The following is a 72,089-nucleotide window of genomic DNA, read 5'->3' as shown; positions in this document are numbered from 1 at the left end:
GTTGGCAAGACAAACATTCCATGGCATATTTGAGCACGTCTCCCTTAAGCCTTTCCCAATGGTAGCTCTTCCTAACCGTGTTGAGGTTCTTGACATATCTGGGATGACCTGAAAAGGGGGAGTCATGTGCTTCCCAAAGTATTCGTTGTTTGAGTTTCTTGCTTGAGGGTATGCATAATCTTGACTTGAAATAGGAAAGTCCCTCATTGACTAAAAATTCTTGATACTTGACCTTAATTTTAGGGACTTGGTCCTTTTCCAAAATCTCTTTCATCATCTTTAGATATTCTGGGTCATGGCTAGCTTCCTTCTTTGCTAATTCAAGGATAGGGTCGCTAGGCATTGACACCATGGTTGCCAATGATCCCGCCATCGAGGGTTTCTCCATAATAAGAGAGTTGAGAAATACTTTGCGACTTGAGGCATCAATGACTACATTCTCTTTGCCAGGCCAATACTTGATCTCAAAGTCATATTCTTGTAGAACCTCAATCCAATGACATTGCCTCATATTGAGTTCAATATGGGTGAAGATCCATTTGAGGCCCTTATGTCTGTGACCAAAGAGAGCTTGTTACCAAAGCAGATAGTGTTGCCAAATCTTGAGAGCATGAATAACTACTAGTAGCTCTAGGTTATGGGTAGCATAATTCCTTTCATGGGTTTTTAGCTTTCTCGAAGAATATGCTATACGATAACCTTCTTGCATTAGTACATGGCCTAGTGCAAGTGAATTAGCATTTGTGACAACTTCAAATTCCTTGCTCAAATCAGGGAGTTTTAGAATCGGTGATGTCACTAAGCTATGCTTGAGTTAATCAAAACTTGATTGTTCAGTGGGCGTCCACACTATGGAAACCTACTTTTTCAGCAAATTTGTGAGGGGTGTTGCAATTAAGGCATAGTCCTTAATGAAGATCATGTACTAACCTATTAATCCAAGAAAGCTACACACTTCTTTAACAGAGCTAGTGGAGGCCACTCTTGGACATCCTTGACCTTTGTAGGATCTACAAAGATTCCTTCATTTGACACAATAAATACAAGGTATTCAATCTACCTCATGAGGAAGGCACACTTTTTGTTCTTAGCATAGAGCTTATGAGCCCTCATGGTCTCAAGGATGATGCCAACTTGGGATTTGTGATCCCCATCTTTCTTGGAATAAACCAAGGTATCATCAAAGAAGACAAGCAAAAAATCATCAAGATATGGTCTAAAAATATCCTGCATTAGCCCATTAAAGGTGGCAGGGGCATTAGTCAATCCAAAAGACATTATTGTGAATTCAAAGTGACCATATCTAGTGTTGAATGCCATCTTAGAAAAATCCTCTTCTTTGATGCGGATTTGGTAGTATCTTGACCTCAAATCAATCTTGGAAAATATTTTTGCTCCCTGCAAACGATCAAGTAACTCGTCTATCCTTGGAATAGGATATTTATTTTTGATGGTTACTTGGTTAAGGCCTCTATATTCGATGCAAAGGCAAAGTGTACCATCCTTCTTCTTTTGGAATGACATTAGAGCCCCCCAAGGAGAACTTCTCGGACGTATGTACCCTTGGTCAAATAGTTGTTTTAGTTGTTCCTTTAACTCAATAGCTTCAAGAATGGACATCTTATAGGGCCTTTTTGCGGCTAGTGCAGCTCCTGGTGCTAGCTTAATCTCATGATCCACTTCCCTATGTGGTGGTAATTCTGTCAACTCTTCTGGGAACACATCTGCATACTCTTTTAGCCATGATGGTTCTTCATTGGTGTCCTCTACCTGTTCTGGTATTAGGTGGATAGTAATCCTTTCTTTATTCCTTGAACTATTTGTGTTGCCTTAGCTAGCTAGATCTTTGGTTTACCTGCTTCTCCTTGTGTTGTTACCTGCTCACCTTTAGGATTATGAAAGGAGACTTGTCCTTTCCCACAATGAATGTGAGCATAATTGGGGATTAGCCAATCCATCCCGAGTAGGCACTCATGGACTCCTAGATTCATTACCCTGAACTTAGCAGATGTGAGCTCGTTTTCGAGTAGAAATTCCAACTTAGCAATTTGTCTAGTGCAAGTGATTTCTCACCCATTTGCTATTTCGACAAGTAGAGTGGGTGCAGCTATAGTGGCTATTCCTAACCTTCTTGCACAAGCTAGTGAAATGAAAGAATGAGTGCTTCCATAATCAATCAGAGTTTTGAATTTCTTACCTTGGTAATATGATGGTGTTTGGATCACCGAGAATTGGCAGTTTGGGCCCTTTTTATGGAGAGTGACATGAATAAATGCCCTCTCAATCTCGGCTTCCATGGATGGGTCTTCTTCTTTGTTCATTCCCTTAGTGGAGATATTGGAATTTTTTTCCCTTCCCATTGATGCACATCCACAGCCATGGGTAGCTTTGGCTTGGCCACTGAATTTTCCTTGGTGGTGATCTCTGCCAAGTTTGGGACATTCCCTTTTGAAGTGTCCAGGTTCATTACAGTGAAAACATCATAGGCTTTGATTACTTCTTTTAGTGGGAAAAAATTCATTGATTGCATTTGCCCTCGTCTCTTTACATTGGCCTTGACTCTATCCTTGTGCCCTTTTGAATTGAGCTTTCAACATTCCTAGATTCTGGTCTTTGTGAGACCAAGGTCTATTATTCTTGGGCTTCGGCTTCTTGGGCGATAGGTCGCGCTCTTATCAATGCATCTTGTGAATTCAAAGGACGCATTGATTCCAACTGAGTGTTCATTGGTGGGTTTAGTCCATCACAAAACTTTGAGACTTGTTGGGAAATACTCATTGTCGGAGCACATTTCAACAAGGAGACAAATCTTTAGTATGCCTCCAAAGATATGCCCAATTGTTTCAATTTGAAGAACTCATTCATCTTTTGAGTTCTGTATGAAGATGGCATGTACCTTCCTTGCACTGCTTCCTTTAGTTTTTCTCAAGTTACTGTGCTTTCAGTTGACTGCTTAGTCTTTACACCATTGCTTCCACCAGAGCCTAGCTTTGCTGGTAAGCTTGAGCTTAGCAATCATAGCCTAGTTTATAGGTGTTGTTCCTGCTACACCGAAGCAATCTTCCATGGATTCAATCCATACTTTGGCATTAGCTTCAACAGTTTTCCCTTTTCCATCAAAATCCAGTGGTTTAATTTGTTTGAGAAAAAACTTCTTCTCTTGTGCCTCCACTGGGCTTAGTGCAGAAACAAGAATCTGGTTGTTCTGCGCTTGGGGTTGTATCTAGTTTCGAGTTAAAGCCTTTGCATTAAGATTGCATTTACACAACTCTTTACTACTTATTTCAATGCGTAGATTATTTTTCCATCAATACTATGTGGCAAATAAAATAAACATAAAATTCTTATTTACTCATAAAATAAGCATAAGCCTCAAGTACAATTATTCAAGAATAGAGAGAGATTGGTTGGGATGATTTTCTTTTCAATAGGTACAACAATGCCAAGTCAATAATTTCCTATTGGATTCAGCTACTGGGACAGAATAGTAATATGGATTGGAAGAATGGATTCTCAAGAAGCAGTAAATCATGAAAAGTTTGGGAACTCCCCGTTTTTTATAGCTATGACATTCATTTCTCCCCATTACTTTAATTCTGTCTACTAGCAAGACTTTGACCACCTTGTCATAGATGTAGTGATTTTGTTCTACTTGCTCGCATCTGATGTGTAGGATCAAATTTACACGAGCCTCATGGAAGATGAATAACTTGATAATCTTCAATTCTTCCAACCATTTTAGCCTCTTCAAATGGTTTTGAAGGTAGGCAAATTGGTTAGCATCAATGTAATAGTATCCCACACTCCAAGTCCAACACCTTTCCACATATAGTGGTGAAGGGTTATATAGCTGATCCAGAATTACCATCAAGTTGGATTGTCTACAATAACTTGAAAAGTTCATTGCCATCCTAAAAATGATATGAAATATGAGGAACCTAGTCCATGCCTCGTAAGTCTAGAAGCAGCAACAATCCACAAATGAGTAATAGAAAAAATATTTTTCTAGTGAAAAACATCACTTCTCTCTTCTCGATTTATTCCTATCTTGATTGTTTTATTCGTTGTTGGCTCTGATACCAACTGTAACGTGCTTGCCTAATGGCTATCTGGGCACATATTTAGCGGTCCATCAAGAAATGAATCTAAGCGTTGCTCCCCAATACTCCCATGGAATGTTCTAGGGTTTGTCACTTGGGGTTTCTCGAGACCGCCTCGCAACGGAAGGTTTGCGGGCTGAACCCATTCGGATCCACCCAAAATTTGGGTTCCTTGTGCCCAAGGTCTCCTAACAGTATTCTAGCATCAGATCTTGGACATCCTACTTTACGCAGAGATACCCAAGACAAGAAGCAGACCCATGCTGCACTTGGTTCAAAGAGAATGGGAAACGAGAGAGATGCACCGCTCAAACTCTCTGCCCATAGGGCAAAGTCCCATTCCAATCCCCTAAAATGGCATGAATTGCATTCTAACCTAACAATACCTAAAGGTCGTATGACTATATAACCTTGTGAGAAGCCTCCCAGTTCTCTGGGACCACCTTTTCATAGGATGGACCTATCAGGGTTTCGCCCACCTGCTTCCCTTAATAGGTGTTCTTTAGTTATCTAATTAGGTCCTATCACATTTACGTGTGACATTTAAAATCAACTTCCTTAATTATCCTTTTAGGGAATAGGGTTCATTCACATAACTTATGGCACTGACATGAAAAAATCTCAAACAGATTCCTTGGAAGCAAACTTTATATCAGCATTTTAAATGAGATACATTTCTTGTCCAAAAAGGACATTTCCCGCAATCCATGAGGATGCGTCTTATTTCTTTCAAGTTTTTGCCCTAGTAAGAAGGCCTCAAGAATCCATCTCGAGTCACGTAGATCATTTGATAGGACCCGAAGGTAGGTAATTTATAACCAGAGCCCCCCTGACATCCAAGCATCCTCCTACGTTTAAACTAACCCATGGAGAGACCTCTCGTGACAGGTTCAGTCCACGTTCCTGTCATAGTTATTTAGAACCCCCTTGGTTAGGGTTGGCGGCTAGCTGGGGGTGTCTTGGTGCATCCTCCATGAATTCAACCTGATTCATTATTCAAATTTCTTTTGTGAGCTTGGGTCATACATTCCTTTCATAGACATTGAATCTAGTGTTACAATCATAAATAACAATGAGGCGAGTGCTTGGACATCTGCTAAGCTAGAGTTCCCATCTTTGAACGCTTGGCATTTCCCTTTTTGGGCCTTTCTTACCTAGGCATCAATTCCCATTATCCTCTAAGGGGTAGATAATACCCTCTTCCTATCCTCACTTCTATGTAATAGGAGTAAGGAATTATGATATTGAGTTTATATTCGATAGTTTTTGGATGGTAGCCTCTCTAAGTCGCTAACCTTTGATTTTTATCTTAAGGTCCTGTTCTTGGGAGATTCCTACTAGGTTTTCAATTTTTCAGTTGGTAACCATTTTCCCACCTTAGAATTTTATCAACATTCTAAGTTTACCCTAGGGTTTCCTTCCCTCAAGATAGTAGGAACTTTTGTTCATTCCTCTCGCAAGTCAAATGTAAACTAAGCCCATTTAAATTTCTTGAAGAGTGGCGAGCATCAAGTGTAACATGGTGAATAGTCATTCTTCTTGTGGATATGACATTCAAGTTTTCTTGTGTTAGCTTTGAGATGTATCATATTTTGAAAATGATGTACTCAAGACTGTTTTGGACTCATCACAGCTGGTTATTGGGATAGAGACCGAAGAGCATGTTGACTCTAAGTCAAAATATGGTTGTAATAACGATTTGAACTATTTACGATTAAATCCTAGCTGAGTCGATTTAAATTCTAGCCTCACTTATCATGTAGGATTTCATTTACCAAACTAGCCCTTGCAATTAAGCTTAACAATTCACATGTGCATCTTAAATCTACCTTTTACAATGCATCCTGATTATGTGGTGTAACTAAAGCTGTCCATGATGCCATGCAAATCTAGATGTAAGTCTATCCTGAGTTGACAATGCAATGCGGGGTTCCCATTCATTAAAATTCCTTCTAGTGCATTTATGAAAATCATACAGCATGGCCTAAGTATTTAAGTGTGAGTGTACATGAATTCATCATACCTAACATGAATGCAAGTTAATTCATTCCAATGGTCTATGGGATGATGCAATTAACTTACATGGTTTATTTATATACTTTGGCAACATAAGATGCACTTGCAAAAGAATTCAAACCTAATACTCAGCTTAGTACTACAACAATCCATAGAAGCTTAATCTATTCATGGTAAATCATGGTTATTAATCCTTTACAACTACCTTCAGTTATGAAAGTTATGCAATGCAAAGTATGGCTTTTTCCTAATGATGTACATGCTTTAGTAATCTGTTCAAAGTACTAGACATGGTAGCAGTACTTGGTTTTGGGGTGTGGTGTCAAATTAGCGTTTACACCCGATAACCCATTTGTATTAGTGGTGGCCTCTTTGCACAATCCTCCTTCTGTAGTTGTGGCCTTCTAGGTTACTTGAGAGAGTTTGCGCTTTGGGGCCATTTCGAAGCTTGGAATACGGCCTTCACTCCTCTCAAAGCACTCCTTTATGCTAGAGTTTCCTACGCCTTGCCTTGACTTCCGCGATCTTTTGTCAGCTAAAGGGTAGTTGATGGAGGGTCTCAGGAAGTGGCAATGGGGAGAGGGGGTGCTCGAGGCTTCGTCCAAGTAAGGATTTATCCTTGGGCCCTCTCTCTCTCTCTCTCTCTCTCTCTCTCTCTCTCTCTCTCTCTCTCTCTCTCTCTCTCTCTCTCTGTCTCTCTCTCTCTCTCTCTCTCTCTCTCTCAAAGTTTCCCTTCCCTCTCCCTCTCTCTCTCTCTTTCTCTCCTTCACTACCTCTCCCTCTCCTTCTCTCCTTCACAAATTGGCAACAAGGGGGGAAAATAATAACGTGTCTACTAGAAGGAAGGGGAGGAAATGTTCATAAGGGAAAGATGGTGATAATTAAGGGGGGGAAAAGACATAGGATTGGCATCCTTTCTTAAGGGCGGGATTTTTATTGGGGAGGGGAAAGGTATTATTGGGGGGGTTGTTGGAGGCGGCACACCCCCCATTGAATTCGACGTTATCCACTTTCCCTCTCTCAGTGTTGACTCCCACTACAGCTCTAGGATCTTTGTCATCCTCTTCTCCTACCTCAACTACATGTTTAGCTCCCTCCGCTCCCTTCTTTACCTCTGTCGTCCCCTCCTTCACTCACGTCAACTCGAAGTCCTACTCCTCCTCCCTCCACCAACCAATGGCACTCACAGGGGGTGACGTTAAAGAAAATTTCATTTTTAATATTAATTCTTTTAAGGGCGGGCCTTGCAAGGAGACGGGATATTACAAGCACTTTATGTTTATGCTCGATTAGCATTGACATTGGTTGCTCAATTGGTCTCAAATGCGCCCCGAATGCTAGGGGAATGTCTGCCTATGATATAAGATACTTTTGGAGCTGAATTTTCTCATCCATTGACTATTTTACACAGTCCACAAGTAGCTGAAAATAGGGCAGCCCCTTGTTATTACATTTTATGCTTATGCTACATGGTCATTTGATGCCCGATTATTCCCAGTTGGTGCCTATACATATGGGGAAGTATGCCTATGGTTTTGAGGTTGGATTGAACCACTTTTTTCTTAGTTTTGGACATTTATTTGTTGTTGGAATATTCAAGACTGGAGCTCTTTTTTTAATGTTTGGATATGCCTATTGCTTCAGGCTATGTCTTGTATGTATACATTGATGTAGTGACTCTCGGGGATCGACATAGAGCTTGGATTTGCTCTAGAACTATTGGTTGAGCTTGAGCTCGCTTTGCATAGCATTTGGATCTTCATCTCTACTATACTTATGGCATGTACTTTGCTCATGTCTGATCGGTCTTGACATGCTTGGACTATGCCACTACTACATGCCCATTACATTGCTTGGATTTGGATGCTATTGAGCCTTGCTTGACATTTGATTGCCCATAGCTTACTTTGGCTATTTTTCAACTTGCCAAAGTTATAGTTTGGATGTACTTGATGTTTATGGATGCTATGTATGGATACTACACGGCCTATATGTTCATGAGATCTTATTAATACTTGATCTTGGATCCTCTGGCATTGGTGCTATCATATGCGCTTGTTGAGCTTCTTTGCTTGATATTTATGGATTTTGTGCCACTAGGAGCATCTTGATATGCTTGACAGAAATTGAGCAAGCGGTTTATGCTACTTGAACATTCGAATACTTGAGACTGGGATCTTCACTTGGATGTTGCATGATTGATATGCCATGGTTCTCATAGATGTACTTGGACTAATTTGGGCTTTGTACTCCCTATGCATACACCTATTTGTGACAGGTCTTGCTAGTGATGTGTACACTTTGCCCTATTACACAGGGGGTGTGCTGGCTTACTAATGGATTCATTTGACATGCTTGAGTGTTTTCTCGATGTTCGTATGACTGTCACATGATGATTTATACTCGCTTGATGCTGGTTATGCTTTGATAGTCATCAGTGGTTGACTTGCTACATTCATTTTGCTTATAGTTTGCTCTCATTGTACTTGGATGTAATTTATTAGAGCAAGCGGTTATGCATGGACTGATGTGGAATTTCATGCTAAATCATCCTGATTTTATGTACTTTTGATGGTACTTAGTGGGCAACATCATTAGCTACCCATTCGTGGTCATTTTTCCTTGGTTTTGGTGGTATTTTGGCTATTTACAACAGAAAACAACAAGTAGTTTTGAATTGTCTGCACCATTTTGGATTGTAGTATAGCATCTTTTTCTAATGATAGTGCTATCTTCAACATCCCTAAGCTTGATAGTATGAATTATGGCTACTAAAAGAGCCAAGTTTGGCAGGTGTATTGGTGCAGAAATCATAGATAAAGCCACTAAGGATGCATGGCGAGTAGCTTGAAACTATGACTGATGACAAATGGGATGAGCTTGATGAGTTATGCAAGTCCATCCTCTCTGTGAATAGGTGCATTACAATGTGGTTGAGGAATCACAGAGTGCTTGGCAGCTTTGGGATAAAATTAAGAACCTCTATGACAAGAAAAGTTTGGCAAGTAAGATGATTTGGCTGAAGTAGCTTATGGACCTACGCATGAAGGAGAATATGACAACATCTTCTCATTTGAGCCAATTCCAAGCAATTCTCAAGAACTTGACTTTGCAGGGTATTACCTTTAATGATGATGTTAATCCATTGTTTTTGCTTGGGACTCTAAGTGAGTCATGGGATGTATTCTGCACTACCCTATGTGCTTGTGCTACTGTTTTGAACTTTCCTGATGTCAAGAGTGCTCTTCAACAGAAGGAAGAGATCAACCAAAAGAACTTGGATGCCTCTCATGTGTCGCATGCTTTGACTATTAGATGCAAAGATGGTAATGGAAAGAATGGCTGTGGGAATTGTCGTGGCCGAGACTTGTAGAAGTCTAGGTCTAAGTTGCGTGATAAGTCACATAGCAAGTCTCGTGGGAGAAATGCTAATGTGACATGTCATCATTGTGGCAAGAAGGGTCACATATGCCCATAGTGCCATGATGTGCACAATGAGAAGCACAAAAAGAGAAGGGGAAAGACAAAGTACAGGAAAAGTCCTTTGAATGCAACATTATGCCTACAAAATCTAGTGTGAAAATCGAGGAGATAAATGTCACGTAGATTGATGACTCTGATGGGAAGTACATACTTGTAGCTAGTTCTTGTGATGCTACACCGTCGACCAAGGTTCACTCTATGTATGTGTAGTGTTGGATTTTGGATTCTGGTGCTTCATTTCATGTTACACCATGCCATGAATGGTTTCACTTGGGTGATGACAAGTCACTTGCTATTGTTTGCCTTGGGGATGTACGGCTGCAGTTCTCTACTAGTAGTACTTTTCTGTTATAGGATGTATGTTATCTACCTATGCTCACACGTAGTCTTATGCCTGTAGGGCAGCTTGATGTGTTGGATTTCATGTTTCATTTGGGGACTCTACCTAGAAGATCACCAGTGGGCAGACTTGTGCTTGCTAGAGGTGTCAAGGATAGCAGCCTCTATCCTCTTGTAGTTGATGGGTCCTCTGTTGACCATGTTTTGTCAATCAATTCCATCCCACATGTATCTCTTTGGCATGCCCATTTGGGCCATACATCCTTGAAGGGAATGAAAATGCTTTTTGGTTCGCAGTACTTACCGCCCCTTGACTATGCATGTTTTGATTCATGTGAGCATTGTCTTTATGGTAGAGAGACTAGGAATACACATACGAAGTCTGGTAGGACACGCATGAGTAAGCCCCTTGCATTGATACATTTGGATATCTGTGGGCCCATGCCCTATCAGTCTATGGGTGGTGCAAAGTATTTTGTGACATTCATTGATGATTTTCCATGTAAAGTCTAGACTTACCCCATTAAATTTAAGTCAAATATCTTGGCTATGTTTTAGAGATGGCTTGTATTGGTTGGGAACCAGACTGGGCATAGGCTGAAATGCCTTAGGACTAAAAATGCGGGAGAATATGTGTCACGTGCCTTTGAGCAACTATGTAACAAGAGGGGTATTACACATCAGTTGACTGCCCCTTATACCCCATCCCAGAATGGTTTGGTTGAGCAAATGAATAGAACCATCTAGGAGTGTGCACGCAATATGCTTATCCATGCAGGCCTACCATAGAGCTTTTGGGCTGAGGGGGTCAGTACAACTATGCATGTCATCAATAGATCACCTTCCAGTGGTTTGGATTTCTAGCTTGCAGAGGAGGTATGGACTGGGAAACCTCTATCTTATGCACATCTATGTGTCTTTGGATGTGAGGCATTCTGCCATGTGCCCAAGGACAAATAGACTAAGTTGGATCCTAAGAGCGTCAAATGCATTTTCCTTGGCTATGGATATGCAGGCGAGATGGGTTACCACCTCTGGGATCCGCACGCGCGGAAAGTCATCCGTAGTCATGATGTAGTCTTCCATCAAGGCAAGATGCATAGGAAGCTTGAGAAGGTGGTACAGATACGCAAGGTTATATTCCAGGAGGAGCCACGTGCTCCTGCACAGCCAGTTGGACAGCTTATAACAGCAGTTGGTACACATGGCTAGGGTGTTGGATAGGATGCTAGACATACAACAAAGCGTGGTCTACTAGAGCAAGATGTCCACCTGATTAATTTGAGCCCTTGATGCATTATGTCTTGGTTACAGATGTAGGAGAGCCTCTCACCTATGATGAGGCTATGCGCAAGGGTGACAGTCACTCCTAGGAGAGAGCTATGTAGTCTAAGATAGAATCCTTACATAAGAATATGACGTGGGCTTTGGTTTCCTTGCTTGCTAGTAAGAAAACTCTGCCATGCAAATGGGTGTACTACAAGCTGAAAAGCACCCCTAGACACCCCAAGCCGGCTTATAAGGCAAGACTTGTTGCTAAGGGTTTTAAATAGGAGCATGGAGTTGACTTTGATAAAGTCTTTTCTCCTATGGTCAAGATGACCACCCTACGCTTGGTTTTGGCCTTAGTCACTTGGACTTAGTTGCCCATCTTGACTTGGACATGTATTAGATGGATGTCAAGAGTGCATTCTCGCATGGGGATTTGCATGATGAGATTAACATGGAGCAGCAAGGGCTTTGTAGAACCTGGCAGGGAGCACCTAGTGTGCAAGTTGAAGAAAAGTCTTTATGGCTTGAAGCAGGCACCTAGGGAGTAGTATCATAAGTTTGATACCTTTATACAGTCACAGGGCTATAGTAGGAGTGCTATGGATCCGTGTCTTTACATGAAGAAAGCCCGTAATGGCTCATTGCTTATTTTGGTAGTTTATGTGGATGATATGTTGATAGCAGGGAAAGCTCATGATGAGCTGGATGCTCTTAAATATTATTTGAAGAAGAGCTTTGAGATAAAGGATTTGGGACATGCCTCTCACATTCTTGATATGTGCATTAAGCATGACATGCATCAGGGACTACTCTACCTCTCATAGAGGGAGTATATTCCTAAATTCCTTGAGTGTTTCTGCGTGTAGGACGTGAATCCTATTGGCTGTCCATTACCTTCTTATGTGAAGGTCTCACTAGTCAACTATCCATACATAGATGAGAAAAGGGCCGAGATGACCAAGATCCCTTATACATCAACCGTGGGAAGTTTGATGTATGCCATGATAGTTACTCGTCCAGATATTGCCTTTCCAGTTGGTGTTGTGACACACTATATTGCTACACCTAGCAAGAAGCATTGGGATGTCGTGAAGGGTATCATGAGATACCTGAAGGGCACAACAAATATGTGTATTTGCTATGGCTTCCAGGATACAGGAGTTGTGGGGTACACAGACTTCAATTATGCAGGACATACAGATAGTAGGAAGTCTACTTTTGGCTATGTATTCACTTATGCTGGAGGTGCTATCTCTTGGATGTCCATGGTTTAGAAGTGTATGGCTCTCTCTACCAGTGAGACCGAGTATGCACTAAGTCTTGCAAGGAGGCCATATGGTTGGGCTATTTGGTTCATGACCTTGGGATTATTACTATACCTATGCTGCATTTGGGTTCTATGAGTACTATTCAGCTAGCTAAGAATCTGGTCTTCCATGCGAAGACAAAAACATTGAGGTGAGGTATCACTTTATATGTGGGGTGTGGAGGACAAGTCTGTTGACCTTGTAAAGATCTCCACTGACAAAAATCCTACAGATCTGTTCACAAAAAGCTTCACTACTGAGCGCTTTGCCTTCTTCAAGAGATTGATGGGCGTTGGATGAGATGATGTTTTTCCTCATCCTGTTGTACATGTGTACATTGTATTGTCTTTTCTTTTTCTTTTCACTCCTCACTAGGGCAGATTAACCTTTAAGTGGGAGGTTGTTGGGGGTAAAGGTGCCTCTGCCTAGCCGCCCATGTATTACTACACTGATAGTACCTGCCACTACACACTGTTGGTGGCGGGCGCTCGTCACCATCACTTTATTCTTTATTCTTTTAGTGGCAATTTGAATAAAGGAAGGCCCCGTCACACATTGTGATTGTTGGAGTTCCCATTTGGTCTCTCTCTCTTTCTTGCTCTGGCTCTCCCATCATAGCTCTTCTAAGAAAGCTTCGATCCTTCTTACCTTTTAGACAATTCAAATGATGAGTATGAAGATTGCTATTCTACGAATGAGGAAAGTGAGGAAGAGGCCGATACAATAGAGTGCAATATGGATGACTGACTAATCAAAAGGATAAGATCAGCCACCATCACTGAGATAGAGGATGAGGGTGAGGAAATAGTGGCACTTGCCTACCTCCTCTGCATATCAGTGATTGACTGCCCAAAAGACACACATCTTTGATGCGCACCATTGAAGAGGGAGCTGACTATAATATCCTTATGCATGATAATTGGACCCTAATTGGTCAGCCCCAACTACAACCTACCAATGCTAAACTTAACCCATTTGGGGAGCAGTCCTATCCACTGCTATGAAAGTGCAAAGTAGTGGTCTCTATCAAGATTGAAAGCCTTTCTATATTCTTCTATGTGTTACCTGCCAATACCGCCATTGGTAGGGAATCGTTGCTGGGTCACGCATTCAAGAAACAAGCCCATTGCAATGTCGACTATGACTCAGAGTGCATTTACCTTGTTGTTGGCAGTGTTTGCATAATGATGAATTTCAACAAGGGCAGTGTGGCTCCATATAATGGACGAGCTGAAGTGGTAGTGGGCCCAAGTGCACAACTTGAACCTGATGTACAATTGGGTAGTGATCATAGACAAGAAGAGGGTTGAGGCTAGAAGCCTGGGAGATGATGAGTAGTTAGAAAATGAAAATTCAGACATTGAGTATGAAGACTGCTATTCTAAGAATGAGGAAAGCGAGGAAGAGGCCAATACAATAGAGTGCAATATGAACGGTCGACTAATAAAATGGATAAGATTAGCCACCATCACTGAGATAGAGGATGAGAGTGAGGAAGCAGTGGCACCTGCCTACCTCCGCATATTAGTGACTACCCAGAAAACACACGTCTTTGACACACACATTGAATAGGGAGCTGGCTATAAATCTTTATGCATGATCATTGGATCCTCATTGGTCAGCCCCAATTGCAGCCTACCAATGCTAAACTCAACCCACTTGGGGGCAGTTCTATCCATGTTGTAAAAGTGCAAAGTAGCGGTCTCTATCGAGATTGAAAGCCTCCTTATGATCTTCTATGTGTTACCTAACACTAAGGGCACTGGTAGGGAATTGATGTTGGGTTGCACATTCAAGAAGCAAGCCCATTACAATGTTGACTACGACTCGCATTACATTTACCTTGTTGTTGATAGTGTTCACATAGCGACAGCTTTCAGTAAGGGCAACATGGCCCCATCTAAGCTTGCAAAGCCACCGGTAGGGGAACATAGTGTAAATTCTAAGGAGGGGGGCCATGACTTGTCCCACCCCAGTAGGACAAACCGATCACAACCCAAAGAAGATATGGCCCAAACCACTGATCCAGAGCTCAAATGGGTATCTAAATGACAATCATGGATACCTAAAAGCCAACTTGGATGTACCCATGATTCTTGAACATCATGCCGTATAAGCCTAGGAGACAAAGTCGGTGGTATAAAATTCAAACAAATGGACAAGCTGTCATGGGTGCCTAAAGCCCTGTTGCATGTTGAAGGCTATTATAAAGAAAAAAACTAGATTTGGTTGCCTAAGATCATAAGTGGCATGTGCACCCCTCAGTTGTGCCAAATCTCCAAAACCTTCTAAGCCACCTAGAATTGAGAAGCTGCCTAAACTAAAAGGCACCAAACCCATAGAGCCTCAATGGATCTATCAACCAAAACTAGAGCCTGTTTCCCCTAAACTAACGCAACCCGATACTTCTAGTGTCCCCACTATTCTACAAGCAGGAAGCAGTGAAACCTCAAAGCCCCAAGACAAGCCCATCACACAAGTTAGTGATGAGTGCTCTACTAACCAATCCATGCACCATGCATCAATTGCTGAGTTATCTAGCCTAGCAACCTCTCACAGACCTTAGACCCTCTTATGAGTGTCAATCTATTCTCACTTTGGCCTTAGATTTAGCTAAGAAAATGGGGGATGACTTGGTCACTTGCATTAGATGTTTTGATGCAACCTTCATTATGCTTGCTAAAAGCTACGAGCTGTTGGACTTTGATCTCCTAGAAGATTCTTTAGCAACAGATGTATGCACACTACCATGCACCTGAGACAAATCTAAATTCATGTTCATTAAAGTCTCCATGGTAGAGTTGTTGAACTGATCACCTGAGATTTCTTGAGAGCAAGCTCATAAACGGAGGCTAAGCACTTTCTATAGCAATTGCAAAGTCTTTGCCACAAGCCGAACTTAAAAAGTTGGCCAACATTGACTCTTCCTTTCTACATAAATGGTTTTCTCTCCAAGTCCAATGGGAATAAGAGGGCTGCCCAATTATGACCAATGACAAGCAAAGATGCACCATCAAAGCCTCTGAGTATCACCCCAGTTATCCTAACTCCTTTATAATATTGGCCATCACTTGCAATCGACCCTTAGTAGATCATGTCATGGCCCATCCCTATTAATATCAAATCCTTATCAAGGAAGAGCTACACATTGCCAGCATGATCAACTTGAAAAAGAAGACATGTCTTAAATTATCAATTGAATTTTAAAAGCTAAAAAGACAAATGAAGTTCAACTTATGATCAAGAAAAAATTCAGGAATTTTTGTTGGAATGTGTGGACTACTTGAATCAAAAGTTTTCATTCTAGAATTAAGCATTTCACTTTTCCATAGCTTGCATTCATTATCTACTTATCTTGTCACAAAGAGTTATCTCAAGAAAATTAATGGTGAGCTATGATGTCATGATAGAAATCCGACATGGTAGGTCAAGACAAAGGCAACAAGCTTTCATTTACATAAGAAGAGTAGGAAATATGGCCTAACAGTAGAAATAAGAGCCTTCAACTAGTTTAAGTTTAGGAACAACCTAAACTTGGAAGACATGGCCATGGAAGAATAGGCTGTGAAGCAAATTATCGACCACCAATAGAGAAGGTCACACAAGTTGTGGATTACAGCAAGTGCATGGAATTCCTACAAACTTTTGATGCTAACAGGAACCGCGACATTGTAATAGCGAGATAAGGAGAACTTGTAGGGTCAAAGTTGAATTGAGCCTTGAAATGGTGGAAAGAGAAATGGTCTTGGTCAACAAAGTTGAGAGGCGGCCTAAAAGAGATGTCTACATCATGCTATGAATGGACATGGCCCTAGTCCACACATCAACGAGACAGAGTCAATCTAGCCAACATTCCAAACCCTGAGGTCAACTGCAAGCAAAGACAATCCATGCTCTATTCTCCAGTTAGAGGTACAATGCTTTAATGAGCAGGATTGGACTATGATTGTTAGAGAGTCTCACGATCAAGTCCTTAGATGAAGTAAATTGGAATGGCTATGTCCAAAAATCCATTGAAGCCTTAGCAACAAAGGCACTAGCCACACATGCAAGACTAGTAGGTGGGGAGTCCTTGGCTTCCACAGCAAGGAAAGCATAGAAGAAACCATAGGCTAAGGCCTCAAGCATAGGGTTTGGAGATGTGCTCACTGCAATTATCCAAGAGGCCATTGGAGTCTTAGAAAACCTAAAGTAGTGTAAGAGACTCCAAGGCATTCCCCTACCATGAATCACTAGCTCAATCACCACTACATATGCATACTCCATTCTCCTTCTCCATAGGAAACCTAGGAGATGAAGAAGTAGCAAGGGTGCAAAGAGAAGAAATTGCGCAAGCTGCAAGAAAGAGAGAAGCATTGCTCTAGGCCCAACAACAACAAGAGGTCTCAAGTGAAAGGACTACCAACAACGGGCATGGAGAGGAGGGTTTAGCTCTATCAAGCCAAGGAAAAGGACAAATGAAGGTGAAAATTCTAGGGAAGAAGAATGAGACAACATGAACTAAAGACAAAGACTTAGAAGCTGCAAAGGAGGAGTCAAAGAAGCTAGAGGATGAGAAAAGAAAGAAGGAGGAAGAGAATGAGCAGCTAAAGAAGATTGAAGAAGTATCTTGAAAAGTAGAGGAGAAAAGAAAGAGAAAGTAGCTAGAGGAGGAGAAGAGGTTGAAAAGAGAAGATGATGAGTAGTTGGCTCTAGCCATAAGGTTGTCAATTGAGGAGGCATCCTACCCTCAAGAGCTGATAGAGAGAAGCTCAATGGAAGAACTAGGATCAAGCACCACTACAGAAGAGAGGGCTCAAGAACCCATCACGATGGGCAAGGGAAAGGCCCTGCTGCACCCACCATCTCCATCCTTGATTGTCACACTTACCGCCACTTAAGAGACCTTAGAAGTCCAAGTGGACCAAAGCAATGTGGTGGTGTGGGTACAATACTTGCTGAGCTCAAAGCAACTAGGCCCAGTGCCCAGTGGCAGAGCTCCTGTGATAGGGACAAAGAGGCCGGCCATAGGGGACACTGAATCTAGAAAGGATCCAAAGAAGCCCAAAGTAGAAACATCAACAACATCCATACCACTAGCCTTGCCACCAGTGGGTAATTATGATGAATATATATAGGAGCTCCAAGGACAATTGGAAAATATGAAAAAGGAAAGAAAGGCCGCTACTATGGTAAAGTTGGAGATTGAAAAAGAGGCATTTGCTACATATCAACTCAAGAAGATGAAGTAGATGACTATTTATGAAAAGGAACTGCAAGAGGTTAAGGCCCAAAAGTACAAGGAGTCAATCAAAAAGCTTCTAGAGGTGGAGAAGAGACTCGTCAAGACTCTCCAAGAGCAAGAAAGACTACAAGAAGAGCTGAATTGCCAAGTCAAGGAAAAAATGTTGTCAATATGGAAAGAACAAGAAGAGGAGATGGTGACAACATTGTCACAAGAGCTATAGTTGAGTCAAGGCAAGATGGAGGAGAAGGCTAAGGTTTGGGATGAGAGGAACCTCTCAAGAGTCAAGAACTTGGTCGAAGACCTTGCCCTAATAGAAAGCATGAGAATCATGGCATAGGCAAGGGCCAAGAAGCAGTGGAGGTGGGGCTAGAGGTCCAACAATAGGCCTTTCTAAATAATGTGCTTCATGTAACTCAGGCATGAGATGAGGATGATGTAGAAGGCCTAAAGAAGAAACTGGAAATCTCAAGGAAAGCCATAAAATATGGGCTCCAAGAGCACACCCCAAGGACTAACACTAGCCCAAACTTGGCACAATGAAGGCACAGAGGCATAGAATTGAAGAACATGAGCATTAAGAGGAGCTAGCCAAAGCAGCTCAGGCAGAACCACCAAGGGACAAAGGGCCCAATTTTGAGCAATATGTCGACATAGAGGCACAACCTAGTGAACAAAGCTCTCCCTCACCTCCATCAACATAAGCAAAAGGCCAAGAAGAAGAACATGTGGCAACTACAGAAGGAATCATTGAGGCCAGAAGAAAATGCAGAGAGTTTGTTGACTTCATGAGGAGAAAATTTAATCCCAGACCACAAGAAATGCCCGAGATCTAGATGCCGCAAATTGAGGAACAACTACCTATTAATTGGGCACTAGAATTAAACCATTGGGAGTAGTGGGAGAATGGGTGCACACCATTTGAATTTGAATTCTTTTACCCTTCTACCCTAAATTGAGTGCTAGCCCCTTCAGTAGTTGAAGGAGACATCCAAGTTTCGAAGAGGCTAGGAAAGTGATGGCTAGATGAGAGGGCAAGAAAACCCACATTATGGAGAAGAGAGCCTATGAGTGCTAGGAGGATAAGGACACAGAAGAGCCTAGAAAGGTCAAAGGCTATGAAGCCCAATGTAAATGGCACCAAAGAATCTATACTAATTTTGAGGCATGGATGGCTTTTTGCAATACACTACCATATGACAGGGATGACCCACCTACATGGCTTACCCGAGGCGCCACATTGTGGATTTTGAATAGAGAAAGCATGACAAACACGACTTTCCTTTAATCTAGAATGCCAATGTTGCCACTCTTGATGAATGCTTGACCTTCGGAGCACAAGATCTCCAACCTTCCATTACCCACTTTTTGGACAAGTTCATGATATGCCCCAACCTTGGGTCCGTTGGCTGCACGAAACCATTTTAAAAAACCACGCAACATGTAAATAAGCGGTATGCTCAATTATTACAAAGAAAATCTCATTGTTTTGATGTTTGATGGCCTTAATGATGTGTGCATGGAAAGAAAATTTGTATGAATTATGTTTACAATATGTTTGAGGGCTGTACATAATAAAATGAAGAACCCGTAGTCATAGATAGTCATAATTAATAATTTAAAACCCGAAATTCGTCTTAAATGAGGGGAAATGAGAGTTTTTTCCGTTTCGCATTGGGATGAAGTTCATGTGGGACAAAAAATTGATAAAAACTAGTGTCCAATCAATATGATCAATCAAGACACATAAATAAAAAATACCGCGTTTTTATGAACAAATAAATTAGAAAAATTTAAAAAAATAGGAGAAATTTTAGTTTTTACGCCTAAGAAAGTAGGAAAAAATATATTTTATGTTCATGAATGTATAACAAGACTAGAGCATGAGGGTTAAAACCTTGTTTCTATGTTAAAGTATGTTTTTATCAATTTTTATATGAAAAACTACATAAAAATGAACATTACACCTACCCAACGAATGCAAAAACTAAATGGTAGGAGGAAAGAGGGATTGTGAAAGTGAGTGGTCATTGAAAATGTCTTAAATTCTAATTTATTTGATTATGCATAGTATACAGGTTGATCATTGTTTAAATTTAAGAGAGACTAGTAGCAAGAAGAAACTCGATGCTAGTCTCTAGCAACGTTGTAATTACGAGTAGCTTGGAAATCATAAAGGATTGGTTTTGCACCTCTTGTTGCTATTTTTTTAATCATAAAATGCTTGAGCATGAGGTGTGTCATCCACAATTGAATTATGCATATCACAAGATAACTCTTGGATGCATAGCAATTGATTGCCAAACACATGGCCTAAGTGGAGTTATGAGGAAACCCAAGCTGTAGGTTGCTAGATGCTCAAATCTTTGGGGAATTTTCAAGTGAGGAAATTTTATATCCTGGAACATTTGAAATAAATAAGAGTAGAGTGTGTTTGTATGTGCTTTATATTAGAGCAACACATCTTTGAGCCAATCCCCTTGGTGTAGGAGAGCTGTAGTGGGGCCATGGCATTCAGCTAGAGGGGTGCCTCCTTTATGCTTGTATTACATTGGTGTACTACACCAAGATGTGTGGAACCTCCCTCTGAGGAGTAAGGAAGGGCAATCATTGGACTACATTCCACTACAAATGCAATATCTACATTAGCAATCAGGGCAGTGTTTCCCTTGGACACTCCTGGCTGCGAGGCCGTGTGGGGTTGTCTTGTGAGTGTTATCGAGGCTCGGCTAGTGCCTACAGCCAGTGTCGGCCCGTTTTAGGTCCCAACACGGCTTTCATCTTTTGCGCTCACCCTAAAATTTTAAGATTTTTCTTGTGCTTTTGGCCTTTCTTCCTCCTATTTCTTCAGTCTCCGTGGGCCTCCTTTTTTTCTTTGCCCTACATCTTTTTAATTTTCTTTTTTCTTTCTTTGCACAAGGTTAACATTACCCCCTCCTAGCCAAGTTCCAGTCCCATGGCACTTACTGTACTTGTTGATGAGGGCTTGGGTGGTAGAAGGATTACTATGTGGAACAGTGATGGGGCTTTGTGGAGATTGGATGGGGAGAAGAAGCATCACAAAATTGGATGAGAGATTGCAGAGGTCAAGGAGGGTAGATTGCGTGGGTAATGGGCTCCTCTGATGTTGGTGGTTGATAGTAGTCAACGTTGAGTGTACCTGAAAAAGAAAAAGAAAGTGCACTACTTGGGGGTGTGTCTACATGACTATGCACTACATGGTTAGACAAGCATCCTTCATCTCCCTTCCTTCTTGATTTTCTGCATGTGATCAACCCCTTAGAGGAGAGAGAAATGTTGAATTTTGTTCTCTTCAACCGGTTAGCCATTGTGCGAGCAAAGACTAGCAATAGGAGGTAAAAAAATCAGAGACATCCATTGTTGAGATCATTCAAGGGGGTTGCTCATAGGCCTCAAATCGTTGTGGATTTGGGGGAGAGGTAGCCTAGCATCACACCGTTTGAAAAAAATGCCCCCCCCCCCCCCCCAACATGCACACAAATCGATTTGTTTTAGGGGGTCCAAGGCCCCCCCACAATGCCATGCCCAATTTTTTTTAACTTTGACCCTTTTGCTTTTGGCACTGCCTGACTCCCGAATCTTGACCGCCCGGCCTCCGTTTTGAGTGTCAAAAATTTCTGCCAGTTCGTCTTGAGGTTCGTAACTGTTGATCACTTGCTTTAGCTCAATCCAACATCTGGAAAAATTATGAAAAATCTACAACTTCCCTTTGAAAGTGCTTTCAAATCATGTCTTTCACGGCTTATACAAATTGCCAAATCTATCTCTAGGTTCAATTCCCGCCTTGAATTTTCTCTTGTCTACTTCTTTCCTGCATTTTAACGGGATTTAAATTCCACTCTCATTGTCAACTAGGAGATAGGGTGACTTAGCCCCCTCAAATCCCACGAATAGATCTGCACAAACATAACCATACAAAGCATCAAACTGAAACGACAAAGACACAACAAAACACATTGCATCTCTCACCCTACGCCTTGACAAAATCAAGGCATGAAAATCCTCAAGGGATAGGCCCATCATAATCTGATAGAAATCTAGAGCGAGTCTCTAACCAACTGCTCTAACACGAATGAGCTAAAAACCTTATCAAAGAGGTCATCCTAGTGGTGGTCTGAACTACCTACCTACCTTAGGACAACTAGACCAAGACCTCCTACTAGGCGAGGACTCCTATATCCTGGTCATCCTATTTTTCTTGTAACACATTTCCCTTCAAGGTTTCACACTCGGGATTGTAAAAAGGAGGGAGGTGAGTGTAGAGTAACCCAAGGAGAACAAGACATTGGTCTCAAGTCCTAACTCAGTACCTAAGAACATACAAAGCATTTGCGAGGCGATACTTAATCCTTTTCTTTCACTCACTTTTATTTGCACTACAACCATCCTTTCTTAGCTGCTACCCCTAGGAAGACAAGGCATTGTGGGTTTGACTTGGCACCAGAAACCTACCAAGCCTTTGCAAGGTGATAATCAACTACTTATAGTAACTTTCTTGTTGTTTCTTTTCCTTTTCTTATTGAGGGGTTAGAACCCCTTTTTACACACCTATATAATTTTTATTTTTAGATAGATTCAAAACTTGCTTTTTAAAAATATTTTGGTAGGCTTCTCTAACTACCTCACACTAATAGGGACTTCTAGAAACAACTGCCTAGCAAGCAGGAAGGACAAGGTCACAAGGACTAACCTCTATCACACGTCTTTAATGCCTAACAATGTCCTAATAGGAGGTAGAAAACTACTCAAATATCCCCCAGATATGCCTAACAATCGATCCCCAACAATCGAAAAGAACTTAACCCCCACATACAAATATTACACTATTAACTCAAGGGAAAAACTTGAAAAGGCGATGATACTACTTGGAATGGCCACAAGAAACTCCTCAGAACCAAAGGCTTACTCCAGCAACTTCGTCAACCTATGTGATGGAATCACTAAAACAAAAACCATTAAACATACCTGCACCAAACATACATATGGCCCTCTTGGCCTAAAGAGATATAACAAGAAACCCAAGAAGAAGATGGCACAAAAGAAAAAGAAGCAGGATGAAGGCCGCAAGAAGGAGAAAGAGGATTTGGAGATGGCAAAAAGACAATCCCTCAAGGAGGTCGAGGAGAGGGAAAAGAAGAAGAAACAGGAAGAAGAAAAGGCAAAGGAAGAAGTCAACAAGGTTAAAAAGGTGTCAAAACAGTAGGCCGAGGAGAGGAAAATGAAAGAAAAGGAAGAAAAAGAGAAATTGGAGTGAAATATAACATTTCAACTCATAGAAAACCCTCCTTGGAGGGACGTTGATATACAACCAAACGCTCCATTCCAAGGAAAAACTAGGTCTCCAAGCCCTAATTTAAATGCATTAAATTGTGATCCATACCTCCTATATATATAGCAAGAGGTGTACACATAACGTGTCATCAGACTAGCCTATGGGTCCAAGATAATAAAAGCAAATGGGTCTGGCATTTTTTTTGCATTACCCATACTAACCATCGTCTGTCATATAGGGCATGTTCTGATTAAATCCCCCACAATCGACTAGGTCCCATCTCATCATTAATAGAGATATCCAAACTGGGACCACAATTGAAGAAAAGGTCTTCTTCATAAGCAGAGTTTGCTAACGAGTCCGCAAACTGATTCCAAAAATGTGGAACCAGCTAAAGAGATACTCTCTAAAACCCATCGAGCAAGGTCATAGCAGTGTGATAATACATAGAAAGAATGGGATTATGTACTGTGTATGTTCCATTTGGTTGGTTCAATACCAACTGGTAATCCCCTTTTATTAATAACTGACAAATACCACTTCTCTTAGTGATATTTAGTCCCATGATCAAAGCTTTATACTCCACCATGTTATTGGTAAATCCTGCCTCGAGATAAATAGTTAATTTCTTCATGATGCAATGTTAGGAATCTCTAATAACTACCCATATACTCCCTTTCTTGGTGGGACCCCTCGACGCTCCGTCAAAGTACAATGTGTACATCCAAAATGGGTTCACACAGCCAGCCATCGACGACTCCTCTACTCGTAATGATGATAATCAAAATTCAACATGTTTAGAGCATGAACTATAGGCTCCATCCCACTATAGGGATGCTCATTAGAATCTGTAAGCAGTGATGGTAGAAAACTTTGATCTCCAAAACGAATGATCCGTCCTCATGCTCAATCAATTTATATACTTTGCTCCACCAGATAAGCTTCCCCTGATCGTATCTCTGCTCTGAAGTATGGGTGTTCTAGATAAGGAATTAGCCACCCCATCAACCACTTTCATCTCTTGTAGGTTTCTAATCAACCCAACATTGACCTGCAAGGCATTTATGTTGTTAGTACATTTAGAGATAATAAGATTTAATCTTATTAAGATTAACCTTATTTTTAAACTCCACTCCCTCAAGATCTGCCAGTAATGCTATGGACTTATTTTTCCCTATCTTGATGATCTTGTAGGGACTGTCCCATTTGGGCTCAAGTTTTCTTGGAAACAGTTTCCTGGGTGCATCATAATATAGAACTAACTGCCCTTTCTTGAAGGTATATTTCTTCACTTTTAAATCATGTAGCTACTTCATCAGACGCTTAGCCACTTCCTAATGTAAGAGACTGTGCAATTTGAGCTCATCCAGGTGAGCCAAAGTCATAAAGCACTCAAAGAGTGCCTGGTTAATTGCGAATCTTATGGTTGGCAACTCAATCTCGAGGGGTAAAATGCACTCCTCCCCATAAACTAACTTGAATGGGGTATGGCTTGTAGCATGCTTAAAGGTTGTAGTGTACGCCCAAACAACCACATATAGCTTCTAATCCTAGCCTCGTTTCTTCTCTGATATTATCTTTGACGGGATATCCACAAGCTATTTATTGTTGTTTTCAACCTGCCCATTTTCCTACGGGTTATAAGGAGCCGTCTTATTGTGCTTAATCCGCTAGCTCTTAATCGCCTTGTTTAGAAAATGTGTTTCTTGGTCTGATAATAATTCCTTTGGTAGACCAAATCAATAGATAATTTGCTCAAGTAAGAAGCTAGTAGTCTCCTTTACATTATCCTTCTTGGTCACTTGTGCTTCTAACCACTTTATAAAATAGTCAATTGCCACTATGATATATCTCTTCTGTGCAGAAGACGAAGGGATGATAGGACCCACAAAATCGGTGCCCCACTTCTCAAATGGTAATATAGCCATATGGAGTTAGTGGCCGCTTCCTATTCTCCCTACTGTCATGTCTTTGACATATATTACATCTCTTAACATACTCAAATGAATCTTGGAAAATGGATGGCCACCAATATCCAGCTCTTAAAGCCTTTTGTGCAGTCAACCGCCCAGCAAAGTGCCCTCCACAAACAGAGTCATGGCACTCTTCCAAGATAAACAGAACCTCGTTAGGCATAACACATCAACAATATACATCATCAACCCCCCTGCTGATATAATGTTCTTGCAATCAAGGAAAATTTCAAATCCCACTGTCTAATTTTCCTCTTCTCAGACTTTGATAAAGTGGCTCCAGCCTCTCTTGTAGATAAATAGTATGTTATGGCAGCATACCAGGATGGAATGGAGGCTGTATCAATTTTAAACAATGTCTTCATATCACTTCCTTCAGTCAAAGACTCCTTTGGTTCCCCAAAATCCACAAAACATTCAATGATGCCCTGCAACTTTGGTGGCTTATAATCTCATAATCAAACTCCTGCAAAGCGATTAACCATTTTGCTAAACGATCAGGGAGTTATAGCTTGTTCATCAATAATCTAAGCCCTTTTTCCTTTGTATAAAATACTACCTTTTCATAGTGGACGTAATGCTTGAATTTTTAGTCTCAAATACTATTGCAAGGCATAGCTTCTCCATATAGGTACAATTGATTTCTAATATTCCCAACTTCCGACTACCAAAGGCAATTGGATGATACCATATTTCCTCCTAGATTTGGGATAAACAATATAGTTGATACTATGCATTGTGGCTGCTGAAAGTATATAAAAGGTCTCGCCCCTTTTTGGAATTTTTAAAACTACTGCTTTTACTAGCTCCTATTCTAGATCATCAAAAGCTACTTTACAAGGGGTGCTCCATACAAATAGACAACTAAAGGATAACAAATTTGTTATTGGCAACATTCTTTTTGCCATGGTATTTATGAACCTCCAATAATATCCTATCGATGACAGAAAGCTATGTACTTCTTTCGGAGTGCACGGTGGACTCATGGTGACTATGACCTTGATCTTTTCAAGGTCAGTCTCATGATCCCTACTGAACCAACCACATGGCCTAGCAATAGCCCATAAGGCACCCCAAAGATGCACTTCTGTGTGTTAAGAGCTATGCAAAATTGTTTGTAGCACTCAAAACACTTTCTTAGAATAATCAACTGCCTTTCTCTTATGGTGGTTGCCCCTAAGTCATCAATAAATACTCTCAACTCATCTGGGGAGATATCACCAAAGGTCTTATCATCTGTTCGTTGTTGCCATGAACCAAGTACCTTGCATAAACCAAAGGCCATCACATGGTACGAAAAGGTAACGAAGACAGTAATGAAAGTTGTTTTCATCTTATCTTCTTTTGCAATTTACATCTGGTTGTATCCTACGAAGCAATCCATAAATGAAAATATTTCCCTACCCACTAACTGGTCCAAAATCTGATCAATAAAGAGCAATGTTGACATTCGGATCGCAAGATCCATGGCCTTCCTAACAATACTTGACAGCTTGGTCGCCCTGTGAACCTAATGACTCTAAAGTCCACAGTGCATTCCACACTAGCAATGGTCACATGGACTTTGGTAATATAACCTCCCACATATGTCGCATTTGACATTTGGACAATTTCCTAGGAAAATATTGACCACCATACCATTTACATCTGAATCTTGATGGGCCGCTCTCTTTAGGGCGTCAACTCATGATCAAATTTTGCTATTTTCTAAGGAAATTAACATCAATGGATATTTTTCCATATTATTTGCTAATCATACTAGTATAGTGCTTCATCATATCCTTAACTTTGCCAAGGATATTCGAGGTACTTGACTCATAGCTGTGGTTGTCTACCTATCATTCTATTGGCCTAACCACTTGATTAGGGATTGGCTATTGATTCCCTAGAATGGCGGTAGGGTTTATTGTTGCAGTCAGTGGAGCTATTTGACTCATCATCGGCATGGTCACACTAGTAGGAGCTGGCAGCACGGGCACATTGGAATTATGCTTCCTCTCCCATTAGGAGGACTCATAGGAATCCCTTGACCTACGTTTGTCAATGCTAAAGTATTTCCAAACCCTAAGCTCAAATTCTAGTTTGACTTAGAGGCATAAGCAGCTTGTAATCATGATTCTACCTCTTCTACTTGTTTTATGTCCGTATCAATGTCGGCAAGAGCAACACTACTCAATTGCACTTGAATGTTAAAGACTAACCCATTTAGAAAGTATTGCAAATGAGCAGTAGAGCTAGAATAGGGATATAGGTTTGTAATTTCAAAAAATCCTCATTCTGTTTCTTGGCATATCCACATACATTCTCGTGAGGTTCATGACGTGTAAAAATTAAGGACCCCTTTCAAGGGCAAACTCCCTTAGAAAGGCTGCAAACAATAAATCGATTGTAGTGATGGTTCCAGCCTCTAGGCTGTGATACCACATTGCGACACATCCTTTCAATGTCATATTGAGGAACATTATCCTTCATCTTGAATCTGACACTTGAACATCAACTTTTGGAATTTGTTAATGTGCAGTTCCACATCTTCTTTTGCTAACCCATCAAAGATGGGTAGAGGAAATCCCAAAGCTAGCAAATCTACCATTCCAGCAGGTATAGCAATAGGTTGTGCCACCATGGTAACAACTGGATTCGCTACACGAGTTCGAACAACCAGAACTATAACTCCACTTGAAGTGGAGGGACCGATTGGAGAGGGGGAAGGACTAGAGCTTCCTCCCCCTAACGGATTGTGCACTGAGATACGGTTATTAAGACCTTGTCCTTGCAAAGATATTGGGCCACTCCTTTGTGAAGAATATATTCTATTTATATCGGTCCGCCATCTAGCTCGTTCAACCCTTTCTTGATTTTGGAGCTCCCCTTGATAGTTTTATGAGTCTAACAAGCTCACTAATTTTTGGCATATACTCAAGAATAGGTCCCAATCGACCAAGGTATAAAAACCGCCACTTATTAGTGGCTCTCGACGAATGCACCACTTGTTGGGACCTAAAAGTGGCTTGAAACTAGCTATAGGCACTAGTCGGGCCTCTATAACACTCACAAGACAACCCCACAGGGCCTCACGGCCAGAAGCTTCCAAGGGACACACTCTCCTAATTGCTAATGTAGATATTGCATTTATAGTGGAATGTAGTACAATGATTGTCCTTCCTTACTCCTTAGAGGGAGATGCCACACATCTTGGTGTAGTTCACCAATGTAATACAAACATAAAGGAGACACCTCTCCGGCTAAATACCATGGCCCCACTGCAACTCTCTTACACCTCGAGGATTGGCCCCAAGATGCGCTGTTCTAACATAAAGCACATACGAACACACTCCACTCTTATTTATTTCAAATGTTCTAGGATATACAATTTCCTCACTTGACAATTTTCCAAAAATTTGAGTGTCTAGCCTTCAACTTCGATTTCCTCACAATTCCATGTAGGTCATGTGTTTGGCAATCAATTGTTATGCATCCAGGAGTTACCATGTGATATGCATAATGCAATTGTGGATGACACACCTCATGCTCAAGCATTTTATGATTTAAAAAATAGCAATGTGAGGTACAAAAGCAATCCTTTAATGATTTCCAAGCTACTTGTAATTACGGTGTTACTAGAGACTAGACCCGAGTTTCCTCGCGCTACTAGTCTCTCTTAAATTTAACAATGATCGGCCTGTATGCTATGCATAATCAAATAAATAAATATTTAAAATATTTTCAGTGACCACTCACTTTCACAATCCCTCTTTTCTCCTACTATTTAGGTTTTGCATTCGTTGGGTAGGTGTAACATTCAATTTTTATGTAGTTTTTCATGTAAAAATCGATAAAAACATACTCTGACATAGATGCAAGGCTTGACTAAGGCTTAACCCTTATGCTCCAGCCTTGTTATATGTTCATGAACATAACATGTATTTTTTCCTAAATTTTTAGGTACAAAAATTTAAAATTTCTATATTTTTCCTCATTTATTTGTTCATAAAATGTGGTATTTTTTATTTATGTGACTTGACTAATGATATTGATTGAACACTAGTTTTTATCAATTTTTTATCCCATATGAACTTGATTTTTCAACGTGAAACGAAAGAAACTCTCATTTTTTCTCATTTAAGATGCATTTTGGGCTTTAAATTATTAATTACGACTATGTATGACTATGGGTTCTACATTTTATCATGTACAACCCTCAAACATACTTCAAACATGATTCATAAAAATTTTATTTCCATGTGCACATCATTAAAGCCATCAAACAACAAAACAATGAGATTTTCTTTGTAAAAATTGAGCATACTACTTATTTGTTTGTTGCGTGGGTTTTTAAAATGGTTTTGGGTAGCTAATGGACCCATCATCAGTTATCCAATAGTGTTGGACATTGCCTCTCATCATCCTTCTGATCTTGGAGCAACCGGTCCATGCCGAACAAGCATCCTTAACTTTCCTTCCTTCTTGATTTTCTGCATGTGATCAATCCCTTAGAGGAGGGAGGAGAAGGAGAGAGAAAAACTAAATTCTATTCTCTTCAACTGGGCAACCATTGTCCAAGTGAAGACTAGCGATCGAAGGTGAAAATTTGGAGAAATCCATTGCTGAGATCATTTGGGGGGGTTGCTCACAGGCCTAACATGGCCTCTCTCAAGAAATCATCATGGATGGGGGAGGGGGGGGGGGGGGGGGCAGCCTGGCATCATGCCGTTTGAAAAAATTCCCCCTCACCCCCCACAAATCAATTTTTTTCCAGGGGCCCAAGGGCCCCCTCCACAATTCCCATGCCCAAAGTTTTTTAACTTTGGCCCTTTTTCTTTTGGCACAACCCCCGACTCGCAAATCTTGCCTATACCAGCCTCCATTTTGAGTGCCAAAAATTTCTACCATATTTTCTTGAGGTCCAGAACTGTTAATCACTTGCTCTAGCACCATTCAACATTTGGAAAAATTATGAAAAATCCATAACTGCTCTTCGAAACCACTTTCAAATGTTGTCTTCCACGGCTTATAAAAATTGCCAAATCCATCTCTACTACTTCCGACGAGGTTCAATTCCTACCTTGAATTTTCTCTTCTCCGCTTCTTTCCTGGATTTTAATGGGCTTTGAGTTCCACTCTCAAGCCACATTTTAAATATAAAAGCACACTCTAAAACTTTGTAAGAGAGCGATGAGTTACCTCTTATGGAATTTATAAATGTAGATGGACATTGGTGAAGGCACAATTCAAATAGGAAGGAAAGAGAAAAAGAGGACCTAGGCTAAAATGGCTGGTCATGTAAAAAAGGGAGTTGTGCCCAAAAGGGATTAGGGTTAGGGATTTGGATAAAAGACAAAAAGTGAATGAAGAAGCTCATTCTTTTGTGTGGCCAAAAGTAGCTCTCCTCCTCCTCTTCTTCTTCTTCTTGCTCTTGCTTGTGCTTGTGCTTGGGAGAGGGAGTGTGAGAGAGTGAGCATGTGAGGGTGAGGGACCATGGTGGAGAAGCTCTTCATCTTCTTCTCTTCTCTTGTGAAGGTGAGGGTGAGGGACTAAGAGAGTGAGTGTGTGAGGGTGAGGGACCATGGTGGCGAAGCTCTCCATCTTCTTCTCTTCTCTTGTCTTGCACACATGGAAATGGAGCATGGAGCTTGAGGATCAAGCTCGCTTGAAGCTTGCACTTGAATCATGGAGCTAGTGGAGTGCTTGAGGGAGGAGGCAACTCGATCGGGCATGGAGATAAGCTCACTACACCCATAGGCTTGAGAGTGCACACACCTAGGTGAGAGGTAGCCATTGCACTTGGCTTGAAACACTTGAAACAATAAGTGGCCCATAGGTCTTGGTGATCAAGCGTGAGCTCCCAAATCACTTATTCTTGTCACTCTCTTAGATGTCCATGCATGATCTTCATCTCTCTTCCGTTTCTCTTCCAAAGTACATCCGTTTTGTGTTCTTGTGTATTCTTCCTTTCTTTTTTTGTTTTTCTTTGTAATGAGATGCATTGAAAGAGAGAGAGAAAGAGAGGAAAGGAGAGAGGGAGAAGAAGGAAGGAAGAGGAAGAGAGAACGAGAGAGAGAAAAAGAGAAAAGGTAACAAAGAAAGAGAGAAAGAGAGAGAGAGAAAGGAGAGGAGGGTAACAAAGAGAGAGGAAGAGAGAAATGAGACATGAAGGGAGGGAGAGAGGAGAATGAGTGAGAAAACAACGAGGGAGGGGAGAGAAACATAGAGAGAGGCAACAAAGAAAGAGAAAGAGAGAAAAAAAGAGAGGGGGGAGAGAAAAAGAAACAAAGAGTAAAGGAAGAGGTGGACAAAAGGGTGAGGTAGAGAGAGGAAGGAGAGTGAAAAAAAAAGAGAGCTAGAAAGAGAGGGGGAGAGAAAGGGGCAGAAAGTGGGAGAACAAGAGAGATACAGAGAATAACAAATAGAGAGCGAGAGAGAAGGAGAGAGAAAAATGGAAACAATGAGAGAATTAGAGAGAATAGAATGATAGAAAAATAAAGGGAGAGGGGGAAGAGAGACACAAAGAGGGGTGGGGAGAGAGGATCTTTCAATGTCCTTCTTTTATGAGTTTTTTATTTTCTATCTTTGATTTTGATTATAACGAGATGCATCAAGTGCGAGTGGAGAGGAAAAGAGAGAAAGGCATCGAGAGAAGAAGGGAGGAAAAGGAAAAGAGAGAAGAAGTGAGAGTGGGGAGGGAAGATGGGGAAGAGAAAAAAACATTGAGAGAGAGGGGGGAGAGAGAAAAAAAGAAGGATAAAAGGAAGCAAATAAAAAAAGAGAAAGAGAGAGAAAGAGGGGTGGGAAGAGAAACAAAGAAGGATGAATAGAGACAAATTAAAAAAGGGAAAAGAGAGATTGAAAGAGGGGCAGGGAGAGAAATAAAGAGGGGGGTAGATAAAGATAGAGAGACATGGAGAGAAAAGGAACATACAAAGAGAGATGGAGGGATGCAAACAAATAAAGGAAAAGGGAGAGAAAGAGGAGTAGAGATTAAAATGAAGGAAGATCATCAATGAGGGGATCAAAAACCTATTGTTCATCGAACATAGACCAAATGGATAATGATGATGATCATGATGTCCAAGATTGTGAGGCGTAACTTAATCAATGTGTCCCACATCCTTGCACTCAATGCAAGCTGGAAATCATATGAAAGCATTGCTTGTCTATAGAATATGTATGATGCTTTGGTAAGTTTCAATCTGAGATCATTGATTAGGCGATCTCAAAGTTTGAGCGAACGATAAGAAAAGTGTGTATCCATCATGCTTTATATTTGCAAAGTAATTGAATATCATATACAAAAATATTAGATATATCCATGAAATTTGTATAGAGAGGTGATGGCTTTGTTGGGGTAAAAGGCCTCTGGGCCTACCCGTGTACACTGTGACTGCCCATTCTTTATTTATATATAATATGATAGTGCAATAAGGCTGTCAATTCAATTGAACATCACCTACATTGTGTGTGCTCTTCTCTCTCGCATCTTCCTCTTCTCCTTCTCCATTGCCATTGCATCCCCTTCAACTGGTATTAGAGCTTTGGATTAGAGCTTGATCGTAGAGCTTGGTCCAGCATTACTTCAGCCCGGATTGAACACCTAGAGCTTGGAGCTCCAATGCCATCCATGGCTTCTTCCCCCCAAGGTAAAATTTCATCTCCTACCTCTCCCCGGCCCTCATAGGCTCTTTGCAAGTGTTCCTTGGCTTCATTGGGCACCTTGTATGCCCCCATTTTCCCCCTTATCCTTAGCATAAACAGCATACCCCACAGTAGCAGCTCACATTTTTTTGCGTCAGTTTCAAAATCTAGCTCAAAAATCTCATTTTTTCTCATATCTCAAGCATCTGGAACCCGATTTAGGCAAGGTAAGAGTTTAACTTGGGGTTTTGGTACGCTCCGAACGCAATGCTGATGTCAGATCTGCCAAATTTTAATCACAATTTTTTTAATAGATTTGAGTTGATTTATAGCAAGAAAATGTCATGCTCTTAGCTTATGTGATGCTCTCGAGGTTTGGTATTTGATGCCCAAATGCTTTGGGGATGTTTGCCCAATGTTTTGAGATGCTTTGGGACTTGGTTTGAGCTTCCATAGCTCGATTTATGCATGGATTTACTATTGTACATTGCTTAGGCGGCAAGGTTTTATCAGACGGCTTATGCATAATGCTCTTGTTGACATTCAAGTGTCCTGTTGGATGTACTAATGCTTCGTCATCATGGTTTATGCTCAAATATGCTATTTGAGAGTTATTAAGCCTTGATTTGGATGCGGACACTTTGTTCTTGGCTGGGATTTATGCAACCTTGGTTGATAGGTTATTTTACCTCCATTTTGGTTATGCCTATGGTCTATGGGTGCTCCTGACTACTCGGGATGATATGTTGATGCATTTGGATGATGCCACTTTGATGTTTATGCTCCCGGATGCTTCTTGAGAAAAGAGTAGAGCTCAATTCTTAGTTCACTATCATTTTCTTTACAGCTAGCATTTCACTTGACAAGGTTTATGCCTCGTGCTACCCATTATGGGACTGATGTCTGATGTGGATGCTTTTGGGTTCGGCTGTAGTATGGCAGATCACACATTGGATGTGTGATCATGTAGGTCTTCTCATCATCTCTTACAGCCTGCTGGCTAGCTCCATTTTCAACTCTGCTAGCTTCAAGCTTGGGTCAATGCCCTTCCCTTTACCTTGGTTGCTTGGGCTTGATTATTCATTGGATGGCGTTGTCCTTTCTGGGATTCTAGACTCAGCATCGTCTCAATTCGAGGTCCTCGAGTTTCTTTCCTTAAGTTGGTCGTCCACTCATATGGCCTCTTCAAAGACCCTTGCTAGTGTATCTCTCTGAAAGCTTGAGTTGCCTACCAAGGCCTTGTAGAGTTCCTCACTACATATTCACTTGATAAACACTATGGACACCACTCTCTCGATGGGTCACTCATTAGTGGGGATTCTCTTATAGAGACTCCACACGTGAGTAACATAGTTGCCGATGTCCTCTTTGTCCCCATGCTTGACATTCATCAGCAACACGATAAGATTATCCGAGTGCCTAGCTTTGGAGACTCTCTTAATGAAGAGACTCTTGAGGTCATTGAAATTGTTGCACTCGGTAGTGTTTAGGCTTGTGTACCACGTCCTACCCTTATCGCCTAAGCATAGGCCAAAATATTGTGAGTGTTGGGCAAGATCTGTGAGGCTGTTAGCCTCGTAGACCTTCTCAAACTACTCTGCAAAACTATACGGGTCGTTCGGCTGGTACTTGTCTAGTTATTTCACAACTATGGGGATCCTCACGATTGGCTCTTGGAGCCCTAGGTAACTCCTAATCTTGCAAACAATGATGTTGCTAGTGCTATCAAGGTTTGCTCTACTGATGTGTTGTCTATTAGTTGCTTCGTGAGATGCTCTCTCAGTGTCAAGTCTGCATTTAGCACTCTTTCCCTCTTTGTATTCGGTCTTGTTTGGTTTTTATTCACTAAGACTAGAATGACCTCTCACTTATCAATGTCCTACCACAATCTCCTATTCTGCTGCTATTGGTTGTATGCCACTATGCTTCGCAAGGGTTTTCGTGCCATCTTTCTTTCCTCCTAGAGGTCCACTATGATGTCTTTTGATGGTATGCCATGGTGATTCAGCCTAGTTTGCATATCATATTCATTCACCATTCGCTAGATTTTGGTCGAAAAATCTCCCAGGTTGAGCTCTTTGTTTTTGCAGTTTACACTAGGCTCTGCCATATCTACTATCTCCTACTCCACTAAATTGTTGATAAGGTCGATCAAGTTGGGCAGCATTGCACTCCCAATGGTGTTGCTCCCTCGATGCGTCAGGCTTTCCGTGTTGTGTCTATCACTTGGTCCTACCAATTGGGGTTGCTTGATCCCCCGTTTAGGTTTGAGGGTCGACTCCTATTGGTGGGTTCATTCTATTAATTAAGTCTGAGTGTGATAATCCTCAATTTACGTCCACTCAATGTGTGCATGGTGCTCTTTTTCGTGCATTGTGGGAAATTAGGCTTTCAATTTTTCCAAGTGCACTTCAAGTGTTGAAAACAATGTGGGTGCGAACACAAGATAACGAATGTAGCTTCAGCACTCTGTTCTATGTTCTTGGTCGAATAGGGATTTATACTTAGTCACCGGGCTGCTCTCTTTGGTCTCTAGGATCTGTGCTGCTCTATTCAGCTGAACGATCAAGGTCCAATGGGGGCCTGGGGGTCAATTTATAGCTCTAAAAGGGACTAAAAGCTGACATGACTGTCAGTGGTCATGTTTAGCCGTCTGGCTTGTAAGGATTTCGAAGTATTCCATGGTTGAGAAAGGTATTCTGCTTCACCCGAGATGCATTGGATTTGTGAGTCTCTCTTGTTAGAATTTTGGTTTGATTTGAAAGTGTCTGATTCTTCATCATTCAATCCACAGAATCGGACGCCTAATTTTTTGAGTGTTCAATTTTCGTGCATCTGATTCAAACTAGTTTGATTCTGGCATCCGATTTTTCTAGTCTGAGTGGCCGATAGTCCGATTCTCATTTGTTTGATTCAAGTCTGTCAAAATCCCCAGTGGTATGATTTCTAAGTGTCTAATTTGCATGAGTCCAATTTTTTGAGTGTCCAATTGTCCAAATTAGACAAGCCATATGTCCGATCACATAGGTTGACTGGTGCCTGAGTGATCCAATTTCCAAAATTGGATCGTCCGATTATCCAAAATTGGACACTCCAAGTCCAATTTTGAAGAATCAAACTCTATTAGTCATGTCCAATTCCACCGACCATGTTTCCAATCAAGGCTAAAATCTAATTGATGGCAACAATTTTGGGCATGCCAAGCCACACAACCTTCCAGAATGCAAGAATAGACAAGGGGCAAGGTTTGTATTTACCTAGGATGGCAAAAAAACTCCAGCACAAATCGATCGATCCGTTTGTTTGGCTGTGGACTCTCTCTTCTCTCTCTCTCTCTCTCTCTCTCTCTCTCTCTCTCTCTCTCTCTCTCTCTCTCTCTCTCTCTCTCTCTCTCTCTCTCTCTCTCTCTCTCTCTCTCTCTCTCTCTCTCTCTCTCTCTCTCTCTCTCTCTCTCTCTCTCTCTCTCTCTCTCTCTCTCTCTCTCTCTCTCTCTCTCTCTCTCTCTCCCCTGTAGAAGCTAAAAATGAGCCTTCCACCCCCTTCCTTGGGTCTTAAACCTTTGTTCTAATGCTTGACTATTGCCCTTTTAGTGCTTATGCCTTGTCAATGGATTGCAAGCTCATTTTTCCCCTTTCTTTGCCCTGTTTTGGGTCTGTTTATAATAGAAACCCTAAAACGATTCGCTTCAACTTCTTGATCCTATCCTGCTTTAAATGCAACAAAAATAAAAACCCAAATACTAAAATGATTTTTCCTACTTGTCAACTCATAAAAAACCCAAAGTACTTTTTTGTTTTGAAGATTAAAAACCCCAAATCTCCTACATATCTCAAGCACCAGGGATGCAACCCTACTTCGACACTCGATTTGAGGTGCACAAGTGCTTAAGCTTGAATCTGTTGGTCCTAGCAATGGAACGAAAATGTAGTGGGAGCTCACACTTAACCGCCAAGACTCACGGACCACTTATTGCTTCAAGTGTTTGAAGTGAGCACAAATGGCTATCTCTCACCTAGCCAATGCACCTTCAATCCTACGGGGGTGTAGTGAGCTTACCTTGATACTTGAATGAGTAGCCTTCTCCCTCAAGCAAGCCAGTAGCTCCACAATTCAAGATGCAAGCTCAAGAAACCTCAAGCCTCCTCCTTCGAGCCCCATCATCCATAGTTGCGTGTGAGACAAGAGAAGAGAAGAGAAGAAGAAGATGATGAAGATGAAGGTGAAGAAGAGAAGAGATGATGGAGAGCTTCTTTTCCAAGATCCCTCACCCTCATATACTCACTTCCTCACACTCCCTCTCTGAAGCACACACAAGCAAGCAAGAAGGAGAGAATAAGAGAAGAAGAAGAAGAAGAGATCACTTTTTCCACACAATAAAGAATGAGCTTCTCATTCACTTTTCAGGTTTATATACAAGCCCTAAATTGCTTGTGCACCTACCTGCTTTTTGGCATGACCGAGCATCTTGCCAAGGTCCTCTTTCCCTATTCCCTTCTAATTGCCTTATGCCTTCACCTATGTCCATTTAGACTTTACAACTTGGATTGCAAGGAGCCTGGTGCTCTTATAAAATGAATTACTTTGCTCCCCACACTTTCCTTGTGAGAGGCCTCAAAGGTTCTCCTTGATCCTTGAGAGAGCATCCTTCATCCTTGAGAGAGCCTCCTTGATCCTTGAGAGGATCTCCTTCATCCTTGAGAGGACCTCCTTGATCCTTGAGAGATCCTTGCTAGAATATTTGGTGCTCTCCCATGTTTTTTCTAAGCTCGCCTTCTCCTCCACTTTTCATGTCTGGGCAGAATGAGCTTCTTCATTCACTTTTTGACTTGGGCTTCCTTGGTATTTCTCTACTTATTTTTGGCTACATGGTCCGTGTTCGTTGACATGTCTTGTAACACCATGCAAGCTCAAAGCTTGCTATAATTGCCATCGGCACCACCGCTAGTAGGCCATGTGGCCCACTACTATTCAAAACAACACACCCATAACCCCCGATGCATTGAGTGCAGCTGCACTCACATGCATGAGTAATATCCTAAACATCAGGCACTTAGTAGCAATCCACCTATGCCAAATATTTCCACATGCATGACCAAGATTGTCACAATTGACCTAGACAATGATGAGTTAATCCCACCTACCTACCTTACAGTCAAATTAGTTGCAAGGTGAGAGCATATCACTGAAGCTCTCATTAATGAAGGAGCTGATTACAAATCCTCACCTATGATGTCTTGACTTGCATAGGACAACCCAGCTTGTGCCTCCTAGTGATGCTATAATCAATCCTTATGGAGGATCACCATACTCTCTCTTAGGCAAATGCAAAATTATAATGGCCCTAAACTGAGAGTTTGTTGACTATGTTATATGTGCTTCCCAATATAGAGGATGTAGAAAGGGAAATTCTACTTTGATGACCTTTCAAGCATCCAAATAAGTGTAATGAGAACTATGAAACACACCAAATACACTTGATCCTACATGGTATCAAGATAATCATGACTTTTGGTATAAGCAACCTTGTTGATGCGTACAAGAAGGCCAAGCAACCTATTCTTGAAACAATATGAAACTCAAGCAGAGAGAATCATGAGGTTCTTAGAGAACTACCAAAGGCACAAATCAAAGGCAAATACCTTTCAATGAAAAGTCCCCTAGTCTTAGTAAGAAAATCCAAGCATCTGATAGCTCCAATACAGCCCTTAATACTACCAAGAAGAGACCACCATGAAAAAAAGAGGTGAAGACCTTGGGGATACCACTACAAATGCAAATAGAATTAAGCACAATGCACGATGGGTATCCAAAGTGTTGCTATGTGCTCAAGGGTAAAACTCAAAAAATCGATGGACTTGGTTATCCAAACCCCCTACATCACCACCTCTATCAGCCAATGCCCAAATCTCACCCAATGCAAGGAAATGCATGAGACAACCCAAACAGAGCTCCAAGTCTAGAATAAAAACCACAAGAGAAATTGATAAACTAAGATAGAAACCAAGAAGTTGAACTTTACCTATCAAAAAAATTAGACTTAGCTCACCATAATATTGAAAGTGCAACTACTTCATACTGTTGCCAAATCTAAGGAGAAATTGATAATAGTTGATCAACCATCAACTTCAAAAGAGGAAGCAAGGTGCCATTCACGTTCTGCCACTCTAGTTGAGATAGAATACTCAAAGAAGGATAAACTAGAGCCGTTTAGGAAAGACTAATAGCCAAAAGAGGCCATGACTAGCCTGCTTAGAAGTCCCAAGTCTCCTAAATTATCTTCAACAAAGAAAAAATAGGGGGCCTAGTAGCAACAGCCTTGTTCAATTGCCCAACCTCTGCAATTAAACCCACAAAAGCCAACCCATTGCTACTTCTTGCCAAGCTAAGGATTTGACCAAAGTAGTCAACCTTGATCAAGAAAAGTAGCTAGTCCTCTAACTCAACTACTACTACTTCTAGACAACCTTTGCTCAATACACTCCTAAAAGGAAAAAAGGTTATTCGTAATTCTTCCTATCTTTTGACTTTGAATCTATTGCATGGTATTCTCAAATCTTTTCCAATTAAATGTAGAAAAATGATAGGTGACAAATCAAATCATTGTATTTTCAAGACTTGACAACAACATCATGGAAAATAAAAGAGCTCTCCAGACTTATGGCACATGAAGAGAACATCATCGACAATAAAAGCATTCTTTGAAGATTCAAAGTACTGGTAACCTCATGCCGATAAAATCCTTTAAGTGACTTTTACCAAAGACAAAGACATCCAATCACCATCAACAACAACATCCAAATTCTTCATCAATAGTACACCTTGATTGCAACATCCAATGGTCATCTATTTATTGAGGAGAAGTTGCAACTTATTTCATCAATGAGCACACAAGTCTTCATCAACAAGCGCATGTTTTTCTTCTATAATTACTTCATCAACAATGAGGCAATGTTTTATTAAGGTTCAAGGCTTAATTTTCCATTTCCATGTGTATACTCCATGCACAACTCCATTCTTTTGAGCGCGGTTTATTATATGTAGTCTGCCTTTCGATCTTTCCTACTTCCATTTATCTTTATAAGGCTACATGGCTAGTTGTATGAAAATGTGATTGTTCACAACAAGGAAAAAGAACAACAAAAATAAATGAAATGAAAAGGGAACAAAAAAGAGACGTAAAAAGAAATTTAAAAAATGGAGGAAATAAAGAAAAGAAAGGAAAAAAAATGTGCATATACATGCACTACACCGCACTTAGGGGTCCTCAATTTGGGTATGTCTAGTGGCTTCGGTTAGCTAGCTTTGTCTCTAACCCCCTATCCCATTTTCCAACATCCCCCACATTCACCTAGGGCACATCAAGGTTAGGACATACCTAGAAAGTCTCAGCTTGCCTATGTTAGACATGTCTCCCTAAGTCACTTGCACAATTTTTCTTTCCACTTCATTCATCTTAGTGTGAGAAAATCAACTCCAAAGATAGCTAGAATTTGTGCTTCACGCAACCATATCACAATTTCATTAGCTATCTTGTGTGGTTTCTTCAACACAGCTACATGTTCTTCAAGAGCTTATTGGATTGGACTTCAACACCTATCCATTCCATATTGGTGTTTGCCTCATCTTCTTTAACAACTACCTTTTCCCTCAGTAGTGATGATTCTTCCCATCTTCATCATCCATTCAAGCTCCCTTACTTCATCAACCATCATCACAGCAAAAGAACCTATGAAGTAGTCTTCTAACTAAGTATTAGCCTATATAAGCACATGCATTGCCACTTAATATTTGTAGCATAACCTATTCACGGTTTTGGGTCCTCAATTATAGGATAACACTTGAGACTTTGACCCATCTCCCAAACCAACAATATCTATGTCATGTGCCTCTCCCCTGGGAAGTGATTCCATGAGAGCTTTTACTTTGTGGGTACAATTGTTCATGGAGACTCATGAGCATTCCCTTCTACATTCATATCAAATGTCCCATCTTTTACAACCTCTTCTTCTTTTTTATGGGCCTTCAAGTTCTTTCTCCTAGAAGAACCATCAGCCAAGTGTCTATTTCCTAACGCCAACTTTTGAAGTTGTGTTCCCAACAATATTGTTCTCATTTCCATCTACCATAATACCAGCCACATCGCCATACCACTTACAGCAAGAATATCATCATCCTTTTCCTGAGTTTTTCATGAGCCCCATGTATTACTCCTCCATTAAGACTACTACTTCCTCAACTATTCCCAATACTTTATGCCTACCTTTGACATATGTACCATGGGATTGGCACTCTCTCAAAGATGGACAATGTTAACAATTTTCTATGAAGGCTAAAGTAAAAGAAGATCAAAGCAAAGTGAAGCCTAAAGTGCCATATTTATTTGATGGTGAATTATATTTTGAAGCTCTTCAATATATTATTTTGGGTACTTGTTTATCATTGTTATACCTCATGGACAACATATTATCATGGTTGTAATATTTTGTAAGAGCTAAGGTCACAATACTCATGCACATTGTATCTATATCCCACATTGTATTTGTTGCACCCACGACTATTGCATGCATTTTGCAAATGGGTTTGTGACAGAATAGTGAAGGGTAGGTCTACTTAGATTAAGAATAAAGCATGCTTCAAGCCTAAAAACCAGAAAGGGAATAGAATGCCTAAAAGCGAGTGCAAACGATAACTCACAGTGGTGGAAACCCTAATATGAAAAGTGAGGCACAAACTCTAAATTGCAAATAGCACCGCCCTAGAGAAGTGACCTAAAACTAACCCTAATTTATGTCTATATAAGGGTGGGATATCTTAGTTGTAATTACCCTTTTGGCACATCCATGCTACGAAATCTCTGTATCAGTGCAACCATTCAATCCTTCTATTCTATCATCTTGTTTCCATTGTTGAGAGTGAGAGGTGCATTGAGTAAGGGATTGAGAGAAATTGAAGATCTACGTCTTTTCTTGCTTTTTTTCTTCTTCCCATTCATGGTAAGAGGGTTGAGTTTGAAGTTGTGTATTGTGTATGAGGTTACGAGATTGTGAGAGAGTGAGGGATCTAGCAATGTGAAGCTTTTCTCCTTCTTATTCTCCATCTTCTTCTCTCATCTTTGGTGTGCTTGCTAGTGGATGCAAAGGAGCAATGGTATGGATCGTATCGTTTAGATCATAGAACCATCTTTGAGCCTTCAAGCTTTTGGATTACAATGCAAAAAGCTTAGTTTCTTTGTTTGGAGAGAAGAATGCACGGTTACAGTTAGAGTAGAGTATTAAGAGACATGTTAAGAGATTATTATCGAAGTGAGTTGCAACTTCTAAAACAATAAAAGTTTTTCCAATGTCTCAATTGTTGTGATTTTAGCCTAGCACCCTTTGGCATAATTTTTGTTTGCACTAGTTTTTGAACCTTTTTTCCATAATTTGGATTTGCAAGTTGCATCAAGGAAACTTAAATTATCACCCCTACCAAATGGCACTTGCTTTGCAAGGAACATTTTGTAGATGACATGACAAACATTATTAATGAAGATGAAGCTAGCATTAGATGTCTACTTAATGTCTATGATTCCAAAAGTGAGCAAGGAGAAGACATAACTACTTAGGATCTCTTACAATGTTGATCCTAGAGTTCTGTAGAAATTTGGATAGAAGGACATTTTCATGGGAATGGTTATAAGGGTTACCCTATCAGGCTAGGAGTCTTAACAAACAATGTTTCCTCTAGCTCTTTCAAAAGATTGTTCATAAACACTCATATTGGGAAAAGGTTCCCCTTCCCTTTTTAGGAAAGTTGGTGAACTTAAAACATATATGCAATCCTATGTAGTATTTGTGGCAATGATCTTTCCTTTTACTCAAGCATATTTGAATGAGAAATCCTTTAGATATGCTTAGTAGCATTTAGATGATAAGCACAATTGGCGCTTTGTCTCTTGCTGATAGGTAACAACAAAGAAACATCATAGGGAGCTAGGCATTATGCCTCTCCAAGATAGATCTATAAGATGTAATTGAAAGTGGCTACTGCATAGGATTCATGCATCCACTCAGTCATGAGATATGATTTTTAAGCAATGGATTGGTCTCGGAAGTTACTATATGTATATCCTCTACATCATGTGCATTCAATGCCTATTTATAAATATCCTTATCTGTGATCTTTTCTTGAATAAAACATAACCCTTTTCTATCCAATCTGTAAATAACCCCTTTATATGACACCCTTCTATATGTAAAATATATATAAAAATGGTATTTTAAAAATACTTTATTTTGAACCCACGTGATGCACACATATATTGATGAGTAGCTTACTCAAGGGATTGGCTTTCCTCAAATCAAACACAAGGTATGGACAAAGCATGCCCTAATTCTATAGGCTTCTCTTCTTAGAGGAGAAATTTAAGATTAATAACTTTGAAACTAATCATCTCATAACTAAGATTAAGAGACAACCATTGTTCCTCATGAAGCGGATCCCACCAAAACATGGTGATTCATCACTAGTAATGTCTTATCTCTAGTGATTTCTAACCACCTTGATTGTTGATGAGAGGCCTCTTTTTCTCTTGAGTCCCAAAAAGATGTTCTCTTTTTGTCGCAAAGGTATTTCTTCATGGGCTGATCTATGAAATGGAAAAGGAGTGGATTGGATTTGATTGTAAGGGCACACATAAAGTCTAGATGGGGGTACATGATTAGCTTTCTAGCTCTCAAAAGTATGCTACTTGAGTTTTGGCTTTGCTCTTATCTCTAGAATATTGGAGAGGACAAATGCTCTATTATTTAGGACAAAGTCATGGTTGTTGAGAATTAGGCAATCGCACCTAATGTAGCCTCTTTGCATGGAGTAGTTGGACCAAGGGAAATGCAAGTAAACTAAGAGAAGGGACCGAATCCCATAAGCACAGTGGTGGAAAGTGGTACATATCCTGAAGCTATGAAACATTATACTTGCATATCATTTTAATGAAATGTCATAGAGCTTTTGTCCTTTCACTCAAGTGTCTTTGCCATTGTCTACATACACAAGATTGTCTTTATGATTCCAAGCCTCAACCTCGGAACCTAATTCACTTGTGTAACAAGTCATTTGTAATGTCTATGTCTTCATGAGTCTTGTCTACATATTTCATCCGCCATAGCCATGCTCTAGATCCGTACATCTCAACCATGGCTGTACTCTAATTCCATATATCATTTTGGGAAATTTTATAGATGGATTATCAATTTTTTAAAGGTGAAATCCAAAGATCTTGGTTGGAAGATGATTATCCATAAGCTCCAAAGCTCTATAACATTGGAAGAGAGGGAGAGACAGAGAGTGGAGTAGAACCATGAGCTTTCAACTCATCTTCATTATCTTCTCATTGTTCATCCACTTAGTCACACACTGAAAGAGAGAGTTACATTAGGTTTTACTAACCATCATCTAACTATGGTTAGGTCAAGTCTACCGACTTATTCAATGACACACACATGTACAACTATATCCAGCTAATGTCTATAAGTCATATAGACATAAAGAGAGATGGGGTGGAGCTTAATTTCCAACACTTACCCTCAAGATCAAACCATCTTCAATACTCTTAGTAGCTTCCTAAAGTAGATGAACTTTTCTTTACAAGGTGATTTGGTAAAGATATCCACTACCTAGTCTTCATTCTTCACATGCATCAAGTCAATCTGCTCTACTAGTACCATTTCTCTGATGAGATGGTAATGAACTTCAATGTGTTTAGATCTTGCATGGTAGACACGATTGCTTGCAAGCATCACACTACTAAGATTATCACAATGCAGCTTCACTTTGTTTTCTAAGTATATCCCCAATTCATTCAGTAACTTTAGCAACCAAACACCTTCACGGGCTGCTAAGGATGCACACCTATACTCAGCTTCTGTATTAGACAATGCAATTGTAGGCTGTTTTTTACTTTATTAGTTGATCGTGCTGCTGCCTAATCCAAATGCATAGCCAATTGGTTGACCTCTTGTCATAGGCACAACCAGCCCAATTAGCGTCGATATACCCTGCCAGGTCAAGGGGTTTTCCATATGCATAAAACATCCCATAATCTGTAGTACCCTTTACATATCTCATGATCCTTCTAACTGCATCAAAATGCAGCTTGTGAGGCTTCTACATGAACTGACTGATCATCCCCACAGCATAACTCAATTCAGATCGAGTAATAGTCAAGTAGATCAAGCTGCCCACCATCTATCTATACATGGTTATATTCTCAATTTATGTCCCAGCATCAATCTGCAGCTTGACATTTTGGTCTAGGGGTGTATCCATAGCCTTACATTTAGCCATACCATACTTCTATAACATTTCATAAGCATATTGCTTCTGTAACAACCATATGCCTTAAGGCGTAGACACTACCTCAATTCCTAGAAAATATTTCAGCTCACCAAGATCTTTGACTTTAAATTCATCCCCTACAACAATGATTTAATTTTATTAATCTCATTCTCATAATCTCTAGTGATAATTAAATCATCTACATAAACAACCAGAAACACATAGCCATGATTTGTCTTCTTCACAAATTAACTGTGATCTGCATCACCCAACTTAAATCCATGCTGCTCTAAATAGCTGTTAATTCAAGCATTCTATGCTCTAGGTGCTTGTTTTAGCCCATATAATGCTTTTTTCCATTTGCTTACATGTGTACGAAAGTCCAGATGCACATAGGCTTTAGGTTGTTCCATATAAATTGCAAATCACCATTCAGAAAGGCATTTTTCACATCCATTTGCCATAAATTCCAACCTTTAGATACTGCCAATGTAATGACTATTCTAATAGTTGCCAATTTAGCCACAAGGTTGAAAGTCTCCTCATAGTCTAGGACATGTTGCTGTACGTATCCCTTTGCAACCAGCCTAACCTTGTAGCACTCCAATGGCCCATCTGACTTGCATTTAACCTTGTACATCCATTTGTAGGTAATGGGGACTTTGCCTTGACAGCTTTGGGATCCGATTTATTCCTCTTTTCATCAAGAATATGCACGTACGCAATGCAACCAAATACCTTTAAGTGCCTAATGTTAGGCTTATGACCGTACAACCTCTCATAAGGTGTTACATCATGAATCCCTGCTGTAGGTATTCTATTTAGCACATATACAGTAGTCACCACTACTTCAGCAGCAAGTATTAAACAAGCACTTTTCATTTAGCATAGCTCTAGCTAACTCCATAAGTACCCTATTTTTCCTCTCTGCTACACCATTTTTCTGGGGTGTATAGCTACAAGTAAGATGTCTTATGATCCCATACTTTGCAAGATATCTATCAAACTCCTGTGAAACGTATTCTCCACCACTACCTAACCTAAGACAAGAAATATAGTAGCCCAACTCATTTTTTGCATGCTTTTTGAAATCTCTGAATGCATCAAACACTTCATCTTTATGTTTCAATATGTAGAGCCAAGTGTACCTACTAAAATCATCAATGAAAGATACATAGTAACAAGCACCACCAAATGAAGCATTATGAGACAAACCCGAAACATCAAAGTGCACTAAGTGCAAAGGTCTTGAACTATTCTTGACATGCTTCATAAAGGGAAACCTTGCCTGCTTTCCAAATTGGCATGCAGGACATACATGGCCAAAGTCATTATAGTTGAATTTGGGCAATCCAAGTACCACTTCCTTCTGCTACATATATTTCATGTTTTGAACATTAAGATGGCCAATCCTCTTATTCCAAATCTTAGCATCCCGTATAGCACCCTCATCATGTGCAAGCATGGCTGCTTTAAGTTCTGGAATGGATGCGTCCAAGGCAAACATCCTGCCATCCCATCTACATCTACCAATTAATTTGCAATTATTATTGTATTCTTTAATAAAGCATCCATCTTTGTTGAACCTGCAAGTTCTATTCTACCATCTGTCCAACTGACAAAAGATTCTTTGCGATTAACAGTACATGCAGTACATAATGCAGGCTCTTTTTCTTACCATCACTTATCATCAACGGAACAACTCCTGTGTACTGAATATCATGCTGGATGTCATCCCCAGTACACACATAACCATGTGAACTTGCAACCATCTCATCAAACCACTCTCCATGGGGTGTCATATGGTTAGAAGTCCCAAAGTCAATGTACCATCTCTCATCTCTGCTCTACGTGGGTGCATTCTAGGACACATGCTGCATGGCAAACAATCTATCACCCTGATCATCATGAGCACTGCTAGATGATGCATAATTCTCATGTTGTATTCCTTTAGCTTTCATGTTTGCCTGTTTCTTATGACAATCCTTGGCAATGTGCCCATATCTGTTGCAATAATGGCAGTCTTTATCCTTGTTGGATTGATGATTTGACTGCCATGATCCACCACCTCTACCACAGGGTGATATCCCCCTACCTCTAAAGCAATCAAATCCATGTTGGCCCTGTGTATTTGTGTCATGCCAATTACTCTGCTACTGCTATCCATAGGTGTTTCAATGTTTGCACGACCTCGAAAAGAGCCACGGCCTTTGCTGCCTTTGCCATGCTGGCTAGAATAAAGGACGCTATCTTTGCTTTGAGACATACTAGAACCTATGTTCAGCCCAAGCTTCACTTCTTCATGCAATAGCAAGGCAAGCAACTCATCCCAGTCAGGGGGTTCAGCTCTAATAGAAATAGAAGTGTCAAATGTTGTGTGCTCTTTGCCAAGTCCATTTAGAGTGACTGCTATCATATCATCTTCAGACACTACAGATCCAATAGTGGCAAGCTAGTTTGCTATGGTCTTAATCTCCGTTGTGTAGGCCTGGATGGTTCTGTCATTCCTAGACATGTTGTTAAATTGTTGCTTTAATTGTATCTTCCTAGCATGTGTTACATTTCCATAGTTCCTCATGAGTATGTCCCAAGCATCTTTTAGGGAATCACATACAGTGATCTATGTTTCCATAGCATCAAATATACATAAGGAAAACCAATGTAGCACTTTGCATACTCTCTGTCCACTATTTATGACCTCTTCTCTGATCATGTGTCAACCATTCTAGCGATTCAAGTTAAGCTTCATCACCAGTGCATAGATCACAATAACCTTTGCCGACCAATAAATTCTTCATACAAAACTTCCACATTGCAAAATTCTTGTTATCAGCTTTTCACCAACAAACTGTATAATGTTATCCGTGCCTTGTGCATTTGCCATGTTGCAACAAACTATGCCTTCCTACAAGCCAATAAGTCATACTAACTCATTGCAGTATTTGACTATTTATGATAGTTTTTTGGTCACACGAGCTTGGGCAGAATGAGCTTGAGAGGAGGGCTGAAAGAAGACTCTGCAGAACCTCCAAAACGACACGAAGAGAGAAAAGCAAAGAAGGCAAATAGTCGCCCTCGCGCCGTATTAGCAATACAAACAGAGCTCCCAAAAAACCGAAAAAAAACGTACGGATAAGGAACACACCCTTATGTAGGCGAGGAATTATGCCACCTGGCAGTATCCGTTGGTTTCCGACACGTGGCAGTAGCCGTTGGCCAACACGTGGCCGATAACCACGTGGCAAAGAAGTGGACCGGTCGTTACTTGACACGTAGCACACGGACCATAAATGCAGATACGTGGCACAATCAGCGTCGGACACGTGTCCGACACGTATCATGATTGACGTGGGTATATAAGTGGTGATTTTTCCTACGTGTACACTTTTCATTTCTCGAGCTCTTCCCGCCTTGCTTACCGATACGGTGCGATACAAGACTTGCTTCTTCTCCGTTTCTTAACTCTCGCGTTGTATCGGTTCTTTATTCGCTAGTAAAAAAGAGGTGTGCCGATACGGAGCGAGGGCGTCCGAACGTTGTTCTCGTTTCCTCCATATCGCACCGTATCAGCAGTTTGACCTCACCAATACGGATCAAGTCTATTGACATTCCACTTTTGTCACTGCCAATACGAAGCGAGGGCGTCCATACGCTGTGTTCGTTTGCTCCATATCGCGCCGTATCAGCATATCGGTCTCACCCTTGTGGCATTGCCAATACGGAGCGAGGGCGTTATTACGCAGTCTTAGTTTTCTCCGAATCGCGCTGTATCGGCATTCTGGTGTCCAATACGGAGCGAGGGCGCTGTTCCATTGTGCTCGTTTTGTTCATATCGCGCCGTATCGGAATTGCTTATTTCACCCCTTTTCGCGCCAATTAGCCTGTTTGATTTACTATTTCTGGAATTGTCCTTCTGGTTGTTATTTTTGCATTTCTGAATGGCAAGGACAAAGCAAACTGCAAGAAGAGTGTATCTGGATGGGAAGGACAGTGGGGGTAAAAGAAAGTTAAAATTTGATGAATCTGAGGAGGAGCCCTCTTCCAAGTTTACTGAAGCTGGTCCATCACAGGCCCTAGAGCATTTTACAACAAAAATCCCCCCTACACCTGATGTTGGCCTTACATCTTCTATAAATGTTTCTTCTCCTGAAGTTGAGGAAGCAAAGGGTGATTCTTGCCCTGTGAAAGACTCATTCCCTACAATGGCACCTGAGGCTACATCTGTTGAAGCTACTGAACCTCCCAAGCCACAAAAGAGAAAGAGGAAGTCCAGGTTCTTCTATATGTAGAGATGTTTCAGTGAGATAAGGAAAGCCCAGAGAGCTACACAGCATGTCATTCCAAAAGCTGCTTTTATAAGGGTCGTTAAAGAGATCTCTGATAGATTGTCTCAAGTGGCAACTGTCTCTGGTCTAAATAAGAAGTGGCAACTCTCTGCCATTCTTGCCCTACAAGAGGCCGCAGAAGATTTTGTTATTGATTTCATGAACGACGCTTACATTGCTGCTGCCCATGCTCATAGGATCACCCTTATGAATAAAGATTTCAGCATCATCAGCAGAGTCAGGTATAGGTTTGACAAAGTGCTGAGGCCCTTGCCATCCAATGATCAAAAAGCCTTTGAAATCCTTAACATTCTCCCAAAATTTTCCAGGAAAGAGAAAAAGTTAAATGTTGAGGATGTTACTCACCTTTACCCTACAAGGGGTGCCACCCAGTAGGAGGCTTTCTTGAGTGAAAAAAATCAGGAGGTGCTTGAAACTGAAGACGATGTTTACAAGAGGAAAGCCGCATTACTTGCTCCCGTCAACAGCGAGAGGATGGGCAAAGTGTATGGGCAGATTCTTGTGAATATCTCTGCGGAACCTGAGGAGGAATATCTTAGTATATCTCCCGAGGACAAGCCCATGTTGGAAAAAAGGGATGTCCAACTATCTGACTTCGTGGTTTTTTGTTGCATAAGGTAAGGTTTTTTTTTTTTGCGTAAGTTAAGTCTTTTTGGTTCAAGTATATTTTGGATGAAATTTGTATTGAATAGCTTTTGCTATTGTCTGCAGGGCATTGGTCTCCTCGCTCACTCTCAATATCCGAAGAACCACATACATTGTTGATCCACTTCTCTCTGTGGAACTTTTTGCAAAATCTGGTTCTAATATTTCACCATTTTTTCGTAGCTTCGATAGTGTGACAAATTACCACATCTTTTTCCCTTATGTAGAAATGTATTTTTCTTTTTCTGTAGAGGAAAATTTATATTCATTTGCTTTCACCCTTCTACTCACCTCTTTTATGAATTTGCAGAGGGCATTGGAGTCTCATCTACATTAATTGTCTTTCAAGGGAAATTATCTTTATGAATTCTCTCAGCGGTGTTCATGGTCAAGCACGAATGTATGTTGAAAGAAAATTACTTACTTTGATTTTATTTATAAAGAATATTTTGAACTTACAAAGCTTCCTTTTGCAGTGCTGGTAGACTCGTTTCTACATTTTTGGATACAACATACGAGGATCTTGCTGATCCTCAAAGGCCCTATACTTTTCTTCTACAAGAAGTTCCATTGCAAAGCGATGTGCATTCTTGTGGATGGAGAGTAATCTCAAACATTTGCAGAACAGTGGATTCAAAGTTGTTACAAATAGAAGGAGTGAATGTAAGTTAATTTCATTTGATGTTTGTGCAACCCTTATCATGATTTCTTTTCACTAACTTATAACATTTATTCTTACAGTGTAAGGACTATCCCGAATCATATATTTGGTGGATAAGGGAGAGATGCATCGAGCTGATTCTGGACAAGGCAATCACACCGTATGATCCTGACTCCCCTCTTCCTCCCAAAACCTCAATGGCCAAGGGCACAAGCAAGGGAAAGGTCAAGGGAAAGGGAAAGGACAATGGCAATGGTAAAGGCAAGGGCAAAGGCAATGTGACCACTGCTACAAAGTCTAAGAAAAAAGGAATGCCAATGCTCTCTCCTCTTAAATTTGATCCATCCCCTCTTAAGCCCCAAGAAAAGAGACTACCTGTAAAGGTGAAATTTTTTCAACAATCAAAGAAAGGCCCTGTGAGAAAAAATATCTTTGAAGAAATCGATAAAGAATGAAAATAGCAAACATAAGCATATATGAGCCTTATTATTCTGGCTTTGTACATTTTTATGCAATTTTTGTACCTCATTGTGTAATGAAAATTTTCACTTGTAAATCGAATGTAATGTACATTTTATTTATACACATTCGAAAGGCAACTTGCTTCCTTATGCGTTCCCATTAAAAAATATCTTAAGGACAGTCTATTAAGATAAATTCCTGCCAAGTTTTTCATTCTCAAGGCTCAAAACTCACAATTGTGGGAGACAAACAACTCGTACAAAAGAAAGAGCGCTCGGCTCTTTTACTAATTGTTACACCATTCACTTTGAATTTATATCTAGGGGATGTATTGTCTAGCAATTCCAAGGTATCCCTCACATCTTTCAGACTCCAATTGGAAGTAACATTCACCTTCTTTACTTCTTCATGCGGCAAAACGTGCACCGCAAGTTTATATGGTGTGTAATCTGTATCGGAATCCAAGGGAACCCAAATACCCAATCTTAGTTTGTATTTCCTGTAATCAAAGCCCAAAGCAAGAGTTTGGCGAGGGACACTGTAAGCCAAAGCCAAGGATTGAGGGCATGCACTGCACCTCAAGATATCACCCTTATGATCGCACTCTCTAGATTTCCAATGCGTCCCTATAGTGTTGTCCAAATCCTCTTCCGAAAAGTTTCTACTTAGCCAGGATACCTTCGTTCTTTGTAAATTTGCTGTTTTGAAGCAAGCCACGAAGATATGGAGGGGTACAAACCATGATAAACGTATTCTTCTTGAGATCCTTCCAGCTATCATGGACTTTTTAATATCCTGAGATATTTTGAATTTGAAACTCTGCACCGTTACCTTGTCAGGAATCTCCTAGTTTAGAGATGAAAGACTTGGCAATGGCAAATCTTCGATATTCCCATACCTATCTGCTTTAGAGGGAACCACATACTGTGCATAATATATAAAAACCTTGCATTCACTATAAAAAGACACAGTTTGATCGGCATAAATAATGTCTGCCAATACCTTATGAATGGCATGGAAAGTCCCACTTAGGCTTTCCACAGGTTGCCATTCAATACTTGTTGACTGAAAGATATCTACAATGACGAACTGTTTGTTAGAACTTGCATAAATGGAAAAGAATTATATACGTTATTCAACTTATAACTTACAATGTGTTTGTTGGGGAACACGTTCGTTTGGAGGCAAGTGCATATCCTTGGCCATTTAAACATGTTGAACCTTGATAAACCAGCCTTCGGGCATAATTTTGAAGGCAATGATACGCCCCTTCCGGTGATGTTTTATAACTTCTCGTTTTCTTATTTTCACCTTATGAGAGCCCTTGCAAGAAGGCAGCATGGTAACCCAATCGTTTACAGCAAAGGTTTTGGGCTCAAAATTTCCATCTACTCCCTGGCTATAGACTGTGCAAGAGTGTATTAAATGAGAAGGGCGCCTGGAGGAAGCCATGAAAAGAAAGAAAGCGCAGAGAAAGAAGCTCAAAGAGGGGTGAATGAACTAAAAAGTAGCGCCAAGAACCCAAATGAGTATGTATTGGGCGCCAAAAACAATATTGAAAGATCTCCCGACTTTCAAAAAACTCATTATTAATTTCATCACATCTCTGTCACGTATTTTGTCAGATTTGTAAGTAAATAACGTCTTTGGGACTCCAAAACATGTCAGACTTTAGGGGTTTTGGCTAAAAAAGAAGAGAGAATCACGAAATGGACTCCACTATCTCTAAAAAAGAGGAGACAAGAATACCATATTATTGCACACGTGGCGAACTCTCTTTGGCCCTTTCCTTAATCCCGTGATTAACAAAAGTGCATTTTTTGAAGTGTTTTTGGCCCTAATGCTGCAAGGATCTGCAATATTTAGCAAGATAGATCTTAAATTTGGATACCATCAAATAAGATTGGACACATCTGATATATTCAAAACTGCATTTAGAACACAATTTGGACACTATGAATTCCTTGTTATGCCTTTTGGTTTAACTAATGCACCAGCCACATTCAGTCGTATGATGAATCGCATATTTTTGAAGCATCAGTATTGTGTCATTGTTTTCTTTGATGACATATTGGAATTTCAGTCTGATACCACTGGTGCACAAATCGGATGTTGTATGTGTGCGTAGTGAGCGTCGGAAGGTCCCAAAGAACAAAAGAACTCTACTTTTGCACAAAAAACAAGAGAGAAATCTTGCATGGCATGAAACAAAAGACCAATTGGGTACAATCTCCCCCCATGCCTTGTGTGAGCGCTCCACAAAGCATGTATTTGATATATTATTCATCTCCAAGCTAAAAAAATAGCCCAATTTACAATTAGCATGCTTTAACTTTTGTGTTTGCTTTTGTCCCACTAAAGAATTAAAGCTATTGGGCGCCCAAAGAGTCGGGCGGTGCCCAAATACAATGTCCAATAACAAATATTGAAATCGTGCATCCATGCGCATACAAAATAATAAATAAATGTCAGGCGCTTTAATAAATAAGTGCGTATAAATATTGGCACCACACCTAAGATGCGCGCCCATAAAAAATGATAGTTTCTTCTAAATAACTTGAATACACGCTATTGCCTAGTGCTTCCCAAAGCCACCGCTGCCTGCTCTACACATCAACTGAAGCATTCACAATTGTTAGAAAATAATAAAATTAAATTGACAAAAGTGAATACCTAGCAGTCTTCAGCTACAAAATATATAAATTTGTTAGAACTCAATCCTAACCTTAGTTTATTACAAGTGCGCACTCTAAACTCATAAATATCCATTAATTTAAATATGTATTTTATGGAATCACCCACTATGGAATCACCCACTTGCACATTAAATTAATAAGACGCTCGAAAAGGACATGCATCCCCATTGACTTTTGCACAAGGAATCCACCTAGTGTATGAGCCCCAGTAATAAATATAATTTTACGGAATCCACCGCAAAACCTCACGGAATCCACTGTGGAATATGCCTTCTGACATCATACCCCTCTTGTAGCTCCCTTACCCACAGTGTTGGCGTCATATCGCAGCGCATTGATAGCTCCACCCACCCACCGTGAATAAGTCCCTTGCTGAGCCTTGGTGATCTTGTAAATGCTTTCTACCTATGAATATGACGTGATGCCCTCCAGATGGGCCCTTGTGCAAATCGCGCGTCGTGTTATGTTCCGTGTCACGTTCCGTGACGTGTTGGGGTGCCCCGTGACGTGTTGAGGGGTCAAGATGGCAGAGTTGGGGGATCGGTCTAGAGTTGCTCCGGGGCCTAGACGGGGTCCAAAGGGGGTCACGCGCGGGTCTCTGGGGGCTAGACCTTCACACTTGCTACACGGGGTATGATGCCAGGAGGCATATTCCATGGTGGATTCCGTGAGGTTTTGCGGTGGATTCTGTAAAATTATATTTATTTTCGGGGCTCATAAACCAGGTGGATTCCTTGTGCGAAAAGTCGATGGGGACGCCTGTCCTTTTCGGGCATCCTGTTAATTTAATGTATAAGTAGATGATTCCATAGCGGGTGATTTCACAAAATACCTATTTAAATTAATGGACGTTTATGAGTTTAGAGTACGCACTCGTAATAAATTAAGGTTAGGATTGAGTTCTAACAAATTTATATATTTTGTAGCTAAAGACTGCTAGGTATTCACTTTTGTCGGTTTGGTTTTATTATTTTCTAACAATTGTGAATGCTTCAGTTGATGTGTAGAGCAGGCAGCGGTGGCGTTGGGAAGCATTGGGTGATAGCGTGTATTCAAGTTATTTAGAAGAAACTATCATTTTTGATGGGTGCGCATCTTAGACTGGCGCCAATATTTATTTTGACGCGCTTATTTATTGAAGCACCTGATATTTATTTATTATTTTTTAATGCGCATGGGCACACGATTTAAATATTTGTTATTGGACATTGTATTTGGGCATCGCCCGACTCTTTGGACGCCCAATAGCTTTAATTCTTTAGTGGGACAAAAGTAAACACAAAAGCTAAAGCGTGCTAATTGTAAATCGGAGAGCTTGGAGATGAATAATATATCAAATACATGCTTTGTGGAGCGCTCACACAAGGCATGGGGGGAGATTTATCTAATTGGTCTTTTGCTTCATGTCGTGCAAGATTTCTCTCTTGTTTTTTGTGCAAAAGTAGAGTTATTTTGTTCTTGGGGACCTTCCGGCGATCACTACGTGCACATACAGCATTCGATTTGTGCACCAAAAACCCCTGGCTAAACCACCTCTTTCAACTGAAGGCCAGATCGTATCAAAGGTGAAGAAGTGCAGAAGGGAATCTTAACAAAAATCCAAGTCTCAAGTCAACAACATTGGAGTGACTGAGCCCCTTACGATTGAAATCAAGCGACCAAACATGATTGTTCAAAAGGTAGATGCTCAGTCTAGTATACTCAACAAGCAGATATCAGATGTAATCATCGAGTGTGCATAAAGACCACTAGTTCCCAAGGAGCCTTTGACTTCCCAAGAGGATAATGAGCACCATAGGCACAACGTTGCTCATGATAAGGCTGATTGCTCAACAAATCAAATGGTAGAATTGTCTAACGGCCCACAAGCAAATCTTCTAGCTAATGCCAAGTCCACCTAGGAGTCCCAAATCTCCCACACCCTCTTTCCCTAAATGGATATAGGAAGCACAATAGCAATCGTCAAGCTCAACTGCTTAATCCCAATCTCTATCTCCATCCGAGCTTCCAAATGTCCAAGGTGCGGGACATGACACTTCTTAGCCTAAGGATATGCTTGTGCAATCCACCATGACTAGCTCAACTGATGCTCGATCTGCACAAGTGAATGCACAAGGGAAACAAAAGACATGAAAACTTTTGATCTGTCAAAGGACTTGACACCTCAGTCTATCAACAGTAGCTAGTCCATTGAACTAGGTGCTAATACTTCTAATCAAGAATCACAGCAGTCAAGCCTTTGGCTCTTGCAGAACGTGTCCTTAGCTGTTCACCTGCAGAAAAGATGTCACAACCAACATCCTTGACACCTCCAACACTTCCAAAGCACCTAAATCCTAGGCTTGAGGAGAAATCTCTCGAAGATTTGGCTAAAGAGATAGCACAATTTGACCAATGAACCAAAGATGAAGTGCCTGATGAAGCTTGATCACAAGCTGATTGCCATCACATGTGTTTATGTCCATGTGGACATAAAAAAGCCAACACCAGAGCACACAAAGCTCATAGCCGAGAACCCCTTACTTGGGACGAGCAACAACATGTTTGCTCCTGCTATGTAGCTATCGCTGATGAAGAAGTTGTAAAGGACATCCCAAAATCCACAGCTAGAGAATTGTGCTTGATACCCTTGCTCTATACTGCTCAATGTGAGACAAACAAGGAAAAGCTCAAAGCAATCAAATGAAAAGGGAAAGGACAAGGTAACTTTGTGCAGAAATGGTACTTCAAATTGGTTGGCAGCCAAAATTGGCCACTGACTAATGACACTCACTGATTAAATGAAAGCCCTTTGGACATCAATACATGATCCCACGTATGTTGCCCCGACCTCATTAAGAGTGTTGGAAATGGTCCATGAGGTCTAGCTTTCTACCATTGTCCAGAAACATCCCTTGTACGATAAACTGGTTCTAGAAGGAGACCTGCATGTGGCCAGTAGGCTAGGAGTATGGAGCATGGTACTTGATGTTAGCACATATGTCTTCTGCCTCAATCAAGACCCTACAATCCTAGATCTCTATGCTTTCCATCAATACAACCCTGACTTCTTCAGCTGGTTTCATCCAAGCCTACATGACATGACCCTAAACTGAACCCTAAACCGTCTCTTGGTTCCACACTAGAGTCATCTGAGTCTCCAAAGCAAGAGAAAAACAACTCTAAACACAACACTCACTCTGATAAGAAGCAGTGGAGGCATGTTCCAATGGGTAAGGATAAGAGTCTAGAAAAAACGCCTGACTAGGAGCAACTACCAATGCAATTGGATGAGGGGCTAAATAGAGGGGAATTAGCTAAAGAGCTGGACTCTCCAAAAAGAGAGGCAATTGTATCCTCACAACCTAGTGAGGTTGTTTAGCAGGCCGCAGCTATGTCCCATGAGGACACACCAGAGAAAGAGAATGTTGAGGGGCCCAACCAAGCACATCAATGGCTAACCTAGTTCAAGGTCCCGAGTCTATAAAGGATTCACCTCGATTACCCAAGAAAAAGAGGAGAAAACAATGAAAACAACGGCAGTTGCAAGTGTCTATAGACACCAAGAAGATTGAGACCAAGAGTGCTAAAAAGCTGAGGAATAAAGCATCAAGTCCACCCACAAATAAACCCATTTCCATCTCTCATAACGATGGTTGCGTGGCTGTAGACACCAAGAAGATTGAGACCAAGAGTGTTGAAGAGCTGAGTAATAAAGCATTGAGTCCACCCACGAATGAACCCATTGCCATCTCTCCTAACGGCGGTGAAACCTCATACATGTCTGTGTATTTTGATAAATCAAGACAACCATTACCATCAATGGTTGCTTGCAACGCTCAATCCGCTGCCAACATCAAAACTTACATTGACCAATCAAGATTGGATACAACACTGTCACAATAGGTTGACGAAACTATACCAACCACATCCAAGGAGAACCATGACACAATAATAGCAAAGCCTCAGGAGAAACATGAAAACCCTAAGGGCATGAGCAATCCTAGCATTAACCAATCTTTCTCATCTAGGCTGAGCCCCCAACTATGCTAAAGTCTAGGGAAACTCCTAGAACCTTGCATGAGATAGCAACCGAGCAAGAGCTCATCGATCATAGAAGTGTCATTGAGTGCTTGACTGAGTTGGATGCTAAACTCAAATTATTCGCACGTGCCTACGTCCTTGCAAACATGAGCACATTCCCTAGGGAGAAACTTGAGGAATATTTGTCATATCTTCTATCTTGGGAAGATCAAGAATATCTTAACGAGCACTATGAAAAACTCCTACATGAATGCATGCAACTCATCTTTCACGAGGAAGTCGACGAACTATGCTTAACTATGACATTCAATGAAGCTCTTTGCCAACCAAATCTCTTAGAGATAGAGCAACTAAAGCGACAGTTAGAGGATAGAAGTCAATTTGAAAAAAATTGGTTTGAAAACCTCACTACAATGGCTGAACTTGGAGCCCATATTATGACAGTCTCAGAGGAGCGACTAGCCCAATGGCGGTCTCAAAGAGACCCAACCTATGTGGCACCAACTTCCTTTCAAGTACTGACTACCATTCAGGGTATGGACTTAGCTAGAACTAGTCAAGTGAACTCTCTGATTGATAAAATTCACTGAGGAGGAGCTACATGTTTCCAGTAGACTCGGACAAGGCACCATGCTACTCGATGTTGCAAAATATTTGTTATTATTGAGTAGGCTACCACGATTACTAGATACATATGCCACACTCCAGTACAATCCTGAGTTCTAAAATTGGGTTTTATCCTCACAAAGTGACATGGATTCATAAATGTGTATATAAATAAAAAATGTGTTTTGTGAATGTGTATAAATAATACCAAAAGAAGCAAAGCTAACACACATACAAACAATGATAATTAAGCGTAGATGATATGCATAGAAGTCAACACTATGGGATTTAGATAAGTGATGTCTCTTTGAGATGCACCTGTTCATTATGGTTGAAGTATATGACTTGCATGTACTCTCATGAGTTGCCAAGTGAATGCACGACAACCTAGGTCTATGTACAAAAGCGTTCAATGTCCAAGTCACCACAAGACCACCAACCCCACAAAGAACCATTATGGAAAAAGAGACATAAATACCAAGAACAAAGAGCAATGACCAAAGCCCCGCTACTGGAAGAGAAAATCACCCCTGTAGAAAGCACACATTGCATTTGAGCATGGCCCAAAGCACAGCTATTGGCTACTCTCTCTTTCTTGGCCAAACTCCACATCTGGGTAGGAGCCACGCTCTCAATAATGACAAATGTTTCTTCATTAGCAAGGATTCAATTCGCCAGATGCTCTGTCCCTTGTCCATGCACATCTCACTCCAATTGCTACCTCAATTGATCTGGTGCCTCACATGTTACAAAGAGGTTTGCAAAATCTCAAGTGTATCTCTTCATCTCAACAATTATTCCTCTAGCATCGAGGCTAGTAACACAATTATATTTGTTAAACTATTGAAGTAAATTTTTTCTTACCTTCTCATGGCCTTAGCGTTCACTTTTAGGATTGTCTTGAAAATATTTTAGCTTTTTGGTTTTTCTTGAATATTTTAACCCAACTATCTTTATCCCCTAGAAGGAGATGTAGAAGCTCTTTTATATAAAATAACTTAAATGTTTTGTCCAACTACTAGCTCTAATAACCTAGCAATAATCTTTGAAATAAAGAGACCCTCTTACTCTTCATTGCATCCTGATCAACCCTCTTGCTCTTCATCGCATTCTAGTAATATATTCACATGCATATCCATTCACTTGCATAATATAAGCTTAGTCCCTTTGTATGCCCTACATTGAATGGATTTTGACATAATATTTAGTGATTTTAATTGTAATTTTCATGTCACTCATTTTGATCATAAATTTCATGTACATTCAAGTTCTCATAATTTGCATGGGTTCTATTGCATATAACCACCATATTAGAGCTATGTTTGAGAGGTAGAAAGCTTGAAATACCTTCATCCTCATAAAACATTAGTAAAAACCTGTAAATGCTAGGTATTGTAGCCTATTGAGTTTATTCATTTATAGCATTTTAGCTTGGTTGAATACCTTTTACTTGGACCCTTTCTACTCCATCTCATTAAAAACACTTCCTACATTGTCTACGAGCATTGTCTTCATAGTTCTTGAGCTTGTATTTTATTTTCTTCACATCTTTGCCAATGATTTTTCTTTCAAATTTCTCTCTCAAAAAATTGATTGTGATTTGGCGACAAGATCCTTAACTTGAGAGGTAGGTCTCAAATTTTGTGCCAAAATTTCAATGTTAGGCAATCATGTGATTTTGGGAGCAAAAAGAAAGACCCTATTTTCACCTAATTTGCTTAGGGATCCATATTTTAGCCAAAAAAGCGAAATTTTACCTTAAAGAAAAACATTGATCTTTGTCATTATCTACAACCCAATAGGTACTCATTACCATGCACTTGGGTGGCATAAGGGGAGAATGTCCATTTGAGGCTTGATTTCTTAAGGCATTTCATTAGAAACTTTATATATGCATTGTATGGGCATTGTAGGCACTATCGACATTGTGTAAGAGTGCTTATTATTTTCATCATCCAAGAGACATAAAAACTTGCAAAATTGAATATCTCACTTTTATCCATTTATATAATTTTACATGGTTGGACATCTCCTCCATGCTCTTATCACACCACCTTGCATCATGGCCCATGGGTACTACCAACATTGTATATGAGAATTGTTTCTATTATTTTAAATCCTTTGCTTGCTTTTTTTTACATACTTGACAATCTTCATAATCCAAAATGTATTCCTTACCATAGACAAGTAGAATATAGGGTAAAGAGCTGAAAGGGCATATATAACTTGATTTTGGACATAGTTTGAATGTTTGTTGACTTGATAAGTATTGTACACATTGAGTAGGGGTACTTTTTTATATTTGATCTCAACCAAAATTGATTGAAATGCACCAAATAAATGTGTTTCTACTCCTTTGGATACCTTGACTTGATTTATACTTCACTGTTGCTAATCCTCTTTTGGACCTCATTGTGTCCTCTACCTCTATAGATATCATTTTTGATGCCACTACAAGCTTATTGCTTGTCATTTTCACCATCTAGAGCTTCAATTTGATTTACTATGAGATATTTATATTTTTCAAGGCCATAATACTCCTCTTCTTCTTGATGATCACTTTTCTAACTTGAGCATCAATACCACACCTCAATAGAAAGTCTCCAACCTAGGACCCATACCCAACAAGTAGGAAATTTGAAATCAAGTTTGATTTTGACCAACCCCATCTATCTTTTTGGAACCATGAGATATTCCAAGTTTTCGAAACGATGGGACATCCTTTTGAAACCATTTGTGGGTATGCCATCTTCCTAAGTCACACAGTATTCCATCTTTCCAAAACCACAAGATTTTCCATCTTCTCAAAAATACCGTGAGGTACTAGGAAACACTTTAAGCACATAAATCATGAACTCTAGAAAACATATTGACCTAAATATACCTTGTACACCAACTTGCAAATAGGAGGGGAATAGAACCTTCTAGCTTTAAATAATTTTATCTAGATGAAGTAACAAAAGTTGGAATCTCCTTGGCCTTTGAAAAATAATACACCTTGACTTACAAAGACCCAATTATCAATTTGATACCCATATAGAGACCCTAGAACTTGCATTGACAATCCAAAGAAGAGTTATGGTACATAAAGAGAATTTCAAATTCAAACATAAGAATAAGTTACACATATCCCCAAAGTGATGGCCTAGTGGTAAAGCTTGTGCTTCATAACCTAGAGGCTATGGGTTCAAGCCCCATAGGGTTTATTGTAGGTAGGGACAACTCTGTTCACATGGACTGTTCATGTGGTCATAGCTCTTGCCCCTTGAACACTTTAGTGAACCCTCCTCCTTAGCAAGTGACCTAAGAAGGAGGATCCCAGTGTTGCGAGATCAAGTTCCATTGTTCTACTGGCTTGTGGATTATACTTGGTGTCCATAGGAGATGCCTAGGTGTCTCATGGCTAATATTTGGGGGAGGAGGGAGCCCCCTTGTGGGTATTTGCATGTGTGAGTCTAACAAGAAAAAGAAAAGGTAGACCTAAGAGAACAAGGCTTACTCTCAAGCTTGTATTTGGTTGAAGAGAGCACATATAAACCATAAGCATTTGAAAATTGAACCATAAGAGGCACATTTACTTTTTTATTTCTTGAATAATCAAACCTTAAATAACTATTCACTAGGGGATTGACTCTTGAAGAAACTCCCATCCTATTCTTGATTAACCATATAGAAAACCTTATAAATCAAGGGCTTCTAGAAAAGGATCTCAACCAAAAAATTAATGAGAGGAAACTAAAGAAGGAAGATAATGATCTAAAGTGTGAAGATTGTTGCATAACTTGTGTTTTATATAGATAATTAATTATTGATTGTGCCAATGGTACCAACATATTCACATGGAGAAAAGCATAAGGAAAGCTCTAGTTTAACCCTTCAAGAAGCCAAAACCAAAGTGCAAAGTTAGATGGGAACTGCACACCAACTACAAAATCAAATAGCAAATGGATTGAAGAAAAATGTGAAAGAAGTTCTAAGAAGAAAATGACAAGAAAGAACAAGAATGACATGACATCGACCAGAAATAGTAGAGGGAATGCTTCAAGTCATCAAATCCCCAACATAGAACCCAACCCCAAAATTTTTAAAAAGCCCAATTTAGAAACCAAGGATACTACCATAGGAACATCCTGCTAAAAGATGCCAAAAAAAAGCTAAGGATATGCCATAGGAACATCACAACACAATGAAAAACCTACTAAAAGATGCCAAAAAGAAAAGAGCTAATAGGCTAGTTAAGCAGAGAAAAACCTTCAACCTCTACTATCTTAGAGTTGTGTACAGTATCTAAATACATAAGAAAATCCCAAAATACAACATAAGAGTCACAATTATCAAACTAAGAAATATATAAAACAAGACTCTATAATTGATGAACTCTTTGATGGAGGACACGAATCTTAACTATTTTGAAAGGTTGAAATGGGATTTATTTCTTTCAGGTTGATTGAGGAAGCCCAAGGATCTTTAGGACTTAACATATGGTACATGATCTCTATTTGTGACTACTCATTCATGCCAACACATTTGATAAACCTTCCTAAGAAATACACTCAAATAATATGGCTAATAGAGATTCACCAAAGCTTTGATACTTTGAAGAAAAGTGTCATGATGGCATGTGTGCTAAAGCTTCTTGATTTTTTCCAAGGAATTTGAAGTGATACAAGTGGACTTGTCATTGGAGGAGCCTTGGTATAAGAAGGCAGGTTAGCTCACTACACCTCTAGTTATAGAAGCCCTATGAAATAAACTATGCTAGGCATGATTTGAAACTTCTGATAATGATCCATGCCTTACAACTATGCAAACATTATATGTTAGGCATGTAGTTCATACACGACAAAAACTATGAGCCCATTTCCCTATGGAATGACTTAAAGCAACTTAAAGCAACCCATACACATATTGCTTGAGCTCATTAGGGCATCTACATTTTTCATGACCGAATGGGGCATTTGCCATTGGAAGAGTGAGCTCACACAAAATTTTGGTCAAATCCCTCAATGTTCCCTCTTGTTCTACATGTGCGATGTGTAGTCATATATATTTACAGTACATTATCTACAAAAAAAAGAAAAAATAATAATAATGAGTAAACAAAACAATCACTTCTATTATATAATCAATAAATTGACATAGATAACAAAGTCTAACCAAATGAACAAACTTAAAAGGTTAATATTTTTCTAACAAAAAATTTAATGTTATGAGATGAATATTAAAAAATACTCGTTAAATAAAACATTTTAAAACTTTCTAATGGTAGCACATGTTGATGCATCATAAATGGTAGGGATTTTACTATTGGATAGCTTTGGATCCTTTTTGTGAAATTTGGGTTGTATTTAACATTAAATATTATCCCACCATTATTTTTTTGAAATTCAAGAAAAATAAATAATCATGCTCACCTTAGCATTCTTTGCCTTACATTTCTCCTTGTGATGGAGTGTCCAAGTTACCTCCCCATTTAAAACATAGTCCCTTTGAATGCACATTCCTTAGCTTGTCATAGGATAAATGCTTGCCTTGAGCATTATAGATTTAGTACCAAAATAAACCCTTTTAAATAGACTTTTTACCTCAACATTAGGTTGGTATTTTACTGTAAGCATTTGGATGCTTGAAACCCTCTCTTGGTTGGCTGAAAAAATTCCTTATTTTCATTTATTTGTTTGATTGAGAAACCCCCTTTGTTTTAGGTTGAAATTTGTCATATCTCTTTTATATTTCTACTTGTAGCATTCAGCAAATCAAATAGCTTCATACACCATTGTAGGCGGCATAGCTCCAAACTTGGAAGATAGTGTATGATCATGACCAAATATCAACTTTCTTGAATCTAAAATGCCTTCAACATACATTGAGAGATTTAGGAATATGTTAGAGTAATTCCTCAAGAATGAGCCTCATTGTTGAAGTGAATAGCATATTCTCTCTAACTTATTTTTTTCCATGGAAGAAACAGAAACTTGACCACAACTTTCTTGAAGGCATCCCAAGATGGAGAAATTTGGCCAACCTTGTTCATGTATCTCCACCAAGAATGTGCATATCTCTCAAGATGAAGGAGTGAATAACAAATCTTAGCCTCTTCCATGCATTGGTAAAGTGAGAAATACATCTCCAACTTATTGATCCACTCTTCCAATTCAATAGGAGAAGGATCCCCTCTCGACATTTATCTTCTCTTTGTATTGTTTATCACAAAACCCCTACTATTACAAAGATGCCCATAAAAATGAGGTATTTGAGAATCACTACCAAAAGAATGTTATCCAAGTGGAGGGTGGCCATAAGAATGTTGATTAAACTTGTATTGTCCAAAAGTTGACTTGTCTTTGAAACTCCTTTCTCGCTTATTTGACTTAAGTTGAAATATGCCATAATTAGGAAGCTCTTCATGTGAAGATGGTTTATGATTTATTACCACATGAGGAGATAATTGTGGATCACAACCATGTACATACTCTTCCCTAGGGCTAGAATGTAACTCGTCATGATTTTCATGATTCCTTAGGGCAAACTACATCTTCCCTTAGAGGTTGCTTGCATAGGGGCTAGTTGAAATGTCTTCTTGAATCTTCATGGTCATCCCAACTTCAATAGGTAAAGTAGTTGACAATGGTAGGACCATGAGCTACTATAATAGAACCATTGGAAATTGAACTAAGGGTCAAATTATCACGTAATGTAGTAATGGCAGCTATCAATTGGTCAAACTTAGCATGCATGGTTTGGCTTTGTTGATGGATTCCTATGTTTAGATTCTTAACTTCTTGATAAAGATGAAAGTAATCATTGGATCGTGAGAACCACTTCCTTCCGCCACTTAACCAATGACATGGGTATTTAGAAACATAGAGCTTCCATCACCATTTGAAATGCTATTACTCATAGTATTATGGCCTTGATCTATTGCATCAAGGAAAGGGTTTAAATCAAGATGATAAGCCTAAAAGTCCTCATTCATATTATCCAACCACTTGATTTTTCTTCTTATTTCTTGCAATAATCTAGAGTGTAGTAACCCAAATAGTAGATAAATGGGGTGATATTTCACTGAGTTTACCACCAAATGAAGTGATCAATGGGTTTAAGGGAAGCTTATTAGATGGAAAAAGGTACATCTTAAATATTTCAAATTTGGGTAAGGGTAGATGAGTAAAATATCCACAAACAATACCTCCTATCAAGCTATCTTCCAATTTGGGTAAGGGTATATGAGTGAAATATCCATAAACAATACCTCCTATCAAGCTATCTAGGTTCTACCTAGGAAACCCACATTCAATAAAAAAGACCTACATTTAGTATCTCATTTCGATTTCACAATCTATTTGATTTGTATTGAAGGGTACAATACTCTCTTTGAATAGATCATATGAACTTTCAATTGGAATGATTGTGGTAAAATCTCTAGCAACTTCTTTGAAACTTTCAAGACTAGGGTTACAACCTATTTATGGAACACTCTTGCCTTTTATAATAAGCCTAGTTCTAGGTTAATAAAATTCTAAACTTGCTTAGTTATAATGAGAGATCTTGAACCCAAAACCAAAAATAAGACCTAGCCCCGAATAGCCAATAGAAGACTCGACCATTAATAAAATCCCACTTCCTAAATTGATTAAAAAATATACAAGATGGGTGAGTAAAATACATTAAAACTTACTGATAGCACCATGGACAAATTAAAATATCATGTAGATATTCTAGTGGACATACATGAATCTATAGAGAACTACCAAAAGTAAGTACACTTTGATATTAGGAAACTCTCTACCCATGTTATTGAGAAAATGATTAGGAATCTCAAGGATTATGGCACTAATGCTTTAGTAAGCTTTTAAACCTCACACTATGAAAAGATAGAGGGAGAGTCAAGCTCTTGCAAGACACACAATACACAAAGAATGCACACACGATAGGAAGCTAAATGCCCTTGTCTTTGTTGTTGTTCTTCTTCTCCTCCACTCTAATAGGCTACAAGAATAAAGAGAGAGGACAACATATATAATATACCAGTGGTCCACAGTGTGAACATGGTAACTAGAAAGATGATTAGATAGATATCCTGTAGCTCGGGTAGGGGACTAACTAATGTGAAAATATAAAGTATCACTAGAAGTATATGCTGATGCAAGTACCAACCATGCAAGTACTATGAATATGGAAGCAATCATCTAGATACATGAGTGTTAGCTCATGTTGAGCTTGGCATCTCAATACTCCCCCTCTACCTCAACACCATGACTTGAACTCTGAGTAAGCTTTGAAATCATCAACACTTTTCTACTCCTATGGCCTTGGTGAAAATATATGCACCCTAATCCTCTATGATCTCATATACCAATATCACATACCAAGGTCTGCTCTTTGATGAAATGGAAATGAACCTCAATGTGTTTTTTGTACACATGAAACACTAGGTTCCTTGCCAATTGTATGTTGCTCATGTTGTCATAATAAATGACAACTCTCTTATCCATTTGTATTCCTAGATCATCAAATAGGTTTTTCATCCATGGTACCTCACATGCTACCATACTAGCACCCTTGTACTCTACCTCGGTATTCAATAATGCAACAATGGGATATTTCTTACTACTCCAAGTCTTGGCTCCACTTCTAAAAAGGAAGACACATAGCCATTGCTAGACTTGTTGTTAGACACATTGCTTGCCCAATTTGTATTAGTAAATCAAATAATTGCACCACGTAATAGGTCTCATAAAAGATACCATAATCTAATGTAGCCTTAAGGTACCAAAAAGTATATCTCACACTATCCAAATGAGGCTTATGAGCCACCTCCATAAGTTGAGGTGCCAAGACAACTATGTAGTTATAATTAGCTAGGTGATAATAGTGATGATGAGGATCGCTACAAGGTTTGTTATACAAGAAAAATAGTGTATATTTTGTAGATGAGCTTGTAAGGGCTCCCAAAAAAAATTTTGGACCACCATCTTGCTATGTATCATGGAATTCTCCAATATATCACCCACATTAGCACTTCAAATTTTAATCCAATGGCAATGAAGTTAGCTTACAATCAACGATATCATACTTCACATCGGCACTTCACATTTTGATTCAATGGCACTAAAATTGGCTTACAATCAAGGATGCCATACTTCCTCAACATATCCAAGATGTACTGCCTTTGTTAAACCCATATCCCCTTAGATGTTCTTATCATATAAATGACAAGAAAGTACTTCAAATGTCCCAAGTCTTTCATGTCAAAATTTTTCTTGAGGAAATTCTTCACATGCTCCACCTCTTCCACATTATCACTCAGAACAAATCAAATAATCCATATCCAAGGTAATCAGAACAATGCCCCTATCACTTTGATGCCCATAAAGTGAGTGTCTATATTTCCAACATGAAAACCAATAGAGACAAGATATTGTGCTATCTTGGCATGTCATGGTCTTGGTGCATCTTTTAGCCCAAAATGAGACTTTGTATAGCCTACACACATAATCATGGTGAACCATACTCTTATAATCATGTGGCTACTCCATATAAACTTCTTCTTGCAAATCACAATACAAGAATGTATTTTTTGCATCTATTTGATGCAAGATCCAGCCTTTTCCTATAGCCAATATAATGATAGCTCTAGCAATTGCCATCTTTGCCACTAAAGCAAATGTCTCCTCATAATCAATCCCATAAGTCTATGCATAACCTTTGGCAAATAGTTTTTCTTTATATCTACTCACACTTCCATATGTATTATGTTTTACTTTGTAAACGCACTTGCATCCTATAGCTTTCTTTCACTTAGGTAGTAGTACCAAATTCCAAGTTTGATTTACATCTACTACAACCATTTCTTTATTTATGGCTTTCTCTCAAATACATATGACCAATAGCTTTCTCCAAAAAAGTGGAATCTACCGATATTATAACATTACATATATACATACATATATCTATATATATATATAAAATGTTGTGCAATATGACCATTAGATATCAACCTATTTACAGGATACCTTAGTCTCGTTGATCTCCATACTTGTGGAGCACTTTGTGATCCCTTTACATCAGCTTAGGATTTCCTTATATTAGGTGTATGAATAACTGGAATACCAAACTCCTCATCCATACACTAATGTGAGCTATCAAAATTACCATCTGTATGTGAATATCTTGTAAAAATATCTTGCACACCAAGTGGCTCAATCACTTTTCTTTTCCTTTTTGTGGTACATTTTCTACACTTGTAGAGGATTGTTATTTACATGAAATATGCTACATAGTTTCTCAATAGACCTACTAGAAGAAGAATATTGTGGCCCACTCAACGTCTTTGATTGTGGACCCACATTTTTTACAACCACCTTTTTTAAAACATCATCTACAACAATCTATTTTTAAGTAGTATACCAACTATTCGTCTCATCAAATACCACATCTTTTCTCACTTCTATCTTGTGTGTGACTAGATTATAACATTTGTAACCCTTTTGCTCAATTCACCTTTTGGATCCAACTTCTTTCCTAGCTCATCAGGAACATGTAAATTTGCAATGCAATCAAATACTTTAACGTGTGACAGATCAAGTTTCTTGCTAGTAAACTTCTCCTCTGGTGTCATATCATACATTGTAGTAGTGGGAGTCATGTTCATTATACACACATATGTAGAGACAACTTCAACTCCATAATGATGAGGAATGCCCTTCTCAACCACAGCAAGGCTTGTGCAATTTCTACAATGTGCCTATTCTTCCATTCAGTAGTACCATTTTGTTGCGAATTATAACTACATATGAACTGTCTTTGAATTCTAAGTTGTTTTAAAAACTTATTAAATTCATTGAAGAGGTACAATCCCCCTCCATTTGACCTTTGATACTTAATCTACACATCTATATGTTTTTCAATTAGATTTTTAAGACCTTGACAGTGAGAGAATACCTCACTTTTCTCCACCCATACCTTCCTTATATGATCATCAAAATGGGTTACTTATATCCATCCAATCATATTATTTGAAACATTGATGGAAAGTCAATACATCACTTTTCGAGCACCCTAGTTCCATTTCTTAAATGCCTTGGCTTACTTAGGTGTGGCATTTTTTGCTAGTAACTTTGGAGCTTGAGCATTATTACCTTTCATGTAGCCCTAATAACCTTTATCCATAAGGAAATTCATCAATCTAAACTTCCAAGCATAGAAGTTACGCTTGCCAAGCTTGTCCTAATAATTTAATTAAACTCCTTAGACATTGTGTCTTAAAACCCAAAATTTACTATTATCAATAACATGTTAATTCAGGTAAACTATCATTGTACTAATCTCAATACATAAGCATATGTTGATTGACACTTGTAATGTTTGACAATTTGCAAATACTACATTAGGAGAGTTTTAAGGTCTCAAAAATGTCTTTTAGGAGATGGAAAGAGAGTGCTCTAGACCAATAGGAGCAAAGCCTTTGTAACAACTTATATTTTAAAAAATGAAAAAAAATATTTTATAAAAAGATATATGCATAATAATATTACAAATTTGTATTATCAATATCTATTTTTAGCCTCTTATATTTATGATTATAACATTTTTTACATTAATAGTATACAATCTTGGCCACTTTTATTTAATGATATGTTTGGATTAATGATAATGATCAATTTAATCTAACTTCAAATTAGTAAAAAGCTTGGTACTCTTTTTTTTCCCTCCTTTCTTTTATCCCTCTCGTATTTTTCCCTTCTTTGTGGTAGTCTAGTCCTCAGAATTCAACAAGGCATCCAAGCTCCCAAATCACATCCATATCAGTGTTTAAGTCATTCCAAATAGATGGAAGGTGGATTTCTACTATCATTAGTAGCAAAGGCAGTTGGATCACCATGTAGTAGGCAAAACATGGGAAAAGTCGAAGATATGAGAGCTCGTTTATCTCTTCTTGGAAGGGTAGAATTTGATATTTCAAAATGATAATAGCATAAAAGAGATGCTAGTGCAACATGTGTTTATGCATAGAGTGCTATATTTGGAACTTGGAATTTCAATGCATAGATCAAATTGTAAGTATTTGATTCTTAAAGTGTTTCTTTTCTTGAACTTGGTTTAAAGTTTTTCATTATAACATTTGTTTGTCTTGTAGATGTCTACCCCTCTAATCTTGAGGAATGGCAATCAATCGAACTTATTATTGATGTTATTGATGTTATGCATTGTTTGATTGGAGAAGAAATGTACAAAGCTAGAAAGAAGACAAAGCTTGTAGAGAATGAAATATTCTTTTATGACCATTCTTATATTGTTCCCATGCAATTCAGCCAATGGGGATCAATATCCCCCCTTCCTTTGCTAGATTTTTCAAGGCTTTGAGCGATCTTTGCCAAGTCTAGCTACTAGTGAGGGCTATAGATGTAAAATATTGTTTGAGATACAGAGAGCATTAAAACCCAATATCTCAAGTAGGCTAAGAAAAGATACTTTGTTTATCTCTATTAATGTATTTATTAATTTCTTTTCTAATGTTGAGATAAGAATACCAAAGGTCATAATTTTAGTGAAGAGACTAATATATGATCATGTCATTCAATTTGTTGATGAAGGATGGGACATTAGGACAAAATGAAAAATTATATGTAAGATAGACCAAGACTCTATAGCTTGTAAATATATTATTGCTACTCAAAATTTCATTCTTAGCTTTTATTATAGTAGATGGCATTATGTTGGTGATAGTCTAGTTACCTTAGACCAAAATCTTGATAATTTTAGCAAAGATCATATAGTGGATCTTGACGTTTGATTCAATGAGAACATTATTGCAACCCTAAAGATTAGATCATCATATATGCTACATCAAGTGAGGATGGATTTATAGAATGAAGATATTAAACTACCTTGCTTATTTGTGTTCCAAGTTAGTAACAAATGATTAAGTTTTTATATCGTATTATATCCACTTAGATGTATATCTGATTCCATTTCCTAATTAACAAACATTCGTAACATATTTTTTGCAAATATCAATGAGGAGAGAGAAGAATATCCAATGAAAAGATATTGAAAAAAATATCTATTTACTATCAATATAAAATACATGTACAAATTTTGTGGCAAATTTTTGTTAACCATCTCTATGACTTATACACACAAGGGCTTACAAGCAATGAGGTAAAGCTACTTCTTTTTTTTAGGACTTTTCTTAGGAGAAGGGACATCCTTTGTAGGAGCCATTTTGCCTTTCTTTGATGCTTTGGTTGCCTTAGGTATTGAAGGCATAGCTTCACCTATTGTAGTTACATGCACCTCCTCTCCTTCATTGCCCAAGCCCCCACTACTATCCATTCTTGGTTTTATACAATTTACCATTATGTGCTTCATGACCTTTGCTCTTATATACCAATGTAATATCCCTGCCCCACTCTAGCATTGTGGGAGTCGCAACAAACTCGAGTGCAAGTGTGACAAGAGCTGACGGAACTACGAGAAACACCCCACCTCTGGCCACTTAGGTCCAAGTTCTTCATTCTCTCTAATAAAGTATTAAGCATCGATTGGTCTTTACATAGGAAAATATTTTTTAAGGTTCGCAAGGTTACCTTGGGGGTTATGCACATAGACGGTACATGCATGGGAAAGATTATACGAAACATACATCAATGGTACATGAAATGATCTTGCATTAAAAGTCTTGCATCCATCCTAT

This window comes from Lygodium microphyllum, chromosome 9 (genome assembly GCF_053477565.2).
Source record: "Lygodium microphyllum isolate KBCC chromosome 9, Lygodium_microphyllum_v1.1.10, whole genome shotgun sequence".
In the NCBI taxonomy this organism is placed as follows: domain Eukaryota; kingdom Viridiplantae; phylum Streptophyta; class Polypodiopsida; order Schizaeales; family Lygodiaceae; genus Lygodium; species Lygodium microphyllum.
Note: the sequence above shows the minus strand (reverse complement) of the source record.